General features: G+C 45.5%; 2 protein-coding genes and 2 long non-coding RNA genes across 16 annotated transcripts in view; 3 read left to right on the forward strand and 1 right to left on the reverse strand.

Annotated features, from left to right (window-relative positions):
* Window positions 1-7,555, forward strand: part of HDAC8 (histone deacetylase 8) — a 227,381-nt gene extending 219,826 nt beyond the window's left edge. The window contains exons 8-10 of one of the 2 annotated variants that reach the window (XM_032270123.1): window positions 2,550-2,655; window positions 4,532-4,657; window positions 6,894-7,555. In XM_032270123.1, the coding sequence (XP_032126014.1) occupies window positions 2,550-2,655; window positions 4,532-4,657; window positions 6,894-7,133 (472 nt within the window). In that variant the 3' untranslated portion in view covers window positions 7,134-7,555. The remainder of the gene's footprint in view (window positions 1-2,549; window positions 2,656-4,531; window positions 4,658-6,893) is intronic. The other variant, XM_032270124.1, reaches the window with a different exon arrangement.
* An 8,803-nt stretch (window positions 7,556-16,358) lies between these two features.
* On the reverse strand, window positions 16,359-32,355 carry LOC116544043. Its single transcript, XR_004265787.1, has 3 exons — window positions 32,263-32,355; window positions 27,866-27,870; window positions 16,359-16,369 (listed from the first exon to the last, which is right to left on the reverse strand). It is a non-coding gene; the product is annotated as an uncharacterized LOC116544043 (long non-coding RNA).
* On the forward strand, window positions 22,696-25,621 carry LOC116544042. The gene is made up of 2 exons (XR_004265786.1): window positions 22,696-24,249; window positions 25,020-25,621. It is a non-coding gene; the product is annotated as an uncharacterized LOC116544042 (long non-coding RNA).
* Window positions 32,356-50,244: 17,889 nt separating the features above from the next.
* On the forward strand, window positions 50,245-55,833 carry CITED1 (Cbp/p300 interacting transactivator with Glu/Asp rich carboxy-terminal domain 1). 12 transcript variants are annotated; one of them, XM_032270139.1, is made up of 5 exons: window positions 50,318-50,402; window positions 50,953-50,971; window positions 52,056-52,176; window positions 54,535-54,659; window positions 55,224-55,833. In XM_032270139.1, the coding sequence occupies exons 3-5, from the start codon at window positions 52,164-52,166 to the stop codon at window positions 55,746-55,748; spliced, it is 663 nt and encodes a 220-aa protein (XP_032126030.1). In that variant the 5' UTR covers window positions 50,318-50,402; window positions 50,953-50,971; window positions 52,056-52,163; the 3' UTR covers window positions 55,749-55,833. The 12 variants fall into 12 exon arrangements, with proteins under 12 accessions (XP_032126034.1, XP_032126030.1, XP_032126028.1 ...); XM_032270137.1 differs by lacking the exon at window positions 50,318-50,402 and adding an exon at window positions 50,478-50,577; XM_032270138.1 differs by lacking the exon at window positions 50,318-50,402 and adding an exon at window positions 50,478-50,571.
* Window positions 55,834-64,261: the final 8,428 nt, after the last annotated feature.

Below are 64,261 nucleotides of genomic sequence, written 5' to 3' on the forward strand. Positions count from 1 at the left end.
GTTTCTACCTTTGCAGGCCAGCCAGCTGCCATGTAGAACTGGCTCACAACACAAGGACTTTCTTAAATCATCTGAGCCCCCTAATCTAAGAATAGTGCAAATACTGGAAATAACATTTGATTGGCAAAGGTGGGGAGAAGTTGAGGAACCCAGACTTCGCTATTACCTGCAGCCAGTCTGCTTCAGCAAAGAATGAGTTTTATATGATTGTGCCTACCATGTGGCTCAGTTAGTTAAAAGCCAGGTGCTAATGATACCAGGACAAGAGGCTTAATCCCGGTAGAACTGAGTTCTGTCACACAGCAGCCAATCCTGGTCCCAGCTGAACATCTTGCAACCGTGTGCTCTTGGTCAAAGAGGGAGCTAAAGTAGGAGAGTGAGGGTAAGTGCATAATAGGCACACATAAGTGAGGACGTGTTGTTCCAAACACTCAGCCCTAATCAAGCAGCTCATGACATGTCTCACTGACAGAGAATCGGCAGTGTCATCTTTGCAACTGGAGGCACAACATTCCCTCCTCCTATACCTCAGCTAGGCACCCCACCCCTGATTTTTATAGCATGTTGATGCCAGGGCTTTGGGTCTCCGAGAGGAGCTTCTTCATTGCAGCTGCCTGCCTTCTGTTGTACTCTCTAAGCCTGTCTTTCCGTACCCATGAAATGAGTGTACCAATTGACACACTCTGGAGAAGAGGCTGCCTAAGGAGAGAGTGCCACAGCTGTTTAAAGCCTTCTCTTCCACAGCCAAGCCCAAACGGTCCTCAAACTTGGACTGAGGGGCCCTCCTTGCCTAAAAATACAAGCCTCTAAAGTTTCTTCAATCATGATGCAGGGGCAAGGGGGTACTGGCTGTGGATGTGTCCCCCAGGTAACACCTCTTGTCTGTTCCACATATGGGTTTGGTAAAGATAATCTCTACTCAAAGGCTTTTCTATCTCTGTAACTTGCAGCTTCAGGCATCAGAGAGTAATAGCAGGAAGGACCTAAGACCCTCTCTTTCTAGATCAGTTCACATACACATATACACACACAAAGGGCATTATAAGCATTGGCACAGTCTTAGGCATTCTTCTTTTTTTCTTTTAATTAAATGTGTAGAGTTTTCTGTCACGGGTGTGGGAAACCATCTCCACATCAAATTACTTCCATGGATTCTACAAAGACACTGTTAGAATCCCTAGAGATTGTTCCACAACATCTCCCACGCTGCCAGATGTACATCCAGACTCTTAACAAGGATAATTTGGTGACAATGGCAATAACTCTGGATTATTTTTAAGAAGCTATTTGAATGATATCAAAGTCATGATGCATATCAATATTCTTTTTTCATGTCCTCTGTACCACTTTTTTTTCATAGAATTTGAATTTCCCTGGTTTACTTACCAACTAACAATATCACTATTGAAAGCACATAATGTTAAGGACCATATGCTCTCCCTCTGGAGAGTTTGCACAAATACTATTTCTGTTAAAAACTAAACAGAAATAGTAGCTTTGCATATTTCCCATTCAAAGACTTATCCCAATTGAATGATTCCCTTTGTCAAGGAATGTTTTACCCCAAGTGGGCCCTACCAGAGAAGCTGAATCAGATATTGTGACTTCCCAAAGGTCACAAGGAGTCATCTACCAAGCTAGAAATAGAATCCACAAACATTTATTTTGATTCCCTGAATTTAAAAACAAATAAACTCTACTACTGAGAAAGAAAAATTAAAGTAGAGAAACTAGACTTCATTGCCATTCCTGGGACATGGAATTCAAGGCAGCCAAAACTAACAGGCAGCTGCCATGGTCTGTGGGGACCAAGGAGATGAATAAGACACAGACAGGTGCTGCCTGCCTTCAGGGAGCTGACAATCCAGTGTGGGGAGATTGGGTCACTGTTGAAAAACCTCAGTCCAATGCAGAATATGCCTGTGAACACCTAGAGGACCCCAGAGGAGGTCTCATCCATCTTTACAGCCCCTCTGCAGCCAGCACAGTGACCTGCATGTGATGTGCAGGCAAGCGCTGTGTGTTTAAGGGCCCTGAAAGAAGTATCAACAGAATGTTCTTGGGGTTGGTGGAGAAGGAGGGACAGCTTTGTGAAGGAGGTGACATTTGAGCTGTGCCTGGAAGGATGGGGAGGTTTTTCACAGGCAGCAGAGACTGGGGGAGGGCCTTTGCAGGCCCCAGGAAAGAGCAATGGCAAAGATCCTAAGGGAAGAGAAAGCATGGTGTGATTTGGAAAAGCACCAAACAGACTAGTGTGGCTAGAGGACAAGGAAGCAATAAGAACTGAAGTTGGAGAGAAAGTTGAGACCTGAGCAGAGAACTGTTGGACAGCAAGCCAAATAATTTCACAGGGGACTATCACTGAAGGTCTGAGCAAGGGGAGTAGTGATACCACCAAGGCAGGGCCTCCTGCTGCATCATCCTATTCAGCCCAAGGAGGCCTCCCTTGCCTTGTGGTAGTGTGAGTTTCTTTTGATTGTTTGTATGTGGTTGGTTTGGAGGTTTTATGTGACTTAGTTTGTTTTTTGGCCTTTCCCTTTTCCTTACAGTTTTTCACAGCATATGGTCCTGATTATGTGCTGGAAATCACACCAAGCTGCCGGCCAGACCGCAATGAGCCCCACCGAATCCAGCAAATCCTCAACTACATCAAAGGTGAGTACCGCCCCTCGAGGGCTGCCCTCCTTGTTCCACCCAGTTTGTGGTGGCCCATCAGTGGGGGCTTCCTTAAATACCATTTGCCTTTTGGTAGCTAATCGTTTCACTGACTTGGAAGGGAAACCTCTTCTTGGCCTGACAGCTTGTAGCTGGAATTCTACACTAGCCACTCCGGTTGGGATTGTCATTTGGCTGGCTAATGTCACCTCAGAAGGACAAAGTGTTCAGCTTTTGGCACCTCCAGGGGAAAATCAGTTCTAAAGTGTTCCCTGAGACCCTTTTTATTTCAAAAGGCCAATAGTAAAGCACTCTTTAAGATGAGAAAAGTTGGCGGGACACCATGGCCCATGCCTATAATCCCAGCACTTTGGGTGGCTGAGGAGGGAGGATTGCTTGAGCCCAGGAGTTCAAAACCAACCTGAGCAACATGGCGAGATTCCAACTCTGCAAAAAAATTTTAAAAATAGCCAGGCATAGTGGCATGTGCCTGTGGTTCCAAATACTTGGGAGGCTGAGGCAGGAGGATCCTTTGAGCTCAAGAGATCGAGGCTGCAGTGAGCCATGTTCACACCACTGCATTCCAGCCTGGGTGAGACCCTGTCCCTCCCCACCAAAAAAAAAAAAAAAAAGAGGAAAATTCAAGTCAACTCAGACTTAGCAGGGATGGGGAGGGGACTCGCAGACATTCTGTTCCAATATGTATGATTCCTTGATCCAGTAGAGCTTTGAAATAATGTGGACTACAATGAATAGTCAGGTATTCTGATGCCCTGGGAGCAGGTTCCCTGGACTTAGCCAGAGTGGTGCAGATAGGCTACTGGCCTAGCATCCTCCCCTTCCCCAAGGCTGGCCTGGAGTCATTCTGGCCTCGGGGTGGAGGTAAGTGGCAGTCATCAGGGCATTGCCCTCCTGATCCCACTGTCCCTGGCTCTTTGGGGTCACTGCACTCAGCATTCCAGTAGGGCCCCTCTCAACTCCAGCTGCTTCTTCACAACTCACTTCATCCACGATTTGCATTAAGTATTTTTGACACCCATTCTCCTGTTGAATGTAATGTGCATATGCATGTGTGTATTTTTTTTTATCCTAATTATTTGCCAGAGTAAGAGACCAAGGGTATCTTTTTGCCCATTATGGACAGAGAAATTCCCATGTTTATTCATAAAATGACCAAGATAGCACCAGTTATCCTACCTCTGAGTCCCTCACTGGAATATAATCCAACACAAAAAGGAGGCCTGTTCAATGCTGGAGTTAGTCTGAGGAAACACTCTATGCCCTGAGAGTCTTTGCTGCAGGTTACATTAATGCCCCCATCCACTAGCAGAGCCCAGTATATGACAGCAGCAAAATCTTCATGTCCTGAGCTCATTTAGCCAGAGAAAAGTTTCTAAACTAAGAAGTCATAGACTCTCAAGGCTATTCTCACAGAATTGCTGATTGTCTCTTCTGAGGCATCTTTAGCCCTTGACCTTCTCCTGACCCTATAGCTTCAAGCTACCTCCCTCTCACCTCTCAATGGCTACTGACACCACAAGTCCTTGCTTCCTAACCAAATCCTCCTCCCTTATCCAACTTTTAAGACCTTGAAAATCCTTCCACTCCTGGTCCTTCTCCAGTCTTTCTCACTGTGTTGCAGCCCTGATGAACACTACCCATTCAACTCTAGTTTCCCCTGCTCCCCTCAAACCTGGGACACATGTCCTGTGTTCCTCAGAACTGATCCTGGACAAGCTTCTCTTACCCTTCTTTCTTTAACACTGCCATTTTCCCCCATTCAGGCTCTAAATCCTGGTAGAGCACAGACAAAGCAATAGAAACAGGGAAACTAAGCAAGCCTTGCAGCTACTCACTCACACCTCCGTATGTGCAGATGCATGTATGCCCTTGCTTCCCTGCACACATACCCAGGCACGTAGCTCCAGAGAGTGGTGAAATGGAAATGACAAGCGAGAGAAGACATAAGGAAGGGAATGCAAAGGGAAGAGAACAAGGAAAAGTAAAAATCAAACAGATTTGAGATAAAAGGCTAGGATGAGGGTTGGTGAAAAAAATAATAGATCTTAAAGGACATGAAAATTACATGGAAGTCAAGTTTGTTAAAGATTCTAACAGGTTAAAGCCATATTCTGATTGTAACACAATGAAATCAAACTGGGAGATAACATACGGACCAGGAATTGGGTCCTACAAAAGCAACTACACACTTTCAAATCTGGACAACATGGCTTAGCAGCATTTTGCTAAAAGAGAATTAGGGATTTGAGTCAACTCAAAGCTCAGTATGAGTCACCAGGGCAAGGTGGCCTCTAGAGATGCTAATGCAGTATCGACCTCATTTTAAAGGGCTCTAGACAAATAGGAGCATGTTCTTGGAGGTCAGTCGGGCTGGGGAGAGGACTGGAGCGCAGGCTCCAAGAGGTCTGGTGGGAGGTACTGGGGCCTTTTGGAGAATACTCGGGGATGTGGTTTCTACTTCATTTATCTGTCACAGAGCAAAGGGCATAGACAGGGTCCATGTGGCCACAAGGCACATAGTTGGACCCATGGGTGGTTATTTTTAAAAGGTAGATTTTCATTCAATAGAAGGAAGGCATTTTCTAACAATTAGAACTATTCAAAGTAGAACAGACTGCCCAGAAAGGCATGAGGTCTCTGTCACTGGAGATATAGAAATAGCAGCTAGACAATCATAGGCTGTCATATTATAGAAGGGCTCCTGCCTTGAGGGAAGATGATTAGACTCAATTGCTGTTAAGGCTCCTTCCAACCCTAAGATTCTAGGATGCTGTATGTTACAATGAGCAAATAGAAAAAGAAAGAATATGGTGAGAGTGCTGGGGTTGCTAGCTGAGTCACAGTTGTTGGGTGTGGGGAGAGGATGCTGTGTATAGGAAAGAACTGATGCAGAGAAGAGAAACTACACGGTTAAGAGTGGGTGAGGAGGAGCCGGAGAGGGTAGACAGCAAGTGGAGTGGCTGTAGATCACTAGTTCAGATTTTCCATTTAGCCATCCCTTTCATGTTGACAAAGTCTTGTGTTCTAGCCATGCAAATTTAGCAGAACACACAAGCTCAGAACCAAAGAGAAATTCAGCTAAACCTAGAAGAAATGAGGCTAGAAAGAAGTCCAAATGTTGCTAAATATGGCCAAGCTAACCTGCTATACTGATACTGTGCCCCTCCAGTGTGGTGACGCATGCTGCCATCAGACAGTGTGTTGCCATGACAATGGTCAGTGTGGAAAGGCTGCTGAATTTTCTGATTTCTGAAAAATTTTCCTGTCTACAAGACTGTTATTTGTTCTTACATATAAAAACCTCAGTGAAGCTGGATATTTTTCACTGTACCTCCCCTCCACCTCTCCTCGCCCCGTGAAAAACAAAGAGTAGGATGTGGGACACAGATTGCTTTGGGGAGGTAAGATGGCAATGAGGGAATGAATGGATTCAGCTCCACTCTATGTGAGGGACTTCAGCCAGCATGTCTAGTTGAATTTGTTTAGCCTTGAAGCTTGGGTTTTTTCTCTTTCTCGCCACATCCCTTAGAAGGGCAAAAGATGTGATTGTAGCCTATTGGAAATCAAACCTGAGAAGATTCATCTTACAGAGATGCATTCCACATGCCACAGGATGACTGAAGGGACAGGCAAATTTAGACCTCACTTTATCCCATCTTTACTGCCCGTTAGTCTTTCTGAGAGGAAAAAAGACCCACAAAATCATGGAGAGTCCATTCAAGCTGTTAGCTTCACAAAGAGAAAAGCTCCTCTCATGCCAGTGGGCTATCTTGAAGGCATGTGTCGTTGTTCATAAGAAAGTACAGGTTAGAGAGCAGATGACTTGGCCCAGCTCATGACTGCCACTGTAAAATCATAGTCGCACCATCTTCATATGCTTAAAACTGGTCGCCTTTCCTCTGGTTAATGTACTCCAGAGGAATTGGCTCATGTGAACCTTCCAGAATTTAAATAATGCTGATATGATTAATCCCCAGGGAGGGCTAGCTCCTCAAGCCTGGCTAGCTCTGCATGGGGAAATGCAGACAGAGGTAGGAGGCTTTCTAGTCTCTGGTACTGATGGCATTTGAATCAAGTGGAGGCCCGTAGGAGACTCAGAGCTCCACACTGCAGCACAGGCCCAATCCTCTTGGGGAGCAGGAGTGGGGGAGTTGTGCATTTATGAGAATGTGTTACAGTTGTGACCGGAGGTTTCAACACTTGCTCTGTGTTCCCAGAACTATTCCCCAAGTTTGACTGGGACAGAAAAAGAAACAAACAAGGTCAGGAAGAAAAGAGGAGGAGGAGAGGAGGAGGAAGCAGAAGACACAAGGGAAGAAAAAGGCCTTGCATGCATCTGCTCTTTTTTATCCTTATTGAAGGAGATAAGATGGCAACCTAACAAACTGATATGGGTATGGACAGAAACAACACAGATGAAGAATAAGAATAATAGCTACTATTTATCTTACAGATGAGGAAACTGAGGCTCAGGGAGGATAGGTGACTTGGCCAAGGTTGCCTTTATTTGTTCAGCAAGTAATTACTGAACACCTACTGTGTGCCACACACTGTGCTAATAAGCAACAGAGTGGACATTGGAACCCAGGCCTGGATTGGAGCTTTAGAATCAGGCTGTTTGACATTTCTGGTGTCCCTCCTCTTCTTTGCAGCATTGCTCTGTCAAATCTACTTGTCATCCCATCTGCTCTTTCCAATCACCCCTAGTAAACCCTCCTACCACATACTACATGCCCAGCTCCTTCCATGTGGCTAATCTAAGCACCTAAAGTCTCATGGCTCCCTGGAAACGGGAAGAAGACAGCCTTGAGCAACCTTCGAAATTCTGGCCCTCCACATAGGCTTTTTAGCCCTCCCTAGGTCCCACCCCATCCCCTCCATACTGTAATCAGAAGCTTCTAGCTCCCTTTCTAGATGAGTAGAGAACAAAAAGATATGGATGGAACGTAGAAGAAGCCAGCTCACCCAACTCCTGCTGCCTGAAGTGTGCTGTAGCCACCAGACCCAGTCTGCCATTTACAGTTCCACAGCCCCAGTCTGAGACCCTTTGCACATCTGCTGGTAGTGTTCGTAGGAGAAACATTGTGCTGAGTATAAGCAGCACTTCCTCTGGCAGCCTGACGTCTGGGATTGACATTCTTCTAGGGGCTAGAAATTGGAGCTCAGGTCTGGGCATATTCAAGGCCTGCTGGAGCCCCGGGCTTGAAGCAGTGCTCCTGCATGGTGGGACTCTATACCATGGAAACTTGGCTTCCTTCCACACTATCTCTTGCTTCTTGAGCAGCCATGAGGATAAGTTGAAAGGTAGGGTTGTTCCCAAGGATAAACTGACCATTTGCTTTAGGGCTTCTTGGAAGGACTTCGGAGCAGGGTTGCAGAGGATACCTGAGCCAATTTGCATGACTTCCAGTGAAAATCTCTGTGATGTCCATCCTTTGTTTTTCTTTCCTGTCCCCTGCTAGCTCTTTATTCCTCTGTGGCTCCCCGTGGTCCTTTCCAGGAGCCTACTGCCAGCTTGGGCTTCCTCATCAAGCAGGCTCCTCCCTTTCTTGTTTCACTAAAGCGTATAAGAGCTGGAAAAGTTTCTTGTTGTCATTGTTGTTGTTGTTAAATAGAAAAATAAGTTATAAAAATGTCATGCTAAAAATTTTACAAATTCTGGGCCAGGCATTATGGCTCAAGCCTGTAATCCCAGCACTTTGGGAGACTGAGGCAGGTGGATTGTTTGAGCCCAGAAGTTCAAGGCCAGCTTGGATGACATGGTGAAACCTTGTCTGTACAAAAAATACAAAAATTAGCCGAGTGTGGTTGTATATACCCGTAGTGCCAGCTACATTGGAAGCTGAAGTGGGAGGATTGCTTGACCTCAGAGGGGTTGAGGCTGCAGTGAGCCATGATTGTGCCACTGCGCTCCAGCCTGGGTGACAGAGACAGATCCTATCTACAAAAAAAAGTTTTATATTTCTAAAATAAAAATAGAGACTGCTTCCCAAAACTATAGTAACTTAGACAGAAGCTTTAACAAACCATGAAAACCCTTGGCATATCCCTCATGAAACTTGAAATTTCTACATAAATCTGTGAAGTGGGAACTGATATTGACAGGGTACAGCACAACACCCTATGCTAGGTACTTCACATACATGATCTCATTTAACCTCACAATTTCCTTATGAGGTAGGAGACTGGCACCTGAAGACTGTGTAACATGCCCTAGTCACATAACAAGTAAGTGGTAAACTCAAGATTTGAACCCAGACCTGGTGGCCCTCTTCTCCATGGCAGCATTGCCCTGTGACACCTACTCATCATCTCCCTTCTGGTTTTTTCCAGTCACTAATAAAACCTTCCCCTAGTAAACCCTTTCCCCCTGCACAGTCTCCCAAAGTGAGCTTCAGAACCAGTTTAATTTAAAGAGATATGATTGTGACTCCACTTTAAAGCCCAGCTCAAGCAATCAACACATATATTTTTTAACCACATTCCACTCATGTTGGTGCCATTGGGAGATATGCGAGGTGTTTAAGACATGATCCTTCCTCCTGATAAACAGTTGAGAAATCTAGGTGAGGAGACAAAGCTAAGCCCCTCGGACAGATCAGAATATAATAAGGGCTGACACTATATAGTGGAGAGACTGGGCAGTAAGACTTTAGGGAGATTGCTTTCAGGAGGCTGGGAGGATTTGAATAGATCAGTAGTGATGCACTTATAAGCAAGGGAGTTTCAGAAGAGGGGGATGGGGGGCAGATTGCAGGTTCCCTTGAATTTTGGGCTGACTAGTTCATATCCACAGTAAAGTGGAAGTCATTCTAGGTTCTGGAATTAGAGCACCACATGATACAGTGATATTTGGGATGAATGGTGATAGTAGTACAAGACTGAGACTGCAAGATCCTGGACTAGAATAGTGGTGGTGAAATAGGAAGAAATGACTGAGAGCTGTTATGAAGAGAGTATCATCACCAGCACTGGGAGGTAGGCCATTTATAGAGGATAGAGGAGAAAGGAAGAAGGAAAGGTGACTCTGAGATTTCCAGCCTGGATACCGACTGAAATGGGAAGCTGTTGGGGGAGGGGACATAGCTTTACTGAAACATATACTTGATGTGTTCTCTTTTGATGTATTGAATTTGAGGTCTCATACTAATTCCATACAGTGTATCTATATGAAAAAATGTGTTACAGCCAATTAAAAAGCAAATTTGTAAAGATAATTTGATGGCACGAGAATATGCTCATGATTACAATGTTAAGTGAAACGAACAGGATACAAAGTGGCTTACTACTATATAGTCTACATTTTGTAGCTATATGTAGTGTGTGTTTTGGGAGGGGGAATATGCACAGAAAAACACAAGAAGGAAATGCTAACAGTAGTTGTCTTTGGTGCTACTTTACCAAAGTAGTATACCTTAAGAGTAGTTATCTGGAATTGAAATTATAAATGATTTTTTTAATTCTGTTTCTGTATTTTTCAAAATTTCTTCCATGAATGTGTATTGTTTTTGTAGTCAGAAAAAAAAGTAATACCTGCTGGCAGGGATGGAGGGCAGTACCCTATTACCTCCAGGTGGGGAGTAAAAGTCTAGCTTCCTTACTCAGCCACCATTGACACCCTGGGGAGAAGAGAGGCACCTCAGTATTGTTGGGTGGAGTAGAATTCAGGCTCTCCGATAGACCTCCACTGATACCACTCTGGCCAAAAATGGGAGCGGCACCTTTTTATTGCTCTCCATTTGGCCTCTACTAACATAGCACTGCGTGGGCCTCCTTGCCATTAAGCAGAGATGGAAAATCCTGGCTTTCTACTCTGCCTTCTTTGACACCACCCTAGTGGAATGGAAGGGAAGCCTAACAGTAACTATTTAGTGTTAATATGTGCCAGGCACTATTCTGGGCACTGGCAATACGGAAGTAAATAGAATAGATAACCGAGGCACAGTGGTGTGGGCTTGTAATTCCAAATACTCAGGAAGCTCAGGCAGGAGGATTGCTTGAGGCCAGGAGATTGAGACCAGCCTGGACAACATAGTGAGACCCTGTCTCTTAAAAAAAATGAAGGAAAGAAAATTTTTTTAAAAAGACAAAAAATAAAAATAAAAAACATGAAGGAAATAGGCCAAATAAAGTCCTTGCCCATCATGGAGATTACATTCTAGTCTGGAAGATAGATAATAAACAACTAAATAAATATGTAATGTTGTTTACTGCTGAATTCGGAGGGGTGCTATTCAGTAAAGGCCTCTCTGAGGAGGTGACATTTGGGAAGAGATTAATGAAATGAGAGAAGGAGATATACAAAATTTGGGTTCGGCCGGGCACTGTGGCTCATGCCTGTAATCCCAGCACTTTGGGAGGCTGATGCAGGCAGATCACTTGAGCCCAGGAGTTTGAGACCAGCCTGGGCAGCATGGTGAAACCCTGTCTCTACCAAAAAATGTAAAATTGAGCTGGGTGTGATGGTGCATACCTGTAGTCCCAACTACTTGGGAGGCTGAGATGTGAGGATCAATTGAGCCCAGGAGGTCAAGGCTGCAGTGAGCCATGATTGCACCACTGCACTCCAGCTTGGGCAATAGAGTGAGACACTGTCTTAAAAAAAAAAAAAAAAAAAAAAAAAAAAACTGGGGGCGAAGTACATTCTAGATGAAGAGACTAGCAAGGTCAAAGACCCCAAGCAGGAATAGATTTAATATGTTTCAATGTGTATTACAAAATATAATTATCAGATCAAACTCTTTGGTTTCAAAGATATTGCTTAGGGTGAGGCTGGGTTTTTGTTTTTTTGGGTTTTTTTTATGTCCATATAAGCAGTATGTGAATATGGCCAAACTCTTGACAGTATAGAAGTTTAGGAAGCAGATCAGTCTCTAATATATATAATGTTATTAGCCCCATTTAATAGATGTAAGAACTGAGGCCTATGGAAGTTAATTCACTTATACAAGGTCACACAGCAGGTAAGTGCGGAAGCTAGGATTTCACCTGAGAAGCTGAGGATCATACCCAAAGCTTAGAAGAAGAAATAAGGAATTTTCCTTCTGCCTGACAGAGCTGCTGATTGTTGCATAAACAAACCAAGAATATTCAAAGAGTAGTTGGAGGCCTCTAATGTGTTTAATTAAGGATTTTTTCTTGTGTGCCCGAATTACATGCCCAAAGCAATTGTTTTGCTCATTCCCCTCCAGCTTCTAGCTCTAAAATGATCAAGGGGTAGAAGGAAGGTTGGAAATTATTAGAAAAATTGAGGTAAACCACTCAGGGTTTTGGAATGCCTATCTGTTGACAACTTTGTCAGTCTACCCAGAGGCCCTTTAGCCAACTGAGATTCAGGTGCTGTCTTGAGCACAGCCACCAAATCCAGCAGTGCTAAGGGTCATTTTCTGCCAGTGTAAGTGGCTTAGCCTCCTTGGCCTTGCCATTGAGGGACAGCTGCTGCAGGATTCTCACCACAGAGCTCCAGAGGAAGGTCTGCAGACCTCCCATCCCATGGTCTCTGGCTGTACCTGGACAGGGACTGCCCCAAGCCATGGTCGGGTCATGAAGGAGCTCATAGTCTTTTGAGAAAGAAAAGCATCTTTACAGGCTCCTGGTTTGCCAACATTCTTCTGCCTCTTTGCAGCTCCAAGCACATTTTGGAGAGAGATTTCACAAAGATTTCTAAATTGAGTTAGAATTTCAAGTCTATTGTGACATGCAAATTAGTCCTGCTTGCCCATTGGCAGCAATGCAGCTGAAGTGCCTAGAGACGGGCCATAAAATGAAAACATCAAAGTGATTAAATGTGCTCGAAGAGCATAATTGAGTGCATGAATAAGAGAAAATAAAACAAATTGATTTTCTCCAGTGCCAGAAAAACAGAATAATTGAAAACAAAATAATAGACTTTGAAGTAATCAAAGTGAGGAATGCACCATAGTGACATAGAAACAGCCAGTTGTGGGAGAGATTTATTGTGTTTCTGTTATCATTTTTACAACTTTAATTTCATTAGCTAATAAATACAAATCAATTGAAAAATCAGTCAACCAGAAAGAAGGCAGTCCCAAGCCAAGATTTTTATTCACATCTCTAAAACAGGCTGAGGTGGTGATTCTTAATCTACTTTCATAGGTGCACATTTCCTGCGTGAGCTGGAAAACAAGTTCTGGGAGGGCTCTCTGCTTTGGAGGTGGTGATGTTCTGTTCTGACAGTCACTTTCCACATGCAGGCTTACAGATTCAACTTTCAAAAGGGTCACTTTTATACCTCGCCAAGATTTCTGACAGACAGAACTGCCCAAGTATAAGCATCGTGGTTTACATAGATGACATTTTCATGGCACTGACCAGCAACTGTAGTCTTACACAAGGTCATTCTGGATTCATTTGGTGATAGTAGTGGTGGTGGCAGCTATGGCAGCAACAACAGCAGGAGCACCTGCCACTCTCGCAATACTGCTGAGCATCTGTGGCTCACTGCTTCCAACCCCCACCTTCATCCCCGGACACATACACGCACACTAGTGACACTGAAATCTAATGTAAAACCTGGAAGGCCAATCAAGAGTATGCCATCCTCTTGGCTTCCAGCCTGGTGACCATGATCCTGGGGAAGATCACAGGAGGAGAGCTGGACCAGAGCAGACTTCTCATGTTCACTATGGCAGTAAGGCAGTGGGGACACCAAGCCATACTGGGCTTACATGATGAATGATCAAAAAGCAAACATGAAACCACCACAGAACTATTTTTATGGCTCCTCCAAGGAAAGAATCCCTCTACCTCACTCTTCAGCTGTTCACTGCTGGGCTCAGTGACCCTTCACTTCAGGAGCCACAGTGATGGCTGATGTGACTTGAATTGTGGGTTTTCCTTTCACAGGCCCTTGAGCTCTCTGGCAGCTGTTGGCACTTCCAGATGTTTGTGACACACCCTACCTTCAGGGCTCCACAGTTAGCAACTGTGCCTTTGGCTACAGTAAAGGTCTTTGGGGCCATTGGGACCGTAAACCAGGGTGTGCAGAAGGAGTTGGCAGTGCTGAGACTGGCATTACTTGCTGGCTCAATCAGGATGGCATAGTTAATGGATTGTGCCTGCCAGGCAATTTGTCCTGGAGAATTTATCTTCCAGGAAGCACCTATAAACTAAAGGGAGCCTCTCTGACCTTCTGGTGGCGTCCAAGGCCTAATCATGATATGCCTTGAGGTGAATAGGGGATGTTAGCATTTAGGGATTTTTTGCAAGCCAGCGAGAGTAAGTATCCAGTTCAAGTCGAAAATCCCAGCTTCCATTTCCCACTGGTGTTTGGGTGGGGCAAAATAGAGCAAATAGCTTTCAAACTCTAAAGTATTATACAGATGTAAGGCGGTATTATTCCTCCTACCACTGCTATTCCCATTATCCTGGATTTCCCAGCCCAGAATTTTTGTCTGAAAAAGAAATGTGGAGAAGGCACATTGACCAAAGAACCTCGGAGCTGTGTCTCCAAAACTGCTGGGAGGCATTGCCCAACCCAGCAGATAGACAACTGCCGGGGCCCAGCTCCACAAGCTGGCTGTCAGGCAAGCAGCCCACTCCTGTGATGTCACCCCACAGTTACTTGTGCCCATCCCTCCACATGAAGCCAGCAGATTTAGGCACAGGAGGGAAGAAAAAATGAATCATAGGCTATTTTAGAAATTGCTTCGATTCAGTTTGAGACTGCAGTAGTGCCTTGAGAGCTAAGACCAGAGCACACTAACCATCAGGGTAATATCCTCTAAGTGCTGATATCCTGTAAATGTCAGAAGCCTAGTGGGATTAATCCACAACCTCAGGTTCTAATTCAGGTCAGAGGCAGACAAATGGTAATTGGCAGTTTTACTTACTTGTCAATAAAAGGCTCTCTGATGACAGGAGGGATCGACATTCCAAGGCAAGCAATGCAGTTGACAATTAACAGCTAAAAATTAAACCAACCATCCATATCAGCACATGCCCAAAGCTTCATAGGAACCCTTTGTACTGCAATTATTCCTAGGTAGAAAATGAGGTCCTTGAACCTGGCCATGATAGGGCAGCAGCTGGAAATCTTGCTCTAGCCCTGTAGCCTACCAGATCCCTTGCCCTCCTGACAATCTCTCAGAGGCTCGCCATGACCTCTCAGATAAGGCCCTGGACTTGATATGGCCTCTAGCCACCTCTCCAGCTGCATTGCCCCCCTCCCAGACCTTCACCCTATATCCTGACCTCAAAAACTTTGCAGTTGGCTTTATACATCCTGCTCTCTTCCTGCTGCCTAGAACATTCTTCCCTCCTTTGCCCTTCAATAAGTCACCTGCTCTGTGAAGCCTCTTGTGCCCTCTTTTTCTGCCCACAGCACTCTGTACATACTGGAATTGTATCACCTTGCTGCTGTGGACTAGAATGTGTTTGCCTCCATATGTGTCTTCCTCACTAGGCTTAGAACTTCTTGACAGCAAGAACTGTCTTGATCCTCTCTGTGACCTCAGCACCCAGCACAGGGCCTAGGCCATTGTAGACATCGGTGAAGGCTCAGGCAATAAATGGACAGAAAAATGGACCAGATTGAGGGCAGGGGTGCACACCATCCAAGATTCTCAGATACCGGAGCCTCCCAGCAGCAAAGCAGCCTGAACACTGGCTGCCCAAGAGCAATGCCTACAATTATTTTTTTCAAGGTGTGCCTCATGTTCCTCTATATGAGAGACAATCTGAGGTAACAAAGACATTTTCAATTTTAACAGTCATATTTATTTTAATGTATGTTTTAAAATGTTAATAAGCATGTTATCTATTATTATTGTTATTGCTGCTTATGATAGATAAGGCCAAAATGGGTATTAAAGTTTTCTTCTTATTTTTTTTTAATTTCTTTTTAAAAATTAATAGAGACGGGGACTCCCTATGTTGCCCAGGCTGTTCTCAAACTGCTGAGCTCAAGGGATCCTCCCACATCAGCTTCCCAAAGTTCTGGGATTACAGGCATGATCCAGTGGGCCCAACCTGAAGGTTTAAAAGTGAATTAATGCCCTCCCAAAAATAAAATTATGTGTGTGTGTGTGTGTGTGTATATATATATATATATATATATATATATATATATATATAAAACTCAAGGTGACTATTAATACAGCTGTTAAGTAGATGTGAAAATATTCCTGAAGGAGGTACTCGTAAGACAGAAGTTTTGGAAACACTTTTCAACAGTCCTAAATTCATTTCTCTGTTCCTCTGTAGTGCCACCCAACCTCCAAGCATTCCTGAGATCACACCAGCATCCCTCCAAACTGCTGTGACACTGACTGTATTCAGAACTTATGTATCCTAGCCTGGTTCTCCTTTTGTTAGCGTTTGCTCACCTTAACCACATTTATAAGGTCCTTAAGAGCAATGACCAAGCTTTAAGCCTCCGTGAATGGGAAAGCAGAGCTACAGATGTCTATTCCTTCCATGAATAAGTACTGAGCACCTACTAGGCTTCAGGGCCCTAACAGTAGAGTAATGACCAAGATAGCAGACAAGGTCTCTGCCCTCATAGAGCTGGTGAGAGGAAACCAACAGCAAGCAAATAAAGAAACAAAACACACAAGATGTTTTCTGCATGCTAAGTGGATTGAAGAAAATAAAACAGGATGGTGAAACGGAAAAGGAGTGACTGAGGGGGTGGCTCCTTAGCTTGGGTGGTCCTAAGGTCTCTCAGAAGTGACTTTGGAGTTGAGACCTGTCGACTCAAGGTGACAAAGGTGATGAAAAGAGTCAGAAATGGGGATAGCCAGGACAGAGCATTCCAGGCAGAAGGAAGAGCAAGTTCAAAGACAGGAGAAGCCCTAAGAGGGCAAAATGATCATGAAGACCCATGTGAGCAAGGAGGGTGGTGGTAGGACACAGGAGGCAAGGGACCAGCCCCTGCAGGTAAGTAGCTTAGATTTTATTCTAGGTGTGATTGGAGGCTGATAGAGGGATTTGAGCATAGGAGTGATGTGGTCTGACCTAAGTATTCACAAAATACTCAGGCTCCTATGTAGAGAATAGGTTGTAGGAGACAAGGAAGGAAGCAAGACCAGTCTTGAGGCTACTAGAATCATCCATATAAGGGACAAGAATAGTTTGGGGTATAGTTGTAGCAGTGAAGGATGGAAAGAAAGAGGTAGATTTGCAATCTATTTTGGAGGTAGAATCCACAGGACTTGCTAATAGATTAAAAAGGCAGGTTGTAAACAAAGGAAGAATAAGGATGACCCCTAGTCAACTTCATGAAGGGAGAAAAAAAGCACAAGAGGACTGTTCTATGTCTGCTCTGTTCAGTACAGTCTCACCACTATCCACATGTGGCTAAGTTCATTAAAATTAAACAAAATATAAAATTATGTTCCTCACTTGCACTAGACGTATTTCAAGTGCTCAATGGCCACATGTGACTAGTGGCTACCATATTGAGCAGCAGAGCTGTAGGATGTTAACATCATGTGAGAAAGTTCTATTGGACCACTCTGCTCCACATTAAAAAGATGAAGAGAATAAAAAGACAAACCACAGACTGGGAGAAATATGTGCAAAATTCGTTTCCAGTAAAGGATATGAATAAGAGTAAAGAACTCTTAAAATTCAACAATAAGAAAACACTCAATTTTAAAATGGGCAAAGAGGCTGGGTGCAATAGCTCACTCCTGTAATCCCAGCAGTTTGGGAGGCCAAGGTAGGCAGACCACTTGAGTCCAGGAGTTTGAGACCAACCTGGGCAACATGGTGAAACCCTGTCTCCACAAAAAAATGTAAAAATTAGCCAGACATGGTAGCATGTGCCTGTACTCCCAGCTGCTCAGGAGGTTGAAGTGGGAGAATCACCTGAGCCCAAGAAGTCAAGCCTAAAGTGAGCTATGATCACACCACTGCATTCCAGCCTGGGCAACAGAGCAAGACCTTGTCTCAAAAAAAATACATTTAAATTAAAAAAAAAATGGACAAAAGTGAGCCAGATGTGGTGGCTCATGCCTGTAATCCCAACACTTTGTAAGGCCTCGGAGGGAGGATTGCTTGAGGCCAGGAGTTCAAAACCAGCTTAGGCCACATAACAAGACCCCATCTCTACAAAAAAATTTAAAATATTTAAATATTATTTAAATATTAAAAAATTAAAATGGACAAAATATATTAATAGGCACCTCACTAAAGAAGATATACAGACAGCAAGCAAGTGCAGATGCTCCTCTGCCTATTGCAGTGGGGTTATATCCCAGTAAATCTATTGTAAGTTGAAAATATAAGTTGAAAGTATGTTTTCGACTTACAGTAAGTATCTTCAACTTATTATGGGATCATCCAGATGTAACCCCATCATAAGTTGAGGAGTGTACTAAATGCATATTACTTTAGTACCATCATAAAGTTGAAACATCTTAAGTCAGAGACATATGTGAAAAGATACCCAATATCATGTGTCACTAAGGAATTGCAAATTAAAATGAGATACCATTACATATCTATTAGAATGGCTAAAATCCAAGACACTGACAACACCAAATGCTGTCAAGGATGTAGAACTACAGGAACTCTCATTCATTGCTGGTAGGAATGCAATGTGGTGCAGTCACTTGGGAAGGCATTTTGGTAGTTTCTTACAAAAGTAAACCTATTCTTACCACATAATCTAGCAATCACACTCCTTAGTAATTACCCAAATGAATTAAAAACTCATGTTCACACAAAACCCTGCACACAAATGTTTGGAGGTCTTTTCTATTGTTTGTTTTACTTTTTTTTTTTAGAGACAGTGTTTCACTCTGTCACACAGGCCACAGTGCAGTAGCACAATCATAGCTCACTGCAGCCTTGACCTCCTAGGTTCGAATTATCCTCTTGCCTCAGCCTCTTGAGTAGCTGGGACTATAGGGGTGTGCCACCATACCCAGCTGATTTTTTTATTTTGTAGAGACAGGGTCTCATTATTTTGCCCAGACTAGTCTTGAACTCCTGGCCTCAGTTGATCCTCCCACCTCAGCCTCCCAAATCACTGGGATTACAGACATGAGCCACTGTGCCCAGCCCTGCACACAAATATTTATAGCAGCTTTATTCAGAATTTCCAAAACTTGGAAGCAACCAAAATGTCTTTCAATAGATGAATAGATAAACCATGGTACATCCAGACAATGGACTGTTATTCAGCACCAAGAAAAAAGTGAGTTATCAAACCACAAAAAGACATGGAGGAAACTTAAAGGCATCTTGAAAAAAGCCAGTCCAAAAAGGCTACATACTGTATGATTCTAACTATATGACAGTAAAAGGATGAGTGGTTGCCAGGCTTCAGGGAAAGGAAGGGAGGGATGAGTCAGTGGAATACAGTTGATTTTGAGGGCATTGAAAGTATTCCTGCATGATACTGTAATGGTGGACATATAACATTATATACTTTTCAAAACTCATAGAACTGTACAAGACCAAAAGTGAAACAATGTAAACAGTGAACTTAAGTTAATAATAATGTATCAGTATCCATTCACTAACTATAATAAAGGTACCCCGTTAATGCAAGATGTTAATAATTGGGGAAACTGCCTGTAGGGGAAGGGGACGGAATATGAGAGCTCTCTGTACTTTCTCTTCAGTTTTTCTATAAACTTGAAACTGTTCTAAAAATAAAATATATTAATTTTAAAAAGAAAGACTATTGGAGGTAATGACAAGGAAAAGAGAAAAAATGAAAAAAGAGAGAAAAAAATAAAGACTAAAGAGATTGTTCATGAACACCTAACAAAGTACCTGGCACAGAATAGACACTCCATAAATGTTTATTGAATAAATGGATGAACAAATGAGTCAACCAGTGGTTCAGTAGAACCCAGGACCCCTGAGTCCCAGTTCAGTACTCCTTATTGTACATCAAAGCTGGAATAACAATATAGTTTATTGTCCAAACCAGGATATTTGAGAGTGAAATGGGGTGCCTTAGGTATAAATCAAGACTGTTTCAGAGATAACCAGAAATCACAAACTGGGAGTCCATAAGCTACACCTCACTTCCAAAATTGTTTTGTTTGGCCACTCATCTTGAGGCTTCATATGATATTCTTTTAAAATGTCAATCATTTGCCCACATTTAACACAGTGGAAACTACATTAAAATGTGAAATTTGGGCTTCTCTTGGAAAATAGAAAGACCCAGTCTCATGGGGCCCACAGGCCTGCACAGTAGTGAGTGGCTGGAGCTGAGCAGCAGCTGCCCACTTTGCCTTCCTCTTTGTCACAGGCCCCACCAGTCCCTTCTGTATCTCTTACTCTAGGCCAAGTGTGAGTTTCTATTTACACTGTCTTGGTTTTGTTTTCTTTTGTGACAGAGTTAAGAAAAAAGGAGTAAGGTGTGGTGGCTCACACCTGTAATCCCAGCACTTTGGGAGGTTGAGGTAGGTGGATTACGAAGTCAGGAGTTCAAGACCAGCCTGGCCAAGATGGTGAAACCCCGTCTCTAGTAAAAATACAAAAAAAAATTAGCCAGGCGTGTTGGTGGGTGCCTGTAATCCCAGCTACTCAGGAGGCTGAAGCACAGAATTGCTTGAACCCGGGAGGTGGAGGTTGCAGTGAGCCAAGATCACGCCATTGCACTCCAGCCTGGGTGACACAGCGAGACTCTGTCTCAAAAAAAGGAAAAAAAGCAAAGTATTTCTTATACTTATGTCATGATTCAAAGTAAGAAAATGATAAAAGAATCAAGAGGGCCCCTTATGTCTTACCTCCAGCCTGCTTTACAAACAGTATACTCTTGACCTCTCTAGGCAATTGAGTCTGCCCTCTGTGGTCTGAACTTCTTGTCTCCTTAGGCCCCAGCCTGTGCTGGCCTTTTGAATTTTCTCAGACTGGTTTTCCATTTGTTTGCATCTTCTCTTATTTCCTTGGGCAGTGGTTCATAGCTGTCCTTGAAGAGGTCCTTCACATGCCCTGTAAGTTGTATTCGTAGGTATTTTATTCTCTTTGTAGCAATTGTGGATGGGAGTTCACTCATGATTTGGCTTTCTGTTTGTCTATTACTGGTGTATAGGAATGCTTGTGATTTTTGTACATCGATTTTTCTATCCTGAGACTTTGCTGAAGTTGCTTATCAGCTTGGAGCCAACTCAAATGCCCATCAATGATAGACTGGATAAAGAAAATGTAGCACATATACACCATGGAATACTATGCAGCCATAAAAAAGAGTAAGTTCATGTCCTTCGCAGGGACATGGATGAACCTGGAAACTATCATTCTTAGCAAACTAACAGAGGAACAGAAAACCAAACACCGCATGTTCTCACTTATAAGTGGGAGCTGAACAATGAGGACACATGGACACAGGGAGGGGAACATCACACACCAGGGCCTGTTGGGGGGTGCAGGGCTAGGAGAGGGATAGCATTAAGAGAAATACCTAATGTAGATGACAGGTTGATGGGTGCAGCAAACCACCATGACACGTTTATACCTATGTAACAAACCTGCACATTCTGCACATGTATCCCAGAACTTAAAGTATAATTTAAAAAAAATTTTTTTAAGAATTTTCTCAGGCTGCCACCCACTGCTGGAAAAGCTAGATGTGAGGTGAAAACAATGGGTATTATTTAAGCTTGCATTTTTATTATTACTCCAATTCAACATTGGTCATCATCAACTTTTGGTGAAAATTACTTCTGTTGTTTTTCTTAATTGCCTCCAAATGTAACTGGAGAGTGAGGCAGAGCAGCAGAGAATACAGCACCCACTTTTCCTCCCTGTGAACATGTGTTGTTGGAATGCTTCGACATGGAATTTTGTTTCCTTGCATTCACTCATCCCTCTAGCTCTGGCTATATTTACAGATGGAAGGACCCTCACTTCACACCAGCATCCCCTGTAGGTTGTCCTCAGCTGAGGCAACAATACAAGCTAAGGCGTGGAAACAGGAAAGAATGGATGGGGCCCATTTATGCTAAGGAGTTGAACTTCATTCATAGGTGGTAGGTCAAGAACTGCTAAAGTTTTTTGGGGGTTTTTTTGTTTGTTTGTTTGTTTGTTTTGCTCTGTCACCCAGGCTGGAGTGCAATGGCACAATCTTGGCTCACTGCAAACTCTGCCTCCCAGGTTAAAGCGATTCTCCTGCCTTAGCCTCCCGAGTAGCTAGAATTACAGGTGCCCACCACCACACCCTGCTAATTTTTTTGTATTTTTAGTAGAGATGAGGTTTCACCATGTTGGCCAGGCTGATCTCGAACTCCTGACCTCAGGTGATCCACCCACCTTGGCCTCCCAAAGTTCTAGGATTACAGGCGTGAGCCACCATGCTTGGCCAGCTAAAGTCTTTTTGAGCAGAGAAGAAATGTGATCATAGCTAGCAACTGTGTGGGGAATACCTCTAGAAGCAGGAGGCCCAGATAAGAGGCTGTCGCTGTGACCTGAGTAACAAGCGATGTGACTAAAGCAGAAACAGTGGAACAGAAAGAAGGTTCAGATTGGAGAGACATCTTGAGGTTAGGCTTCGCAACTCATAAGATGTGGAGAAGGCATGAACTAAGAGGTGAAGAATCAAAGATTATCCAGAGATTTTGAGGTTAGGGGTTTGAAACACCAAAAGCATGATCCAAAAAAAGAAAAAAAGTTGATAAAGAATTGGACCTCATCAAAATCAGCTTTTGTTTTACAAAAGACCCTCTTAAGGAAATTAAAAGATAAGTTACATACTAAGATAAGATAATCACAAATCATATGCAACAATGGATTTGTATCTAAAATATATAAAGAGCTGGGTACAGTGGTTCATGCCTGTAATCTTAGCACTTTGGGAGGCTGAGACAGGTGGATCATTTGAGGTCAGGAGTTCAAGACCAGTTTGGCCAATGTGGTAAGACCCCGTCTCTACTAAAAATACAAAAATCAGTCAAGCATGGTGGCATGCACCTGTAATCCCAGCCTGAGGTAGGAGAATCGCTTGAACCCGGAAGGCAGAGTTTGCATGAGCTGAGATCGCACCACTGCACTACAGCCTGGGTGACAGAGTAAGACTCTGTCTCAAAAAATAAAAATAAAATACATAAAGAACTTTCCAAACTCAATAGAAAAAAAAAAAAAAACAATTAGGAAGTAGGCAAAAGACATGAGAAGGATACACAGGCAGCAAATGAACACGTGAAAAGATGTTCAGCATCATTAGCCATTGGGAAAATGCAAATTTAGATCATAATGTGATATCACTATACATCTATCAGAGTGGACAAAATAAAAACCAACAGCAAATGTGGCAAGGACGCTGAGAAACTAGATGACTCAAGCATTGCTGGTGGGAATATAAAATGGTACCACCAGTCTGGAAAAGTTTGGCGATTTCTTATAAAGCTAAACATGCTACTGTCATACCTCCCAGCAATTACACTCTTGGGCATTTGTCCCAGAAAAATGAAAACTATGTTTACACAAAAACATGTATGTGAATGTTCATAGTGGCTTTGATCCTATAGCCAAAAACTGGAAATGACTCAGGCGTCCTTCAGCAGATAACTAGTTAAACAGATTGTGCTACATCCGTACTGTGAAATACTGCTCAGCAATAAGAAGCAACAAACTTGATACACACCACAATTTGGATGGATCCTAAGAGCAGTATGCTGAGTGAAAAAAGCCTATCTGTCTCGAAAGTTTATATATTGCATGGTTCCATTTATGTAACATTTTCAAAATGACCAAATTTTAGAGAAAGGTAACAGATGAATGATTGTCAGGACTTGGGGATGGTCAGGATGGAGGGATGGGAGTCACTGTAAAGGAGGTAGCAGGAGGGAAATCTTTATGGTGATAAAATAGTTTCCTATCTTGATTGTGATTGAGGTTGCATGAATCTACACTTGTGATTAAATGGCCTAGAATTATACACTTATACACACACAAATGAGTGCATGTAAAATTAGTGACATCTTAATAAGATCTGTGAATTGCACCAATGTCAATTTCCTGGTTTTGATATTGAACCATAGTTATGTAAGATGTTAACATGTGGGGAAACCTGGAAAAGGGTGTGTGGGACCTCTCTGTACTCCTTTTTTTTTTTTTTTTTTTTTTTTGGCAACTTCCTGTTAATTTATAATTATTTTAAAAGTAAAAGGTAAGTACGAAAAAGGAATGAACTTCTATTGATACATGCACAAATTTGCATGAACCTCAAAGGCATTATGCTGAGTTTTAAAAAAGCCTATCTTAAAAGGTTACAGACTGATTCCATTTATATGGCATTCTCAAAAAGACAACACTACAATGATGGAGAATAGATCAGTGGTTGCCAGGTGGTGGGGAGAAAGGAAGATGTGATTGCAAAAGGATAGCACAAGAGGATTTTGGGGGTTATGGAACCCCTCTCTGTCATGAATCTATACATATGTTTAAAATCAGATCTGCACATGCACAAATGTTAATTTTACTGTAGATTAATTTAAAATTAAAATTAAAGTAGATAGGCAAGTAATTTGTTTCTGAATTGTTTCTTATTTCCTTCCTTCCTTACTTTCATTCATCCATTCGCTCAGCCATTTACTGAGCACCTACTATGAGTGAGGCACTGTGCCAGACTGTGGAGATCAACCAAAAGTAAGACAGCCAGGCCCTGCCCTCAGGGAGCATTGTTTCTGTTTCAGAGAAATGGCCAGTAGGGTTTGGAGCTCAATTTTTCTACTTGGGGAAGTGGGGCAAGGAAAAGACTACCGAGGGACCAAGTGAGCAACTTTTCATTCCTAGAGCCCAGTCTTATAGGATTTCAAATGATCACTTTTCCCTCAAAGATTCTTAGGCCTGAGATCAGAGAAAAGCCCCCAATCCATGTTTCACAGGTACTCACAAGAGAAAATGCAAGGAGGGTTTTGCCTTGCTAAGGGAAGGAAGAAAAGTTGGGAGTGGGGAGGCCTGTGATTTGATGCAGTTAGTAAAGTATGAACTCTGAAAAGTGTTACCTGAGAGTGAGAGAGAGAGAGAGAGTGTATGTGTGTTTGTGTGTGTGACTTAAAACAACCATTTGTTTAGCTCATGACTCTGTGGATTGGCAATTGAGCTGAGTTCAGCTGGGTGGCTCTTCTGGTCTTGGCTGGATTCACCCAGCATCTGCAGTCAGCTGGCTGTCAAAAGCCTCAATCACATGTCCAGTAGTTGGCTGGTGGTTGCTTGGGTGACAGGGGTCTCTGGGCCATTTGTTTCTCATCATCCAGCAAGCTAGTCTGGTCTTGTTCCTTATGGTGGGGTCACAGAGTTCTCAGGAGCAGCAGAAAACAAGCCCCAAAATATAAGTGCTTTTTAAAAAAATAGCTCTATTGGGGTGTAATTCACATACATTACCTGATTTTGAGTTTTGTTTTCTCTGTTTGCAGGGAATCTGAAGCATGTGGTCTAGTTGACAGAAAGAGATCAGGTTTCCAGAGCTGAGGAGTGGTGCCTATAATGAAGACAGCCTGTTTATGCGAGCAGCTTGTGGAATTTGTGACTGCAGGGGAAATTTTAAAGAAATTACTTCCTGAAAATTTCCAAGGGGCACCAAGTGGCAACTGGCTTCCTGGGGTGAGGAGACAGGCACCCCAGAGTCCTCAACTGGGCCTAGGGGAAGAGAGAGATATCCCACATTTAGAGTTCTTATTTAAACACACACACACACACACACACACACACACACACACACACACACACACACAATGCAGTTTTTAATCTTTGAAGATTATTTTTAAGCGAATTGGGGAGGGGAGTATTTTTATTGTCTTAAAGGAAACAGACTAGAAGCTGGATGCGAGCAGGGAGCTTTTGTCACCAGTTTGTGAAGCATGAGGCTGCTGAAAGGCAGGGTTTGGGCCTCAGGACCATCCAGGTAGAGCCCTGGGAGGGGGGTACTGATCAGCAGACTGGGAGGTGAGGAGAAGTCCACTGGTGTCATTTTAGTGTTATGTATCTTTGTTTTTTTAATAAAATCTTTGAAAACCTACCTCTTTGTCCCATTGTCTTCATTGTAAAGTGCCACTGACAGTGCACATAGTTCTGAACTTTTCTTCTCGCTGAAGTGTCAAGAATAACCCTGTTCCTTCCAATCTCTACTCTGGCCCAGCCTGGGAGGCTAACCCCACTGGGGAACTAGTGTGCTCCTAGCCCAAGTTCTTGGGACAAAAGGCCAAGCTCTGGCCTGTGCTGGGGCTGTCCATGGTGGAGTAGGAATACTGGCACTGCAGTCATGGAGAGGGGCTTATTGGCACCCTGGTGAGGAGCTGTCCCTGTCCAATGAATGATTTAGGGATGGAAAGGGCGTTTTGGCATGTCAAATCCGAGAGGAGCACTTCCATAGATAGAAAGGATACTTCACAGTCAAGTGTAGACAATTGGCACATAATGAAAAGGGGAGGGAGTTGTAATGTGTGATATTACTGCAACCTCTGGGGAAATAGCAACATGGAAAAATGGGGATGGGGATAATGAGAGAGAAGAGGAAGGGACAACTGAATGTCATGATACTGTAATTTTAGTTACCAAATATTTACAAATCTCCTTCAACTACTGGGACTGGGATGGGAGACAAGAACACAGCCCCGTCCATTCTGGCTGTCTAGGAATTCTCAGACAAGACAAGGGAGGAGGAAAAGAAGCAGACCCCAACATGTTTCCAGCTCTGTTACCAACATGAACCCAGAGCTGTGGGAGCACTAAACAGGGAGCAGCTCGCCCTGCCAGAGAGGCATCCCAGAGAGTCTCTAAGAGGATGATATTTGAGTCGCACCTCATAGGGTGAGCTGTATTTCCCCAGGCCTCCAAGCGGGGGAAGGGCATTCCGCAGAAGGGAGTGGAAAAAGCCTTGAACATGTCCTGGGATGGGAATAGCCAAGCTTTTATTAAACAGCATCAAGGCGCCTAGTGGGCTAGGAATACCAGTCCCTTCAAATGGTATTCCTAGTCTAATTCTAATTATACCCTCTCACCCTCTTGGCTTAAGGGAAGTGTAAGCCAGAAATGACAACAATTTTACTTATACTAAAAAGAAGGGGAGATTTTTTTAAAGAATAAAAGAGGGTGGAAGAGGAGCCAAATGGGGCAGTTCAGGATTAGGGAAGGCCAGGGAAGCAGGCAAACAGGAGCTCTGGAACCATCAGCCTGCAAGACCACTCACAGAGCAAGGCTTGCCATCTCAAAGGCTCGTTTAACCTGGTTTCCAGTCCCCTATCCCAGTCCTCTCAGGGGGACCCATCCCCAAAGTTGTCACTCAAATCCCTATAAAGACCTCAACCCTGAGAAGCAGCCAACAGGTAAACAGTGATAGCAAACTGGTGTCCCATTTTCCTTTCAATGGCCACATCTGTGAAGATATGCTACCCCGTGGGGGAAAGTGGCAAAGGAGGCCAGGGGAGCTCTCACCACTGGGCAGCCCACACTGCCTCTCCTCATCAGGGTGGCACTACCTGTCTGAGCCCCAGCTCTTGCCTCAGCTCTGGCCATACAAGTACCAGAGCAGGCTGCTGAACTGACGACCCACTCCAGGCCTTCCAGAGGCTTGTCCTGCTCCCAAGAGAGGGCACCGCCTCAACCGCGTTCAAGATTTCTTCCCATTGGATTCTTATTGGAAATGCTAGGGGAAAGAAATCCCAGAGATGAAAGTAGAAATTATTTTCAATATTTCAAAATTAACATTGAAATACCCCCAAAGGTAAGCATGGCATCCACAAAACCAGAAACACAGATTAAAAGTTGTTCCTCCCAGAATTATTGCAAGCACGTAGAGGGAAAAAAGACGGAAGGGAAATATACCAAAACATTAACTGAAGTGGGCTTTTGTGGAGGAGGAAGGTATAAGGATGGTTTTATTTTTCTTCTTTCTACTTTTAAATATTTTCCAAATTTTCTCTAGTGACCACATTTTACTTTAATAATAGAAAAAAAAATAAATACATAAACTTAAAAAAAAAAAAATTGATCCGCAGGAAGTTGGAGGATGGTTACAGATCAAAGTCAGTTCAAGACACCCACTGAGGAAGACTTTGTGCTCAGGCCCTGGGGCTGTTCTATTGCCCGCAAGACTGATCAGCTGAGGCAGTGGCGGACATGGGCAATGTGGGGGAGGGGGCCTTTTTAAATTAGTTGGCTCGAGGGCAGGGAGTGCTCACCGTGAGCCTACATGTCTTCCCTTTGGGAAATTGCTGCAGACCCTGCCACCGCCCACCCCTTGTGTTTGCAAGGGGCTAGCCACAATAACTATAATAACAATGGCAAAGCAAGCATTGGACATTGGCACATGCCCCATTTTACAGATCATTTTCACTTGAACATCACTATCCACCCTGCTGGTGAGTATTATCATTCCCACTCTATAGATTAGAAAATTGAGGCTAAGAGTGATGAAGTAACTTGCCCTTTTTTCAGTGGCAGAGCCAGGAAGCAAAACCCAGCTGGCACTGCAAATTCCCTTACTTTTTCCACTGTCCCACACTAGTGCCACTAGTGCCACTATTTTTTTTTTTTTTTTTTTTTTTGGAGGGGGGTTTTCGCTTTTTTTCCCCGGGCTGGAGTGCAATGGCGCGATCTCGGCTCACCGCAACTTCCGCCTCCTGGGTTCAGGCAATTCTCCTGCCTCAGCCTCCTGAGTAGCTGGGATTACAGACACGCGCCACCATGCCCAGCTAATTTTTTGTAGTTTTAGTAGAGACGGGGTTCCACCATGTTGACCAGGATGGTCTCGATCTCTTGACCTTGTGATCCACCCGCCTCGGCCTCCCAAAGTGCTGGGATTACAGGCTTGAGCCACCGCGCCCGGCCGTGCCACTATTTTTAAACTGTGACTTTGAAGTAAACAACTTTCTTATTGCTTCCAAAGCCCAAGCTGGACCAAGTCACATGCTGCTCCTGGGCCCTCACCACACAGCAGCATTCATCTGTTGTGTGCTTTTCATCAAGTTACTTGAGCTTTCTGGGTCTGTTTCCCTACCCATAAAATAGGGTGAATTATCCTTGAACCTCATGGGCTATCGTGAGTGGTTGATGAATTACCAAAGATAGAAACACTTTGAAAAGAGTGTATTCTGGACAGGAGGGCCTGCCATGGAAATGGGCCAGGAAAGCCTTACCTCTGAAGAAAACCCATTGCTTGCAGGAAACCCACCAGCTTCCTCTGTCTCCAAGGCACTTACAAGGGCCAAAGAGACCAAGAGAGAAGCTTAGACTATATCTCCAACTCAAGGGAGAGTAACAAAATAACCACTTAAAAAGAATATCTATATTGGATATGCATATATTTGCATAAAACACCTTTTGGAAAATACACAAGAAACTGGGACACCTCAGTTGCCTCCAGGCAAGGGAACCAGGTGGCAAGTGGCGAAGTAGTAAGGGCGAATTGCACTCAGTTCCTTTTTGTACCTTTTGATTTTTAACCATGTGAATGTATTACCTGGTCCCCAAAAAGTAAATACATAAATTTTTTTAAAAGTCAATGGAAAATTCCCAAGCCAGTTTACCTTTGGGGAGGGTGGATCTGCCTCTGCTGCATTCACTGTGAGCTGTCACAGAGACAGCAGTAGTATATTTCCAATACTATATTTAAAAAACTCTTCCTAAGGCAGAAAGACTTCTTTATAAGAAAATTGAATACTGTCATTCAACAAAAAAAGGAAGAAAAGGAAGAAAAGAAGGAAAAGAAGGAGGAAGAGAAAAGCAGAAGGAAAGAAAACAGTCATGTGGACAACGGTGTTTTGACATCTCTAAGCCCGTCCCTATACAGGAAGTTCCTGCAGCGCTTCCTTCCCTGCATTTGCTAGAGGCAAGTCCCCATACCTCCTGCCCAGTGCTGGGCCCAAAGTTGACCAGTAGTGCCACGGCATGCAACATACGCACTTCAGCCTCAGACTGCCTGGGTTTAAGCCTCTCCCTATCTCACTTACTAGCTGTGTGACCTTGGCCAAGTAACTCCCTCTCTCTGAGCCTTAGTCTCCTTGTCTGCTTGTCCGTCAAATGGCAACACTTACCTGTACCTACCTCATGGTTGGTGGGAAGTGGGGGGGTGGGGGGGGCGGGGGTGTGTGAGGGATAAAAGAGATAATGCAGAAAAACACATAGTGGAGCACATGTTACATGTTACACTATTACATATGTTACATGTTACACTATTCTTGCCCTAAATGTGAACACACTCTGGGTAGGGAAACTTTCCAAAGTTCCCTGGCTTCAGGAATTAGGGAAATGGTATGCAAATTTGTGTGACTGCACATATGTACATTTTTCGGCAGCACAGAGCCATAGCTATTATCAGACTGTCAACACTCAAAGGAGTTTTGTGATTACAAAAAGGATGAGATCTACAGAGGTAGAGGTAAAGACAGACATAAATAGAGCTGTCTAAGACAGGGTCCTCTCACCTCATGGTCTATGCACATGCTAGTTGTGAGAAGCAAAGGTTTCGCTTCAAAGTTTCGTTTCTTGTTAAAAAATAAATCATAAGTGTGCTAATAACTCTTTGTTAAGCCCTATCCTATGCAGCTATTAAACATGCTTATAGACACGTAGTACATTCTATGTCCTTGTACTTTAACCAAATATCTGTGCTGGACGTGCTCACAGGCATGTCCCAGCTCGTAGCCTATGCGCCTTACCGGTTTAAAAAAGTTTTAAGTTATTAGCCAATTGGGTTTTAGTTTAGATTATGAGGTCTGGCTCCAACCAACAGAGGTCAGACACAGCAGTAAGGACAAGTCCAAATGCATAAGGGATAAATATGTCTGCTTTTCCTTTGTTCATTGTACTCTTGTGACAAGATGGCTAGCAAGGGTACACTTCCTGCAGTGCAGGAAGTAAAAAAAAGTAAAAAAAAATTGCTTTGCTGAGAGATTCTTTGTCTCAGTGCTAACTTTTCTTTATTTGATTTTTTTTTTGGGGGGGGCAGTCTCAGCTCACTGCAACCTCCACCTCCCAGGTACAAGTGATTCTCCTGCCTTAGCCTCCCAAGTAGCTGGGATTACAGGCTCCCATCACCACCTTCGGCTAATTTTTATATTTTTAGTAGAGACAGGGTTTCACCATGTTGGCCAGGCTGGTCTCGAACTCCTGACCTCGTGATCCTCCCACCTCAGCCTCCCAAAGTGCTGGGATTACAGGTGTGAACCACCATGCCTGGCCTCAGTGCTAATTTTTCTTTTCGGCACTGTTCATCTGTTTCCAACACTAGTCCTGCTTGGAATGCCCCAATCTTCCCTAGACTGGCTTCTTCTCCTCATTCAGACTCAATTAAATACCCTAAGGCCAGGCCCACAGCCTCACACCAGTAATCCCAGCACTCTGAGAGGCTGAGGTAGGAGGACTGCTTGAGCCCATGAGTCCCATACCAGCCTAGCCAACATGGCAAAACCCCATCTCTACTAAAATATAAAAATTAGCTGGGCATGGTGGCATGTGCCTATAGTGCCAACTACTCAGGAGGCTGAGGCAGGAGGATGGCTTGAGCCCTGGAGGTCAGGGCTGCAGTCAGCCGTGATTGCAGCATTGGACTCCAGCCTGGGCAACGGAGTGAGACCCTGTCTCAAAAAATAGTAATAATATGGCCAAGCATGGTGGTTCACACCTGTAATCACAGCACTTTGGGCTGATGTTGGCAGACCACCTAAGGTCAGGACTTTGAGACCAGCCTGGCCAACATGGCAGAACCCCATCTCTATTAAAAATAACAACAATAAAAAAAAATTACCCAGGCATGGTGGCACATGCCTGTAATCCCAGCTACTTGGGAGGCTGAGGCAGGAGAATCACTTGAACCCAGGAGATGGAGATAACAGTGAAACAGGATCATGCCACTGCACTCCAGCCTGGGTGACAGAGTGAGACTCTGTCTCAAGCATTTTTTAAAAAGCCAGGCACAGTGGCTCATGCCTGTAATCCTGGCACTTTGGAAGGCCAAGGCGAGTAGATCACTTGAGGTCAGGAGTTCAAGACCAGCCTGGCCAACATGGCAGAACCGTCTCCGTTAAAAATAGAAAACTTAGCCGGGCATGGTGGCACACACCTGTAATCCCAGCTACTTGGGAGGCTGAGGAAGGAGAATCGCTTGAACCTGGGAGCTGGAGGTTGCAGTGAGCCGAGATCGCACCACTGCACTCCAGCCTGCACAATGGGAGAGAGACTCTATCTCAAAATAAATAAATAAATAAGTAATAATAATAATACTGTAATCACCCTACCCCATCTAAAGTAGCTACCTTGCCCTGACAATCCCCAGATACCATCTATCATTTATCATTTTCTCTCTCTCTCTCCCGTTTCTCTCTCATAATACATACTTAGGGAATGGTAGAACCATGCAATAAGACAAAGCAATGGCTTATTCTGGGTATTACTAGCACAGAGGATGAGACAGGCAATCTAGACTGGGGCAACCATGAAGGCTTCATGCAGGCGGTGACACTCAAGCCAAATCTTGGGCCAGGAGTGGGAGGAGGCATTCCCAGCAAAGGGACTGGAATACAAGAAGGTAAGAAAGCACAGGAAATTTAGGGAAGCAATAAGCAGCTTGGTGTTGCTTAAACACAGGATATTTGACAGTATCCAAGCAAACCAAGTGTAAAAAGATGTTATTAAGACAATGAGGGAACATTGGACATGGACCAGGTTATGTTAAGAAATTATTGATAAGGCCGGGCGCTGTGGCTCACGCCTGTAATCCCAGCACTTTGGGAGGCCGAGGCGGGTGGATCACGAGGTCAAGAGATCGAGACCATCCTGGTCAACATGGTGAAACCCCGTCTCTACTAAAAAAAAAAATACAAAAAATCAGCTGGGCATAGTGGCGCATGCCTGTAATCCCAGCTACTCAGGAGGCTGAGGCAGGAGAATTGCCTGAACCCAGGAGGCGGAGGTTGCGGTGAGCCGAGATCGCGCCATTGCACTCCAGCCTGGGCAACGAGAGCGAAACTCCGTCTCAAAAAAAAAAAAAAAAAAAAAAAAGAAATTATTGATAATTTAGTTAAGTACAATAACACCACAGTGGTTACATACATATATATTTCATATCCTCATCTTTTAGAAATATAAAGAAACATATTTAAAGGTGAACTGTTTCTACATTTATTTTAAAATACTCCAGAGGAGGAAAATGTATATGGAAGGGGGGGAGGGAGGGGGAGATGGGTAAAACAAAATTTGAAAATGTTGATCACTGTTAAAGTGGATTGAATGAATATATGGGAGTTGATTATATAGTCTCTCTGGTTTTGTGGTTTCCAGTTTTCCTAATAAAACATTAAAATCTATATTGGTGAGTTGCAGCAAGTAAAGATAGCAGGGACCAGATCACAAAGGGCTTCCTCTTCCACGTGGGGAAGCCTAGGCTTGTGCCTGCAGGTAAAGAAGCCATCCGAGTTTTAAGACAGGGAGTGATCGGATCAGATTTGCACTCTAAAAAGCTTGCTCTGGCTACTGTGTGGACAAAAAAATAAAAAATAAAATAAGAAGCCTGGTAAGGCTCAGCTCCGAAGTGGCTGCTTCTGAGAAGCCTCTTTTTACCTCAGATGGCCTCCTGGCACCTTCCTCCTTTGGCCCACAGTGCCTTTCTCCTCACCACTCACTTGGTAAGAGAATGTGTGTGTGTGTGTGTGTTTGTGTGTGTGTGTGTGTGTTTGTGTGTGTGTGTGTGTGTGTGTGTGTGTGTGTGTGTGTAATGGAAATATTTTCCCCCAATATATGCTTCAGGTAAAAACTTTCAATACAGAAAATGGTTTCCTCATATCCCTATACTTCAGTGATAACCACTATTAGCAATTTAGTGTTTTTCTTTCCAGACTTTTTTTCATTTGGTCCATAAATATTATTGAGCACTTACTATGTGCCATGTAGCATGCCAGGCACTAGGATTACATCTATGTAATGATCCTTGTCTCAATGTAGCTAACATTATGCATATATGACAATTTGACTTTTTTGTAAATGAAATGAAACTGTTCTGGAACCTGATTTTTCTTTCACTTAATTATATGCCATGGACAGCTTTCCATATCAATGTAGAAACAACTACTTTATTCATCTTCCATGATGATATATACCAGACATACCAAAAAGTAAGGCACATCTGATGCTTTAAATGGTCCTATTATATGGATGCTTCAAAACTTGTTTAACCTGTCCCCTATTGCTCAACATTCAGAATTTTCTCAATTTTCCTTACAAATAAAAACACTGCACAACAACAACAACCACTAGAGCTAATAAATGAATTCAGCAAAGTAGCTGGGTACAAGGTTAACAAACAAAAATCAGTTGTGTTTCTATACATCAATAATGAATAATCCGAAAAGGAAATTAAGAAAACAATTCTATTTACAGTAACATCCAAAAGAATAAAATGTTTAGGAATAAACTTAGCCAAGGAGGCAAAAAACTTGTACACTGAAAACTATAAAATGTTGCTGAGAGAAATTAAAGAAGACACAGATAAATGAAAAACATCTGTGTTCATAGATTGGAAGACTTAATATTGTATGATGTCAATACTACTCAAAGCGATCTACAGATTGAATGCAATTCCTATGAAAATCCCAAAGACTTTTTTGCAGACACAGAAAAATCCATCCTGAAATTCGTATGGAGTATCAAGAGACCCCAAATAGCAAAAATATCTCAAAAAAGAACAACGTTGGAGGACTCATGAGTCCCAATTTCAAAACCTACCACAAAGCTATAGTAATCAAAACAGTGTGTTACTGGCATAAGTACAGACATATAGGTACAATGGAACAGAATTGAAAGTCCAGAAATATATCTATGGCCAATTGATTTTGGACAGAGATGTCAAGTCAGTTAAATGGGGAAAAAGCAGCCTCTTCAACAAATGGTGCTGAGACAATTGGATTTCAACATGCAAAAGAATGAAGTTGAAACTCTATCTCATACTATACACAAAAATGAGTTCAAAGGGGATCAAAGACCTAAGTGTACGAGATAAAACTATAAAATGCTTAGAAGAAAACATGGGGATAAATTGTGACCTTGGATTCAGCAATGGATTCTTAGCTATGACACCAAAAGCACAAGCAACAAAAGGAGAAATAGATAAATTAGACTGCCAGGCGTGGTAGCTCACACCTGTAATCCCAGCACTTTGGAAGGTTGAGGTGGATCACCTGAATTCAGGAGTTCGAGACCAGGCTGGTCAACCTAAAAAATTCGCCGGGCATGGTGGTCCACACTTGTAATCCCAGCTACTCGGGAGACTGAGGCAGGAGAATGGCTTGAACCTGGGAGGCAGAGGTTGCAGTGAGCCAAGATCATGCCACTGCACTCCAGCGTGGGCAGCAGAGTGCGACTCTGTCTCAAAAAAAAAAAAAAAAAAAAAGTAAATAGATAAATTAGACTTCATCAAAGTTAAAAACTTTTTTGCTGCAGAGAACATTATCAAGAAAGCGAAAGAGGCCAGCACTTCAGGAGGCCAAGGTGGGAGGATCCCTTCAGCCCAGGATTTCAAGATCAGCCTGGTCAACATAGCCAGACCCTTTCTCTACAAAAAATGAAAAAATTAGCCAGGCTTGGTTACCTGCACCTGTAGTCCCAGCTACTCAGGAGGCTGAGCCAGGAGGATCACTTGAGCCTAGGAGGTCAAGGCTATACTGAGCTATGATCACGCCACTGCACTCCAACCTGGGCATCAGAGTAAGACCCTGTCTCAAACAAAAGGCAAAGAACATAACAAGACATTTCTGCAAAGAAGATATACAAATGACCAACAAGCTCACAAAAAGATGCTCAGCATCATTAGTCGTTTGGGAACTGCAAATCGAAACCACAACCATTTGTCAGTTTATACCTATTTGGATTGCTGTAATCAAAGACAGAAAATAACAAGTGTTGATGAGGATGTACAAAAACTAGAATCCTTGTGCATTGGTGTGGAAATGTAAAATGGTATAGCTGCAGTGGGAAACAGTTTGGTGGCTGCTCAGCAAGTGAAACATTTGTATTTGTATATGAATGTTCATCCCAGCACTATTCACAATAGCCAAAGGTAGTGAAATAAATGCCACAATATCCAAATAAATGCCCATGAATGGATGAACGGATAAACCAATAGTGACATATGCATACAAGGGGATATTATTCAGTCTTAAAAAGGAATGAAGCACTGATACTTGATACAGCACTCAGAAACATTACGCTAAGTGAAAGAAGCCAGACATAAAAGGTCACATATTGTATGGTTCTATTTACATGAAACCCTCAGAATAAACAAATTTATAAAGACAGAGAGCACATTGGTTGTTACCAGCACCCGGGCAGAGGGGGAAATTGGGAGTAACTGTTTAAAGGCTACAGGTTTTGTTTTGGAGTAATAAAAATGTTTTGGAAACAGCACTGGTGATTACACAACATTGTGAATGTACCAAATGCCACTGAATTGTTCACTTCAAAATTGTTAATTTACTTTTTTATGTTTTAATTGATATATAAAAGTTGAACTTCCATCACCTCAAACACTTATCTTTTCTTTGCATTGGGTAAAACTTAATTTTCTATTGTGTGAAATTCACCTAAAAAAAATTGCAGTGAAGATCCTCTTACCTATGCCCTTGCACATTTGTTGCATTATTTCCTTATGACACGTTTGTAGAACTGGAACATCATCTCCTTCGTTTTAGGTTACATGCCCTAACCATCCAACAAAGGGCATGGAACCTAAAACAGACAAAAGAGATGATGGGTTTTGATTCCCAGAAGGATTGTCCCAATTCGCAGTCACACTAAAGCTGTGTGAATGTGACTGCCCCCATACCCGCCCTACAACTTTATCTTTGCTCACCTAAAAAGTAAAAATATCTCATTGTTTGAATTTTCATTTTTTTGTTTCATTAGTGAGATTGGGTGTGTTTTTAGATCCTTAATAGTAAGTTATTATTTAGTTATCTGTCTCTTTGATAAACTCATTGACCTTTCCCATCTCTTCAGGTCCAGCACTCTCATGACAGGCATGTAGTAGGACCTCAGTAAATGCTGCGAGGAACTAAATAAATAGCAGTGACTATGAGCCCGTCCTAATTTTCCCAGGGGCTCAGGCTAGCTCTAGACATACGGTGCAATCCTAATGTATCTTCTCCCAAAAGCCACCTAAAAGCCTTTTGAAATTCCCTGTTGGAAATCAGTCTGTGGGCAGCATGGAGGGCATGGTTTTGCATAAGCTGAAAGTGAAGATAAAGGCAGAATAAGGGTGGGAATGAGGGGTGAGCTGGCAAGTGGTACTAATGTGCACGTCTGTTTGTGAAAGGAGACAGGCTGAAGAGAAACCACAAAATCCCAGCTGTAGACTGGTGGGGAAAGTGGATGGGTACTGCCATTTCCTAGGGCCTACTGATGCCCTGCATCTAGCACTTTTCATCTGCCCTTCCTCCCCTCCACGCTGTGGCCATCCTCTCTGGGTCATTACACTCCCAGGCTGGTAGGCATCACTCACTACTCTCCAGCTTTCCTGCTAGACTGGGATGCTTCCTCCAAAGGCGTCCACCAGTTAGCCCCATAGCACTATCCTGGGGTTACTGGAGGCTTAAAAGGCTACAGGGTGCAGTAGCTCATGCCTGTAATCCCAGCATTTTGGGAGATCGACGCAGGAGAATCGTTTGAGCCCAGGAATTCAAGACCAGCCTGGGCAACATAGCAAGACCCATCTCTACAAAAAAATTTAAAAGATATTAGCCGGGTATGGTGACACGTATCTATAGTCCCAGCTACTTGAGAGGCTGAGGTGGGAGAATCGCTTAAGCCCAGGAGGTCAGGCTGTGGTGAGCCATGAGCATGCCCCTGCACTGCAGCCTGGGCGATAGAGCAAGATCCTGTCTCAAAAAACGAAATCCCTGCTCTTATGAAGTGTTCACTGTAGTTGGAAAGTCAGAGAATAAAGACAACATGGCAAGCAGTGGTAAGTACTATGGAGAAAATCAAACAAGATAAAAGTTGAGTGGTACAGGGCTGCTATTTTAGAGGGGGTGCCCAGGGAAGGCCCATTTGAGGAGGTGACAGTGAGCAAAAACCTGAATAGTTAGCCAGGTGGCCATCAGGGAAAGAGTGTCCCAGGCAGAAGGAACAGCAAATGCAGAGTCTGAGACAGGAACTGCCTTGTCATATCCAAGAAATGGCGAGGCCAATGTGCACGAAGCTGAGGGAACGAGGGTAAAGTAAGAGGAAATGAGTGTAGAGAAGTAGGAAGCCTCAGGTGACATGGGCCACTGTAAGGACTTTGCCTTTTACCCTGCATGGGATGGAGAGCCATTGAGACTCCTGAGCAGAGGACAGGTCCCCTCTGGCTGCTGTGCAGGGAACAGGAGCCAGAGGCTGCAGAGCAAAGGGACCAGTCGGAGGGTGACTACAAGGAAGAGATGAGAGTGACACAGCCCAGGGTGGTGGCTATGGAGGTGGTGAGGAGTGGCTTGGATTTTGGCTGCACTTTTTAAAAAAATTTTTTAGAGACAGGGTCTCTCTCTGTCACTCAGGCTGTGATGCAGTGGTATGACCATAGCTCACTGCAACCTTGAACTCTTCAGCTCAAGTGATTCCTTTGCCTCAGCCTCCTGAGTAGCTAGGACTACAGGCAAGAGCCACTGTGTCTTGCTGATTCTTTTATTTTTATGTTTTACAGCCTGGATCTCGCTACATTGACCAGGCTGGTCTCCAATTCCTGGCCTTGAGTAATCCTCCTGCCTCAGCCTCCTTAAGTATTGGGATTATAGAAGTGAGCCACTGCATTTGGCCTCTGGCTATATTTCAAAAACAGCCGACCGAATTTGCTAATTAGTTGCATCTAGCGGGACAGAGAAAGAAAAAGATGAAAGCAAGGGTTTTGGCCTGAGAAACTGGGTGAACAGAGATGTCATTTACTGAGTTTGGGAAAATGTGCAGGGAAACATGGAGCTCAAGAACTCTTATGGGTCATGTTCAGGGCAGAGACTTGGGAGCCCTCCAGGGAGCCTAGGGCTGGCTCGCTTGCTTACTGGTGGGGACGGAAGGTGGAGAGAGAAAGTAAAGGCAATGAGCATGCTTTACTGAGTAACTGACTGTACTAGGCTCCATATTTATCTGCCCACATCACCTTTAGTGATCACAATATAAAGGCTGAATTTCTTTTCTTTTTTTTTTTTTTTTAAAGGCTGAATTTCTTAACGTGGCATCCAAGTCTGGCTCCTGCAGCCTCACAGACCCCATCCTGTGCTGTTTCCTAGCTCCCATCAGCACCTTTGCCCATGCTGTTCTCAATACCTCGGGAATGCTGATCCTCAGCTCAGATGTCACCTCCTATCTCCCACTTCATTTTAATGTGTACTTTTCTATCTCCCACACTATATTGGGAACTCCTTGAGGGTCAAGGTGGTGCCTTGGTCCCTCTGAGGCCTTGGTGACTGAAGAAGGGCCATGTAGAGGCTCAGCTCACATTTGTGGCCTGAATGAAAAACTGTGTAGAAAGAATAGCCAGCTCTAGCCTACCCCAGTGGGTCAGGGAGGTCTTACTTCCCACACAGTCATACTTGACAATGAGGAAAACAGGGCCAAAGAGGTAACGTCAGGCTTGGAACTGGACTCAGATTGAAAGGCTGACTCCGTCCCCCAAGCAGGAGGGAAGAGGGGTCAGGGAAGAGTAATTACTCACATGTGTACAGCACTTAAGAGTTTATGGCATAACCAGTAATCCCATTACTGGGTATATATCAAAAGGATTATAAATTGTTCTACTATAAGGACACATGCACACAAATGTTCATGCATGCACTGTTTACAATAGCAAAGATCTGGAACCAACCCAAATGACCATCGATGATAGACTGGACAGGGAAAATGTGGCACATGTACACCATGGAATATTATGCAGCCATCAAAAACAACGAGTTCGTGTCCTTTGTAGGGACATGGATGAACCTGGAAACCATCATTCTCAGCAAACTGACAGAAGAACGGAAAATCAAACACCACATATTCTCACTCATAGGTGGGTGTTGAACAATGAGAACACATGGACACAGGGAGGGGAGCATCACACACTGAGGTCTGTCGGGTGAAATAGGGGAGGGACAGTGGGGGGTGGGAGGTTGGAGAGAGCTAGCATGGGGAGAGATGCCAGATATAGGTGATGGGGAAGAAGGCGGCAAATCATGCTGCCATGTGTGTACCTATGCAACAATCTTGCATGTTCTTCACATGTACCCCAAAAGCTAAAATGCAATTTAAGAAAGGAGTTTATAGCCATAGACATTATGTCATTCCACCCTGGCACAGCCTCATGACATAGGCATTCTTATTTTCCCCTACCCAACATGTAAGGCAACTGAGGCCCAAAGAGCCAAAGTTACTCGCCCAAAGACAAAGCTAGGAAGTGGCAACTTCAGGACTTGAACAAAGGTCAGTTTGACGACAGAGCCCCGTGCTCTCACTATCAGACTAGACCACACCTGGAGCTGAGATGGAGAGTGGCCAGTTGGGTCTGGCAGCCCTTTTCCTCTCCCTACCTATTCCTATTGGGTTTCAGCTGTTGGTAGCACGAATTGGCATTTACTAATCCCCTCGGACCATTCAAGGCCAGGATGAGGCAGCCTGAGATTCAAACACAGCAGAGCATCATCCATATTCCAGACCCCAAAGGTCACACTTGAGAGAGGCTTGAAAAAAATGCAAGAAAAGCCCAAAGAGAGGCCATGGGAACCTTCCTCCCCCAGTACCCCAGGAGCTGCTCAGAGGCAAGCTCCCTCACCTTGGACCTGCCGAGGGTCTACCCTGCCTCTAGGAGAGGGCAGCTTCCTCCCGTATTCCTGCAGCCGAAATCTCCCTTGAGAGGTCTCTTTTGGGAGCCATGCCTTCTTTCCGGTTGGGCGTTGGGCCTGGACAGTTCCTGGCTGGCTGCAGCTGGGCCCTCACACCTGTTGGTCCAGCTCCCCTGCTTCACAAACACACGCCCCCACCGAGTTCAGTGCTGCTTCCAGATGGCTGGTCACTTATGCCTTCACCCCACTTTGGGCCTTTTTCTTTCTCATTTGATTTCTTTTCCCTACCTTGTTTTCTTCCCAGGCATCTGCGTATTCTTTCTTTCCACCCTACCCCCCATCATTATCTTTCTCTCCCTCTCATTGGTTCTCTTGTCTCTCTGCATTGAGTACATTTCTTTCTGCTCAGGTCTGTCTTTTTTCCTCTGACTCCAGTCCAACCAGGTATCAATACAGCACTAACTTTCTCTTCTGTACAGTGAGTGACAAGTTCGAATGAGGTCATCTCTCCAGTCCCTACCAGCTCTGGCATTCAGTTTTGAGGAAGGGTGAGAACCTGACGGCAGGGAGGTGGGGTACACAATCAGAGTGGGGAAAGAAAGATTGAACTGGGAAGAACGGATTCAAATGGCAGCATCCTCATTTCCTGGCTATTTGACCTCAGCAAGGCCATCCATGTCACCTCTCCAAGCCTCCTTACTTTGTCTATAAAATGTGATCAGGAGCTGGGCACCGTGGCTCCTGCCTGTAATCCTAGCACTTTGGGAGGCCAAGGCAGGCGGATCACTTGAGGTCAGGAGTTCAAGACCCAGCCTGTCCAACATGGTGAAACACTGTCTCTACTAAAAATACAAAAAATTAGCTGGGCCTGGTGATGCGTACCTATAATCCCAGCTACTTGGGAGGCTGAGGCAGGGGAATCACTGGAACCCAGGAAGAAGAGGTTGCATTGAGCTGAGATTGCACCACTGTACTCCAGCCTGGGCGACAGAGCAACACTCTGCCTCAGGAAAAAAAAAAAAAAACCAATCAGGGAAGACCTGATAGTAACAGTGACAACATTCTAAGGAGTGAGGAAGGTGTGCGATAATTGACTTTGCTCATGGATGGGAAAGGCCTTTATGAACTATAAGGGGTAGGTCCCTACTGGCAACGGGCGTTACTTAGGGGACAGTGAGGCCCCGTGGTCACCAGCAGAGGCTCTGGGGCCAGTCAGCCTGGCTAAGATTCTTGGCCCAAAACATACAAGGTGTATAACCTTGTCAAGCTGCCTAATATATCTGTGCTTTAATTTCACTTTCAGTAAAATAGGGATGAGGTAATAATAGTACTGACTTAACATCTGAGGTTGTTGGAGGATTTAATGAGAGAATAAGTCCGGAGCACTAAGAACAGAGAGGATCTGTCACCTAGTAAGTGTTCAGCGACCATTCCCACTGATGTTATTATTCAGAGCTAGTAGGAGGAATACTCCCTTGAGGTGGTATACTCAAGGGTGCTAGGCCACTGCAGGAACCTAAGAAAGCCATATGTTGACCCAGACTCATCTCTTTGCAAGGCCTCGAAGTCTGTTTGTGCAGGTTGTGCCCTGAAATTCAGCTTGTGTTCCTCTTGCAAAGCCATGGGCCCAGGGGTAAGGGTTGTGCAAAGCCCAGAGGAAGCAGCACTTGGTTCTTATGGCTCCTCCCAGAGGAGGCACCTTTTTGTAATTAGTACAAGGAGACTATAGGTGCTAGCTGAAGCACTCTCCCTGCATCTAGGCAGGAAAGCGTTACCTTGGGTAACCAGGCCTGTGGTCCTCTCTGCTTGTCTGGTGGCAGAGTTGGCGCCCTGGCCCCCTGATGTACCCCAGATCCTTAATCCATCTCCAGCTCTGATCTTGTCCCAAGGGGACAAGTCTCTGTGGCTGTGGGGATCCGTGGAAACCTTTCCAATCCTCCAAGTTGTGCATGCGAAATGACTCTTGACCACGGTCACTCAGCCATGTTTGTCCAGGCCAGCCCCCCAGCCCAGAAGTTAAGGGCCAAGAGAGGCAATAGAGGCCATTGGTCCAAGCCGGGAGACTTCTCCATGCCAGTGGAGACTCTGATTGAGGGCAAAGTGGGATCCATGGATGAATGGAAGTGTGAGGCCTCAGCTGAGATGGGAATGGGAGGATAGGAGGGCTGGGCCCCAAGAAAGGGGAGTCCAGGGAAGTGCCCCTAACATGGAGATGAGACTCAGGGCAAAGGGCTGCCAAATCTCTCAGGGCTTAGGCCAAGGAAGCAGTTTCAGCTTGTTGCTGGAGGGAGCAGGGCCAGACTGAAGTGGTCTCACCTTTTTAAGGATAAAGTAAGCTGGGGGACACTGTGCTGGCCTGACAATGGCATGTGGCTAAAAAAGGAGAGCAAACAAGACCCCAAAGGCTCGTGTTCTAGAAGCTAAAGTGAAACCAGGGAAGGCCTGGCATGCTTGAGGCCTAGCCAAAATGTATTTAGCAATGTGAGATGAGGCCCCTGTCACTCCCTGGCATGGGGAAATTTATGGACTGAGATCCTCTCACACTGCCCTTTAGAGATTTGAAGCACGTGTCCATGATTGTGCTGGGCTGGAGGGGCTGGAGAGGGCAGAGGGATGGCTGCAGTGAAAAGCCAGCATCCCCCAGGCCTTTTGAGGAGAAAGCCCCTGTTTGTGCCGAGGAGAGAGGCAGGGGAAAGTTCCCCACAGTTTGGCCGAAAGTCATCCTGCCGATTGCTCTTTTTGACACAACCTCACTTTCTTTCCAGTCCTATATTCCTGGCTGTGTGTGAGCTATTTCCACTTGGATGTTCTGCCAACAGCTTAAACTAAACATGCTTAAAGCAGAGTTTCTCTTCCCCCACAAAGCCTCACACCTTTCCAAGGCCTCCAGCCTCACTGCTGACACCCGAACAGCCCAGGGCCAGGCCTGCCTGCTGCTTCTCTTTCTCCTCTACACCGGCACCTCTCTCCCTCCCTGCCTTTGAACCCCGGGCTTCTCCCTGGGTAACAGTTTTCAGAGTCATCTTTGCTGCTGCCATCTCCCACCTGCACCTCATCCCTGGAGATTACTGCCCCAGCCCCTAACTGGAAACCTCCCTCAAGACGTCTCCCTAGACCTGGGCCACGCATCAGTTCTGGCCATATGTGTTGACCATTTACTGCAATGGGTATGGTGAAGCATCCATTCTAAAAGAAAGCACAGACACAGATAACAGGGGAGCAATTAACCTAGTGGGTGTTTGGCCTCAGGAGTGAGTCAGACCTGGCTGTGAATCCCAGCTCTGCCACTTACCCATTGTGCCATCTTGGGCTTGTTTCCCCTCTCTGTGCCTCTCTGTGCTTTTCTCCCTAAAATGGGGATGACAGCGTTGACTAGCTAGGGTTCTTATGAAGTTGAATGCTAGAAGGGGGCACAGAGAAGGGGCATACACTGAAATGATATCCCTGAAGGCTGGAGTGAGCAGAGCTGTGAAGATGGCCCCTAAGGATTCAAGAGTCAGGGTGGCCTGATCTGTCTGTATATTTGCGGTTTTTTCGTTATGCATAAATAACAGGAAATCAAGTAGGGAATCAATTCAACTAGACCCAATTCTTGGCCCTTTCCAAACTTCCTCCACCCCATGTATAAACAGGAAACCAGGGCTAGAATCTATGAAGCTGATTGGGGTGCCCGAGGATACCCTGTGATCGCTCTGCTCTCTTCTCAATTTTCTATTTCTCCAGGCCCATTCCCCTAGTAACTGATCTTGTTCCCCCTCTTCTTCATCTTCTCTTCTTTTCTTCTTCTTCCTTTTTTTTAGACATAGAAGTGAAAATGAGTGCCTGTCCAAGCCTGCTGGCCTGGGTCAGAGGAATGCGGCCGCTCCCTCCACGTGGGGCGGCCAGGCCCAGGCTCACTCAGGCTGGCAGGGGCAGGAGCAGAGCCGGGAAGGCTCCAGCACCTTGCTTCGAGGGGCTGGAAAGCGCTACAGACGTTAGCTCATCACTCCCTGGCAAAGGCCGACCCGTCTGCTATTCTCACTAGCATCTTCCAGATGGGGAAATGGAGGCACAGGCATACTCAGAGTGGTTGCAGACTCCCAGGATTCTAAGGGGGCTTCTGGGCAGAGTCTCCACATGCAGCAAGAGGGAAAAAAGGCCACCAGGACTTCCCCTAATGGATTTCTATTCCTTATGACTGTATCAGGAAAGGAGAGATATAGGGAAGGAGAACTGTGGTCCAGGCTGAAGTATCTAAAGGGGACACTGGGAAATAATGCGGGTGGGAAGGGGGTGCGCAGGTGGGGGCAGTTAGGACCCACCATCTCTCGGGACCCCACACATGACAGGGCCCCCAAAGAGTTGCAGCTTCACTAGATAGCCCATCAGGAAAGACTAACTACTCTTACTGAGAAGATGTTTGCAGCACACAATACCTCTGAAGTACGAGGCAACTGAGATGAAGTCTGCCCGGCCAGACACCAGAGGGTGAACTAAGATGCAGTTGGGTTGATTATTATGCTTTCCTCCTAGTGCTTTTCTGTTATTTGTAAATTCTGTGCAGTGAACAATTACATTTATAATCAGACAAAATGTTAATTATTTTTAATTATTTTAAAGAGCAGCAGCAACTGGGATATGTAGAAGAGCCGTGGGCTCTTGGAATTGCAATTGGAGTATGGCGACCCATTCTTGCTTCCCAGTTGTGTTACAGGGCAAGTGACTTCACCTCTTTGATTCTCAATTTTCTATAAAATGGAGATAACTGACCACACATAGCATAAGATTAAAAGAGATAATGTATGTGAAAAATGGTTGTAAAAAAGATTTATTATGGAAATTTTAAAACATATACATGAGTAAAGAACATAATATTGGCTAGATGTGGTGGCTCACGCTTGTAATCCCAGCACTTTGGGAGGCAGAGCCAGGCAGATCACTTGAACTGAGGAGTTTGAGACCAGGGCAACATGACAAAACCCCATCTCTACAAAAAAAATACAAAAACTTCAAAAATACAAAAAATTAGCTGGGCATGGTGGCACGAATCTGTAGTCCCAGCTATTCTGGAGGCTGAGGTGGGAGAATCCTTTGAGCCCAGGAGGCGGAGGTTGCAGTGAGCCAAGATCATGCCATTGCACTCCAGCCTGGGTGCTAGAGAGAGACCCTGTCTCAAACAAAACAAAACAAAACAAAAAAACACATTGTAATGAAGCCATCTTCAACAATTATTATCTTATTTAATCTATATCCCCCATCCACTTCCCCCCACCCCCAACTGGAATGTTTTAAAGCAAATCCCAGACATGCTCTTTTTTCCATAAAAACTTCAGTACCAAAGTGCCTTATACTTTTTTCATAACTAAAAGTACATGATGATTGTAGAAAATTTGGAATATGAAGAAATCACATATGAAGGAGAAAACAAAAATCACTCATAACCTCACCACCCAGAGACTACCACATTTTGGAGTAGTTTATTATCTTTTTCTATATACATATTGGTTTTTGACAAAAGTGGGATCATATTGTATATGTTATTTTTAGGTACATTTTATTTTAATTGTAAAAATAATAAAAGTAAATTACAGAAAATAGAGAGGAAATTACCCATAATTCCTTACCACCTAATATAAAAACTGTTAATTTTTTAGTATACTTCTTTCTCATTTTTTCAATTTACATTCATACTCTTAACCCAAGTGGGATCTTACCGATTATGAACTTTTTAAATTATGAAGCTGTTTTAATTGTCAGAAAGTAATATAATCATATTGCAGAAAAATAAAGAAAAGTAAAAGAAAAATATTATCCGTAATCCCACCACTCAATTATAATCACTGCTAACAATTTTTGGTGTTAACATTGATTATAATTCAGTGGTGAGGTTATGGATATTTTTTCTATGCACATATATTTTTTTAAAGCGGGAATACAATGTTTATGACGTTTATTAACTATAAACTCATATTTACTCCTTCAAAGGGCTAAACTGGTAGCAAAGAAAAAAAGAAAAAAGAAAAAATTCATATTTACTTATAAGAATAATATTGCATAATATGGGGAAAACAGAAAAATATCGCTCAAATCCTACCACTCTACTGGCACTGTTATCATTTCAGTATTTGCCTGACCATTGCTTTCTGTACATATTCATACACAATTGGAAACATAGTGCGTATTTAATTTTGTTCCCTTTGTGCCCTTTGCAGCTTGGCATCATATTTATGCAACTTTGTACCCAGCATTTTTTAATTTCATATTTTGTTATGAACAGTTTCCTATGAATAAGAGTTTTCAAAATCAGATTTTTTTTTTTTTTAGTGTCAAGGTACCAAGGGACACTTCCATAGACATTTAGGTTCCGTTTCATTTTTCACTATTATAAACAATTCTGCTGTAAATATTCTTGAATAAAAACGTGCTTTTTAAGTTTTTTCTCATTTTTTTTTCTTTTTTTGTGATGGAGTCTCACTCTGTCACCATACTTGAGTGCAGCGGCACGATCTCGGCTCACTGCAACCTTCGCCTCCCGCCTCCAGAGTTCAAGCGATTCTCCTGCCTCAGCTTCCCCAGTGGCTGGGACTACAGGCACCTGCCACCATGCCAGACTAATTTTTGTATTTTTTAAAAAATAGAAATGGGGTTTCACCATGTTGGCCAGGATCTCCTGACCTCGTGATCCGCCTGCCTCAGCCTCCCAAAGTGCTGGGATTACAGGCGTGAGCCACCGTGCCCAGTCGCTTTTTAAGTTTTTTCTACACACATATTGAATATATGTTTCTGGAGACCGCTCTGTAAGTTTATAGGCTGACCTGTAAAAAGTGGTCACCTTTTTTTGGTCCCAAATTTACTCCTGTCATATGGCTTCAGGCAGTCCTTGATTCTGGAGGGTGGGATTTTAAGAAGAAATCTGCATTTTTTTTCTCTCTCTCTCTCCTTCCTGAGTTTATAGACCTTCTTCATCCCCTCTCAGTCTGGTTTTTAAATTAATCAGTCAGCAAGTATTACTGAACCTGAAGTGTGTGAACTGAGGCAGGGATGGGAGGCAAAAGGAAAATAATTAGAAGGCCCAGTACAATAACAGCATTTACTGGCCATTCACTACACTGCGGGCACCAACCAGGGTAAGCAACCCGCACAAAGTAGGTACCATTGTTATCTCCATTTCACAGATGGGAAAACTGAAGCCCAAAGCATGAAGCCAGTGGTCTAAGGCCTCGCTGCTAAGAAATGGCAAAGTAGGAATTTAAACCCAGGCCGACTGACCCCTGAGCCTGCACTCTAGACAGCTTCCTTACCCTCCCAGGCAGCGGGAATTAGGGCCGAGGGTAAAAACTTTGCAGCCAGCCGGACCCGGATTCAAACACCCAGCCACGTGGCTTTGTGAATTTGGGCAATTCCCCGAGGCTCTGTTTCATCTTTAGTAAAAACTACCTCAAAGGACTGTACTGGGAATTAAATGACACGATGGATGGGGAACATGTCAGGCCCAGTGCTGGCGCACAGAGGTTCTCCGTGGGTGACCATCCCTGTCCTCTCCCCGCTTCGCAAGCTCGCGGTCTAGTTGCTAAGTTGAAGATAAGAGTTTAGCGGAGAGCTCTGAGCTCTTTTGGAGCCAACGGGGAAGTCAGTTATCAGAGCATTTTTGCCGAGAAATGCAAATGTCTCCTTTGCTCCCTCTCATCCTCTTCAACTAACCTCCTCTCCCATCTCCCCAAAAAGCAAAGGGGTAGCTTTTGTGCTCCAAAGCCGAGTGCTTGAAGCCTCTCTCTTTCCTGCTCCCCAGAATAAGCAGTGGAGATGACAGGAAGTCACCAGTGGGGAGGCCCTTACTGGCAAGTGGGCACTGAGAAATGTGGCGGAGGGCGCTCCTTTTTCTGCCCTTCAATGGTCCGGTTGGGGGAGGGGGCTGGCTGTTGAGCAACTGCTCCAGAGACAGTCCAGAAGCCGAGATGAACACATGCCTCTTTCTAACAATTGGCCTGGGAGCCATCCAATAGATGGAGGGCGGATCCACACCTCCCGGATCCGGAGCCTGCAGCGGAGACGCTGCTGCTGTTGCCAGACCCACTCCGGAGCCAAGCCAAGACTGACAGGGAGGTTGGGTCAGTGGTTCAAAATACTAACGCGCTATACGAAAGGCTAGAGTCGCTCATCCTCCAACACTTAGTTTTCGCAGAAACATTTTTTTTTTCATCCCAGGCAAACACCAAGAGGACTTGAGGGTGTATTTCACACGAGGTTTGCAGTAAGACTTTAGGGAGCCAACAGGTCCCGTCTTTTATCAGAGGGAGACTAGGCAGGGCCCACAATCTTGCAAGCAAAGTGAGAAAGTGCAGCGAAGATGTGTGTGGTGTGGCTGCTACCGGGGTTTGTGTTGGGACAGGGTAGGTGAAAAGACTGGGGCCCTGCAAGGCAGCTTTAGGGGCTGGGGAATGGGTTTAACTAGCGACCAAGGCACTCGTCCAATCTTCCTCCAGATGCCGAGGAAGGGCCTTGATCCGTCTCTCCGTTTGCTTCCCATCTTTGTGTCTGTAAGCTGGTCAGTCCGTCAACAAACAGAACTTTGTTAGACGAGCAAATGCAGGGCACTTGGCGCTACTGAAAAATGAAAAAGAAAAGAAAAAGAGACCTACAGGTATTCAAATCCAATTAAGAAGACAAAACACATACATAGGGAAAATGACTTCGTGACATTCCCTCTCCCCCTCAACCCACCTGCTTTTTTTTTTTTTTTTTTAACTTCAGGACCTTTTCTTAAAGAGCAGGTTTTATAAACAGTGTAAACTGAGTAGTTGTTGCTGAAAGGAAGCAGAAAAAGTGCAGCGGTGGCGAGGGGGCGGTAATAGAGAGGTAATCCTGATGACCTTCCCGTAAGAGGTAAGGTGGGAATTTCTTGGCCACAAAGAACACGAATTGAGATGAGGGAGAAGACCCAGACCTCTTTCCAGTAAGGATTTGTAGGACAATATCTCTATCCAAGGAAGACAAACTCCAAATGCAAAATGTTATTCTTGCTAGACGCGAATGATTATATAATCATAATAAAAGAACCTGGCATCGTAGGAAGGCAGAAGGAATCTCCGCGAACTCTGGGGCAAGCTCTTCGTACCCCGTTGCCGGCTGTTGGTTTTTCAGTGAGCCTCGTGAGCTGCACCTAGCCCCACGGTCCGGGAGAGTAGCATTTCTCCGCGTCGCATCTTGCCAGCTTCCTGCTCTGGATGACCACAGAACAGAAACCCTCCAACCCAACCCCAGCTCAGGACTTCAAGGAGAGCCACCACTGCCATATAGGCCCTCCATGCGACTCTGCGCAGAATCTGGCAACTTTAAGAGGAAAAGGAACCCCCAGCCTCAGCTGTTAAACGAATGAGATAGTACAGCCCCCCCCCAAAAGGCAGACAGGCTCCAAGAAAGCCCCGTAGAAAACTAACGACCATGCCCCGTCCCGTGTGCCTTAGACCTCTATTCCAGGTCACTCCTTGAGCCCACAGCTCTCTCCCAAAACCCCTGAAGCCCGCTGTGGCTCCCCACTAGATTTAGGTCAGAAAACAGACACTAGCGGCTCTCCTTTGCCTCAGTGAAATTACTAAGTGGAATTTATTGGGCAAGTCCACGCAGGTCGGTGGGGAGAGCCGGTGTCCCGGGCCCTGGCCCCCGACAGCTTTAGAAGCCGGGCACCGGCCAGGGCTCTGGGCGAGGGGTGCGCACAGCCCGGACTCCCCAGCCCCAACCCGAGAGCCGTAGACGGTCCACAGGGCTGCAGGACCCGCGGGGCCGCGTGGACTCCGTTCCCCAGCCGGCCCTTCGCTTTCACACGATCCGTGGTGACTGCACCAGCTCGAGCGCCTTTAAAGGGCCACACACGCCAGCCGCTGCTATAAAAATGTTCCCGGCGGCACAACTGCAGAAAGGGCACTGCTGAGCTGCCGAGAGGAAGCTCGCTCTGCCCGGCTGCCCTCCTGTAGCCCGCCGGCGAGGGGCAGTTCCCGGTGAGGACGGAGAAAGAAGAGGACTGCACAACACCCGCGCGGGCTCTCCGTGAGTATCCAGTTCAGATTTTGCCACCAACTCGCCCAAGAGCCAGGACATGTGCTAATAATGCCCTATGCCGGTTATAAAGACGTGGAAATTGGGGGGAGAAAAAAAAAAAGGGAAAAAAAGGGTCTGTCCTTCCTGGGATTCCTAGCCAAGGCCAGTCTGCTGCCGTGTGCGTGTGCGTCAGGGCTCTCCGGGCTGCAATGGGGGCTTGAGAGCCGGGTCCCCAGCGCCGGGAAGGGAGCGCGGTGGCCGCCACCGCCACCGCCGCGGAGTCCGGCGCCGAAGCCGCGGGCGGGCGGGCGGGAGGGCACCGGCTAAGGCCGGAGCTGCTTGGCGCGGCGCTGTGCGGTGCAGCGGCGGCGCGGCGCGGCGCGGCGAGGCGCGGTGCGGGCTTTTCCCAGGCGCCCCGGGGTCGGGTGGCCACCGGCGCGGCCGCGGGCGCTGAGCGCGACCGGCTCGCGGCGGCGGTGGCGGCGGCGTGCGTGCCAGGGGCTGGGGGCTCCGCCGCCTCTCCTGCGGCTCACCGAGCTCCGCGCTTCCCTCTCTCCAGGGCAGGCGGCTTCGCAGAGGTAAGCCGGGCCGCCGGGCTGGGTGCCGGGCTGGGCGGCGGGGCCGAGGACTCCCGTGTAGCGGGTGTGGGGAGCTGTGTGGGGAGCGGGTGGCCGCCAGGCGGGCCGGAGGGTTCTGGGGAGACTTGTTTTCTGTTGGAAAGCTGCTCTGCTGGGGGCGAGGGGCCGCCGCTGCCGCCCGCCAGCCAGCGCGCCGGTTCGCTAGCCAGCGCGCCCGCCTGCCGGCCAGCCGGGCCAGGCGCCCGCTTCTCCCAGGGAGATGGCAGAACCTTTTCTCCCCGCGCTTTCTCCAGCTTGGCTTCCACCGACTTTCCTAATCGCCCGGACCGCATCTGGAAGCTCCGGCTCCGGAGCTGCACAAAGCTCAGGTTTCCTTCGGGGAATGGAGGCAAAAGGGGCTTTTCGGGCCGAGTTCAGCGTTAATTGCGGGATGGAAGTTAGCGAATTTGGGCAACTTGCCTCTGCTGCCCAGTCGACCTCAGCTCTCCCCTCCCCCGACACACGCCCACACACACACACCCACGCGCACACCCCTCTCCCTATAAATGCTGGCGGCTGAGCCGCGCGCCGAGTCCCTGCCTCGCAGACCTCCGGACTTGGAGTCAGAGAGACCTGGCTGCGAATCCCGGCTCCGTCACTTTCTAGCGCTGTGACCTTGGGCAAGTTACTGCACCTCTCCGAGGCTCTCTCACTCTTCTCGTAGTGGGGTTTTAGCACTGACCGCAGGCGGCTTGGCTAGCGAGTAGGCTCAGCCTGCGGCCGTGTCGGATGCTCAGCAGGCGCTAAGTGTTGATGAGGCGCGGGAGTGGCTGCCGCCGGCGCCGGAGTGCGCCCCCGCTCGCGGAAACGCAGCGGGCCCCCGGACTCGCCGAGGCCGACACCCCGCGCCCCTTCCCGCCTGTCCATCCTGTCTCTTCGATCGGTTCCTGATCCAGCACTTGGGGGAACGGACGCTCAGTGCTCCGGTGGCCTGGGTGCTCGCGCCCGCCGTGCAGGGATGCTCCCGGCTGCCCCCGGTTCCGAGGTTCCATCTGGGATGCGGCGAGGAGGGCAGCCGAGCTGTCCGCAAACAACCGGCCTTTAGTTTTCAGGTGGCGAAACTGACTGGTCTGGTTAGAACGCGTCCAAGCCAAGCCGCAGTGCTGTTTGGATTTTTAAATTTCTCCTTCTGAGTGAGAAAATAGCAATCGAGATGGAACCAACCGGTTGGTGCCATTTTAACTTTTGGTCCCCCAACAGGTTAAAGATGAGGCCCCCACCTGCCTCTCCCTTCTGGTTTTCCTCTCCCCTTCCCACCCCTGTCTAGGCGGGAGGGGGGCTGCCTGCCCAAGGGAACGCCTGAAGCGAAGAGCGGGCGGCGGGACTGGGAACCGGTGGCTGGGGGGCCGCGAGGCACCAGCCGGCGGGGAGGCACTTGTTGCTCTAGGTTTCCCAGCCGCCTCTCGCAGCCCGTTTCGCAGTGGTCAGCTCCCGGCTTGGAGAGCGGGCTGGGACATTTCCACGTTGCCAAGTTTTGCCCTCGAACGGACTAGAGGTTGGTGAAGGAGGACAGAAAACCGGGGAAGCAGAGCCAGGGATGCCGATCGAAATGCGATTGCCTCTTCAGACGCATTCAACAACTTACTGAGCGCCTATGAAGCACAGACTCAGGCTGGGGGTCAGGATGGGTGGTGGGTCAGTAATGGAAGGCTAAAGATCTGAATGGACGCAGGGTCTCTTCTGGGGGAGCTCCCAGCCTCAAGGGGGAGATGCGGTAAAATGGTCTTCCCGCACGAACTGATAGCAGAATAGAGATAGTTTTTCCTCGTTCTTTTTCTTTTCCTAATGTTTCTCTTTTGGTTTTGCTGTTGTTGCTGCTACTCCTGTTGTTTTTTATTCCTTTTGTACATTCGGGTACCAGGCGGCATAAAGGAGAGGAAAGGCTGGATAGGATCGGGAAAAGATGGACAGGGCCCCCAGACATTTTTTTTAGTACAGGAAAATTGCCTGATACTGATGGTACTAGGGCTCTTGAAGACGACATATGTTAGACTTCTTGTCTGGTGATCACTTGCTTTTGAAATATTTTTCTAAGGTTGCCTCAGAGAAGGAGCAGGGCTTCAATCAAGCAATGACGCGGGACCCAGCAGCTGATATATTTTCCTCATGTTTTAAAAAAATGTTTACCCGTTTCTCTATTTTTTCTCCCTCCGGCCCCCATCCACCCAAGTAAGCAATGCAAAGACGATACGGAGAGATAGTAAGTGGCCACTTTCTAGAAGTGTCTGAGCAGATTCTTAACCACTGGGGGGTGGAGAGTGTCATGGAGAATTCTAGCCTCCTTGGAAAGATTAGAGACGCTTTTTAAGGTCCTCAAGACTCTTTGAACCAAGAGGTATTTATAAATATGAAATTCTACATCTCTAATTTATCATGAAGGCTAGAATATATGGGGCTTTAAAAGAGAGAGAGAGAGAGCGCCCCACTATGTTGCCCAGGCTAGTATCAAACTCCGAGGCTCAAGTGATCCTCCCACTTCAGCTTCCTGAGTGAAGGAGACTACAGGAGGGTGCTGCTGTGCCTGGCTATGGGACATTTTTTCTTATTTGTAAACAGGTGTCTAGGAAAATAAGTGGAGATTTTCAGAGGTTTGTTTATTTTCTGGTTTGGGGGGTATTCTTTTGCTCTTGTTCCCTTACGCTTTGGCACTTGAGCCAGGGAATCACTTCTTTAGATGCTATTTCAATCCAGCTAGGTATGATTACCTAGCCAGTGGTCAGATGAGGCATATGGGCATAGGGGTGCTAGATCCTGCTCCCAGAACTGCTGCTACTTGACTAAAAAGCCATTGAATCTCTGTGCCTCACTTGTCACTATAGTTGGGAATGGCTGGGCTCAGGTTTCCGCGGCAGGCATCCTAGGAAAGCCCAATGCTGGGGCTGTTTTGGAGGGGGCTTGAGACATGGAGGAAAGTGAGACATTCCTAGCTTCTCTCTGGCTCCAGCTGCCTCAGAGCCCCCAGACCACGCTGATCAGCCTGGCTTCTCACAGGCATGCCCAAGGCTATGCTTTGGAGCTTCATGACATTTGCACTGGGGACTTGTTCCTTCCCTGTGCTGCAACCTCTAGCTTTCTAGGTCTTCCTTGCTCTGACTTCTTCCCACATTCTCCCAGTCCCAGTGGAGGCCCCAACTCTCCAGTCCGGATGCTAGTAGCCCATTGAGACAATATGTTGCTTACTCAAGGACATTTCTGTCCTCCAAACCAGGAACAGTGCCACCCTCACCCCCACACATACAACTTGGGACTGTGAAGTCCCTCGCATGAGAAAGCAGGGTGTCCCATCTTGGTGATATGGGTAGGTGGCTGCCTGGGCACCTGGCCAAATCAAGCACTTTTCCTACCTCAGGCAAAAGTTCCAGCTTGGTCTCCTCCCTGTGCTCAGGTGATCTCTAGTTTTGGCTGTAACCCGGTCACCATCCTTGCCTCGTAGTTGTGTGGCATTGCCCTGTTTCGGGCTTTGCTAGTACCTTGTTGGTCAGTGAAGCCTTTTGCCCTTACCACCACTTTTTCCTCACTTGCAGCACAAGAGCTCCAGCTGGCAGCATCATCTTCTGACAATTTATCCAACTTCTGCCAAGACTCTGAAATGCCAACAACTTCGAGGCCTGCACTTGATGTCAAGGGTGGCACCTCACCTGTGAAGGAGGTAATTTTTGACATTTTACAGATGAGGCAGGGAAAGACAAATCTTCTAGGGTCATGGGCCAGGCCCTCCTAGGTGTGTTACCCAGTGTCCTTGAGCAGAGAGGAGACAACAGGGCTATCTCTGGGGAGAATGAGAACAGCTTCTGCCTAAATGTGGTTGGATAGTATCTACTAGGGGTGTCGAAAGATGGCAGGAAAGGGAGCAGAGAAATCGAACTGGAGCAAAACCACTCTGTTGAAGAGATTAAAGTGAGGCTGAGAAGAGGGACAAGCGGTGCGATTTTTAGGATGGTGAAGTGGAGGCTATGGGGAAGGAGCTGAAAGCAGTGAACGCACTTATGATGTCAGGTGCTCCAGGACTAGAACTGGGGTCTGGCCTCAGTACTCAGAGCCATGGCAGCAAAAGCATGCTTGAGCTGGGAGCCTAATTTTCAAGGGGGTCCTCTTGCTACCTCTCCACCTCTAGCCCCAAATGAAGTGCAGGTAGGAGCCTTCTAAATCTGCTGAATGGTGAAGGACAAGCCAGGAGCAGGGTTACTGTGGTGTGCTTTTCTCTGTCTTCTAGGATGCCAACCAAGAGATGAGCGCCATGGCCTACTCTAACCTTGCAGTGAAAGATCGCAAAGCAGTGGCCATTCTGCACTACCCTGGGGTAGCCTCAAATGGAAACAAGGCCAGTGAGGCTCCCACTAGTCCCTCGGGATCGCCAGTAGGCTCTCCTCCTGCCACCCCTCCCGCTAAATCCCCATCCTTCAACCTGAACCCTGCCCCTCACTTGCTGGCCAGTATGCAGCTGCAGAAACTTAATAGCCAGTATCATGGGATGGCCGCCGCCACTCCGGGCCAACCCGGGGAGGCAGGGCCCCTGCAAAACTGGGACTTGGGGGCTCAGGCGGCGGGAGGGGCGGGATCACTCTCTCCTTCTGCTGGTGCCCAGAGCCCTGCTATCATCGATTCAGACCCAGTGGATGAGGAGGTGCTGATGTCGCTGGTGGTGGAACTGGGGTTGGACCGAGCCAATGAGCTTCCGGAGCTGTGGCTGGGGCAGAATGAGTTTGACTTCACTTCAGACTTTCCATCTAGCTGCTGATCCCAAATGTCCCTAAAGATGGAGGAATAAAGCCACCAATTCTGTTGTAAATAAAAATAAAGTTACTTGCAAAGAGACAGGCCAATTAGAGGTATTCTTCATTGAGATCTAATGATGTGTAGTATGGTCTGATGTCCTTTTAGCAATTCTGAGGCTCATGGTGGGGTTGTGGGTGGCTAGCTGGGAAGGAGCTGGATGGGATGGGAGGAGAAGGGAGGGTGAAGGGGGCTGTTCCCTGAATTCCTGCTGCCAGCACCACTGTGGCTATCTCCTCGGGAGTACCTGGTCTCATTGACCTAAGACTCCAGGAACACCATGGCATACAGGGGCTGGTTGGGGACATTATTGGAAGAGAGACTGATCAGACCCTTCTGCAGCCTCCTTGCCACATGCACATCTAAGTCTAAAGGCACATCCCTGGCCACATGGCACACACTTCACCAACTCTAAAAGCCACCCCCACCCACTCTCTAGCTTCAATCCAATTGACCCATTAAGGCCATTCCTTTGCCCTCCTGCCCATGTGCAATAGACGGATAGGGCCGAAGAAGGATTCTATGATCTGGGAGCCCAGAGTTCTCTGGAAAATGACAAAAGCAACAGACTCCCATCATTAAACTGTGATTCAGGGTGCCTTCTTCTCCAGGCCCCTCACAAAGCTGCTCAGACCTCCTAGCCTGGGACACTCTGAGCTGGTTTTGAGTGTCCCTAATTCCTACCTTCCTGACCCACCCAGTTGTTTGAGCTGGCCTTTCCATCTTAGAGATACAGATCAGGACTAGGCTTGACAAGTTCACCATTCAGTGATCTATCCCTTCTCTCTCGATTAACTGCTGAGGAAGCAATGGCTTCAGAAGCATGCCAAGTGACAAGGCACTGGCACTGCACTGGATTGTGGCCTTGTGATACTCTGATAAAGTCTTGTCCTCGTGTTGACACAACCCAATGTCCTGGACACTCTGTCCACGTTTTATACTCCCAGACAGCCTTCTTCCTTGAACGTTGGAAACGACTCTAATCAGCCTCTCAGGACTAACATCAGGCCTGCTCCTTAGCAAGCACTTTCGAAAGAGTGTGCTAGCAGGGGCGTTTGTTGGACTCGGCACTCCCTGAGCACCTGCTCTAGGCCAGGCATTTTGCTGGACACTGGGAGCATGAATTAAATGAAGTTTACCTTTGAGGGAGTTCCCCATCTCAGAAGGAAAGACAAGCACAAACAAATTATAATAAAACAGCATTTCCTAGAACACAGGAGGAAGGTGCTATTTGATCTCAGAAAAGGAAACAGCTCCATCTGCCTGGGAAGTCTAGAGAAGGCTCCTTATATTGAACTGGTTTGTTTGTTTTCATATTTCACAGGTAATAAATACATGATCCAATCTTCCTGTAAAAAGTAGAAGCTTTGCAGATAAGGCTAAAGTTCCCTTTGACCAAATCTCTTCCTCAATCCTGATTGCCTCCAGTTCTCCACAGAGGTAGCAATTGATTATCTGTGGTGCATCCTTGCTGGCCTTGCTCTCTGTCCTTACATAAAGGTATATGCACCTATAGAAAGAGTTGGCCTTTGAAATAAGACTTGAGTCAGCCAAGGGAAGAATGAGTGAGGGGAACAGCTGTTACACAGGCGCAGGTGCATGAGAGGGGCGACAGTGGCTGAAAACCAGGAGTTCAGCATGTAGGCTGTCACAGAGCTGGTGAAGGGGACAGGAACTGATGAGGTTAGAGAAGTTAACAAAAGGCAGAGTCCACAGGGCCATCAGGAAACATGCCTTCGCCTTCGTGCCAGCAGTCCTGTGGTTCTGGAAGAATCTCTGGAGGTTTGTAGGAAAGCAAATAATTAACCAATTTTTAACATCCCATTTTTAAGATTATTTCAATAAAAGTGGATGGTCAGATTCATCTAAAGCTGGGAACAGGGAGACATGAGGTTTTGAGGGGGCTGATGAGGCAGGGGTGGGAAAACAGAGAGGGAAGAAAGGAAGCCCGGAAGAAGGTGGGGAGAGCAGAGCAGGCTTGAGGGCCCGGGGTCTGTGAGGAGAACACAGGAACTGGATTGGGGGAGCTAGGAAGGGAGGGGAAGGAGGGACCTGAGCTCCCAGGTCATAGGATCCTTCTTTGGCCCTATCTATCTATTGCACATGGGCAAGACTAGGGGAGCTAGGAAGGGAGGGGAATAAGGTTCTCAGAATCTGCATAGCTCCTAGCAACACAAGGGCAGTGTGGACACAGGCATGGGGCTGAAGCAGAATGACAGGCTGTGGAAGGAGCCGAACGCTGAAAGGCTGGAGGGTCCTGGGGTCTCTCCCTTGCTGAGGCCTTCAAAAAACACAATTCTGGCCAAACTAAATAGGTCAGCAGGCTGCGTGCAGTGCCTGGTCCTCAGCTTGCCACCCCTGATCTCTATGAATATAAGCTCTGGAACTCCCAGGATGGCAGTAGCTCTTCAGTGGAGAGAAGCTTGAGCCAGGGGCCAGTGCCTTCAGGACGGGATGCGCTGTTTTGGAATCACGGGGGTGACAGGAGTGCGGCTGGGAAGCAGGTGGTGGTGGGGAATGATCTGAGCATCTTTAGTATATTAATCAAAGTCTCCAAAGAAACAGAAAAATAGGATAGAGACCTGCAGATATATATGAGTTGGCTCACAAAATTATGGAGGCCGAGAAGTCCCACAGTCTGCTGTCTGCAAGCTGAAGAACCAGGCAAGCCAGTGGTGTAATTCGTCGGAGTCTGAAGGCCTGAAAAGGTGGAAGATAGTGACAGTGTAAGCCTTGGTCTGAGTCTGAAGGCTTGAGAACCAGGCACGCAGAGGTACAACAACAGGAGAAGATGATGTACCAGATTAGACAGAAACAAATTCACCCTTCTTCTGTCTTTTTGTTCTACTTGGGCCCTCAACAGATCAGATGATGCCTACCCACATTGCTGAGGGCAATCTTCTGACCTCAGTCTACCCATTCATTTGCTCATCTCTTCTGAAAACACCCTCTCAGACACACACAGAAATAATATTTGACCAGCAATCAATATACTTATCCCAGTCGAATTGACATGTAAAATTACTCATCAAACCTAGAGAAGGTGCTTCTGAATGAGGAGGGAGAGCAGGAACTTTGGCATGGGACCAGTGGCCAGAAATGTGGCCAACTGAGCAGCCTCCTCTCCAGACAACTTGGAGGGAGAAGGCATGGGACATACTGAAGGAAGACCCAAGGCCCTGCACAGGGGCAGATGAGGAGGGCATGGGTCAGTAATTGTTTATTGCGAGAGAAGGAGAGGGAGTAAGGGAGCTCCACAAGGCACAGTGGAGGAAAGGCAGGCAAGTCTCAGTCCTTGTCATAGAGGTCATGTTCAGGCCTCTAATGGCACAACCAGACACATTCATTCATTAGGTTTCCAGAAGATTCCTGAAGCCAACTCCAAGTCCTGGCCTGGGATAGGCCCTGGGGGCTAGGAGGCAAGATACGCCGATGTACACAAGTAAATAACACTGTCAATCTGCAAGGAGCTTGCTGCTCAGCACAGGGCTAGGAGGCAAGGTTCCCAGATGCACACAAGTAAAGAACATTGTCTACCCTCATGGAGCTTGCTGCTCAGAACAAATGTGTAGCCAAGAGTACCTCGTAGAGCCCAGAAGCAGTGCTGCTCCCTAGGGACAAACTAGGGAGAACCCCGTTCCTGCTCTGAGGAACTCATCACTCAGTGGTGGAGATAGCCACAGCCTTGAAGGATGAATTGTATTTTCATAAAGCAGCAATGCTGGTGGGGCTTGAGGGGATGTAATGGCCTCCAGGCTGAGGGGGCAATTGGAGCAGAAATAAAAAGATAAAATCAGGGCTTGATATAAACCAGAACAAAATGTTAGAAAGCCCAAGGCTTTCTCAAGGAAGTCCTGCAGCTTGACTTCCTCAAAGGGCAGAGAACTGAGAGGAGGTAGGGTGGAATCAGATCCTGCAGTTGTTAATACTTTATTCCACAGGTGAGGGACAATCTCTCATTCCACAAATAAGGATTGAGCACCTACTATGTGCCAGGAACAATGCTAAGCACTGGGAATATGTGGTGAGCACACTGTCCTTGCTCTCATGAAACTTCAAGTTTAGCAAGGAGATAGCCAGTAGTCAAGTAATCATGCAGATAATTCAAATTACAAATCATGAAAAGTGATAGGATAAAAAGGTACAGGGCACTATGAAAGGGTATAATGGGGGTTTAATCTCAATTGCAGTGTCAGAGAGGGCCTCTGAAGATTTTAAATGAAGTAGAGTTGTGGTCAGAGCTTGCATGAGGAAAATTAATCAGGCAATAGTGTGCATGACAAATTGGAATTATGGTGATGCTAGAAAGCTGTGACAGTGGTCCAGGAAGAAAAAAGAAGATGGGAAATTAGTTTATTATAAAACTGCAACATTTCAATGGAGAGTTGTTGTTTAATGGGTATAGAGTTTCAGTTCTGCAAGATGAAAGAGCTCTAGGAATCTGTTGCACAGCAATGTGAATACACTTAACACTACTGAATTGTACACATAAAAATGGTTAAGATGGTAAATTTTATGTTGTGTTTGTAACCACAATTTAAAATTTAAAAAAAAAAAAGAGTTAGCATTCCAAAGTAGTGAGGAAATGATGGATTATTCAATAAATGCTTTGGGACAACTGAATACAATAACCCAAACTTGCATCAAAATGAATTCCAGATAAGCCAAAGATTTAAAAATAAAAAATGAAATCATGAAAGTAGTAGAAGAAAAAAATGAAGACTTTAAAAAGAAAATTTTGAAATAGGGAGGACATTCTAAGAATGATACAAAACCCAGAAGCTATGGAAGAGGCTGGTATACTTAACTGCATTAAAAAAAAAAAAAAAAAAAAAAAGGCCAGGCATGGTGGCTCACAACTGTAATCCCAGGCCAAGGTGAAAGGATTGCTTGAGCCTGGTTCAAGGCCAATCTAAGCAACATAGAGAGATCCTGTCTCTACAAAAATTTTAAAAATTAGCCGGATGTGGTGGCGCACACCTGGTATCAGCTACTCAGGAAGCTGAGTCAGGAGGATCTTGGACCTAGGAGGTTGAGGCTGCATTAAGCCATGACCATGCCACTGCACTCCAGCCTGGGTGACAAAGTAAGACTTTGTCTCAAAGAAGAAACAAAAAATGAAAACTGTAAGGCAAAAAACACACCACAACAAAGTCAAAGTCAAAAGATAAACTGAGATAAAAAGGGGAAATATCTGCAATTCCTAGTGAATATGAAAACAGCTCTTACAAATCAATACATCAAAGACCCCCAGCCCAATATAAAAATAAGCAAATGATATTAACAGTTCACAGAAAATGAAATACAGAAAAAAGAATTAAAATGGTTTAAAACTTATCAAAAGATGCTCAACCTCACTCACACTAAAAGAAATGTAATTTAAAACTACACTAGGGGCTTCTGATTCTGGAACAAAATAACATCGATTCACTTTTCCCTGCTCCTCTCCTTCAAATGCACTCTATGCCCTAGAAATTATTCAATAAGCAATGATAAAAGGACCCTGAAAGCAAGAAAGAAGAAGACAGACTGGCTAGGAACTTCAGGATATGGTGAGTTTCCTCAGTTTTCTTTTTATCTCCTGTATACTCCTAGATTGGATGCCAAAGAGGAATGCAACCTAAACACACACACACACACACACACACACACACACACACACACACACAGGCACAAACGCACACACGCACAAGCACGCACACACACACGCACGCACAAAGGACTGGGAAAGATGAAGCCAGACACAGACCTAGTGAGGAGATCTAAGCCTTGCTCCATAACTACAGACCCAGAAGGTGGTTCAGTCTACTTGTAGTAGCAAGCAAAGCCTTGGGATGTCTCAGTGCCCCCTCCAGAACTGGGGTACCACCAGGTAACCCAATTTGCTTCCAGTGATAGCAGGAGCAAAGCTCTGTGTCTCTCTTCTCTCCACCCAACGTCATAAGGAGACTCACACACAGTGGCTTCAGCAACTGTCTCCCCTAGAAGATCACCCACCAAAAATATGCAGCTCAAAGAAGGAAGGACCTTCTGTGCCTGTAGGCAGAACCAGCAAGGATTGAGCAGAAACCCCAGGAATAGCAGAAGAATCGAGCCAACCAAAGTAATGTTGCATGGGCTCAAAAAAACTAAACTGTCATTGGCCAATGACTAAACTGAACTGGCCCACTAAAGTAGACCAGAACCTACATGCTAAGCAGGGTAACTGCCTGCTAATACCAAAATGTCCAGTATATCAATTAAAAATCACTTATCATAACAAGAGCCAGGAAAACCACAGTTTGAATCATAAAAGACAGTGGACACCAATATCAAGATGAATCAAATGCTGGAATTATCTGACAAGGGCTTTTAAGCTTCTCAACAATCAATTACAAATTCATTTGAAATAAATGAAAAATTGAACATCTCAGCAAATAAACAGATGCTTTAAAAAAGAACTCAGCCTGGACAACATGGTGAAGCCTTGTCTCTACAAAAAAATACAAGCGGCAACTCTACAAAATTTATATACAAAATTAATACAAAATGCAACCACAAAAAATTTGATATAAAATGCAACTGCAAAAAAATACAAAATGCAACTCTACAAAATTTAGATACAAATTAATTAAATTTATATACAAAATTAATACAAAAATCAGCAAAGCATGGCGCACATGCCTGTGATCCTAGCAACTCAGGAGGCTGAGGTGGGAGAAGCCCAGGAGGCAGAGGTTGCCATGAACCAATATCCCACCACTGCGCTCCAGCTTTGGCAACAGAGTGAGACCCTCTCTCAAAAAAACAAAACAAAAAACTAAAAGGAATTACGGAATGAAAAGAATAACTGAAATTTTAAAACTCACTGGATGGGCTCAATAACAGAGCGGAGATGACAGAGAGTAGATTCAGTGAACTTGAAGACAGATCAATAGAATTTACTCAATCTGAACTCATTTGAGCACCACTTGGCTATGATGTGTGTGTGTGTGTGTGTGTGTGTGTGTGTGTATAATACCTGTAGCAACTACTAGGAAAACTATCCAAAGTAATATATTCAGAATCAATATAAACAAACCCAAATGAAACTCTAAAATATATAACAGGAACAAAAGAAGAAACAAAACAAAACAAAAATATATTACAGGAAGGCAAGCAAAAATAAGCAGAAGAATGAGAAACAGAACAAACAAGAAATGAATAATAAAATGGCAGACTGAATTTCTGAGATATTAATAATTACCTTCTTCCTTGAAGTAGTTGTTGGCAAAAGAGAAAGAAAAAAAAATTTTTTTTAATTTCCTTCAATGTTAATTATCTAAATATACCAATTAAAAGAAAAAAATAAGCAGTGATTTTTTTTTTTTTTTGAGATGGAGTCTCGCTCTGTCGCCCAGGCTGGAGTACAGTGGTGAGATCTTGGCTCACTGCAACCTCCGCCTCCCGGGTTCAAGCAATTCTCCTGTCTCAGCCTCTCGAGTAGCTGGGACTACAGGTGCATGCCACCACACCCAGCTAATTTTTGTATTTTTAGTAGAGACAAGGTTTTGCCATGTTGGTCAGGCTTGTCTCGAACTCATGACCTAAGGTGATCCACCTGCCTCAGCCTCCCAAAATGCTGGGATTACAGGCATGAGCCACTTCACCCAGTGCAGAGTGTATTTTAAAAAGCACAACTCTGGCTGGGCATGGTGGCATACATCTGTAATCCCAGCACTGTGGGAGGCCGAGGCAGGTGGATCACATTAGGCCAGGAGTTCGAGACCAGCCTGCCCAAGATGGTGAAGCCCCGTCTCTACTAAAAATACAAAAGTTAGCTGGGTGTGGTTGCACACACCTGTAATCCCAGCTACTCGGGTGGCTGAGGCAGGAGAATCACTTGAACCTGGGAGGCGGAGGTTGCAGTGAGCCAAGACCACACCACTGCACTCCAGGCTAGGCAGCAAAGCAATATTGTCTCCAAAAACAGGCAGCAAAGCAAGAGTGTCTCCAAAAAAAAAAAAAAAAAAGCACAACCCAGCTGGATGTGGTGGTGTACACCTACAATCCCAGCTGAGGAAGGAGGAGTTCAAACCTAGCCTAGGCAACAAAGCGAGACACCATCTTTGAAAAAAAAAAAATCTAGGCCAGGCACAGTGGCTCATGCCTGTAATCCCAGCACTTTGGGAGGCCAAGGCGGGTAGATCACGAGGTCAGGAGTTCAAGACCAGCCTGGCCAAGATGTTGAAACCCCGTCTCTACTAAAAGTACAAAAATTAGCTGGGCATGGTGGCACATGCCTGTAATCCCAGATACTCAGGAGGTTGAGCCAAGAGAATCTCTTGAACCTGGGAGGCGGACGCTGCAGTGAGCAGAGATCGCGCCATTGCACTCCAGCCTGGGTGAGAGAGTGAGACTCCGTCTCAAAAAAAAAAAAAAAAAAAATCTAAAAAGCACAACTCAACTATATGCTGTCTACAGAAAACTTCCTTCAAATATAGCAATATAGGTAGGTTG

Source organism: Sapajus apella, unplaced genomic scaffold, assembly GCF_009761245.1.
Source record: "Sapajus apella isolate SASKATOON/1434 unplaced genomic scaffold, GSC_monkey_1.0 scaffold204, whole genome shotgun sequence".
NCBI classification, from domain to species: Eukaryota; Metazoa; Chordata; class Mammalia; order Primates; family Cebidae; genus Sapajus; species Sapajus apella.

Bases quoted from the DNA above. Each gene is read 5' to 3' on its own strand.
- CITED1 (XM_032270139.1), top strand. The intron at 54,660-55,223 runs GTAATTTTTGAC...TCTGTCTTCTAG, and splicing joins GCACCTCACCTGTGAAGGAG to GATGCCAACCAAGAGATGAG.